The sequence below is a fragment of the Micromesistius poutassou genome, assembly GCF_964030765.1.
Source record: "Micromesistius poutassou genome assembly, chromosome: 5".
NCBI lineage: Eukaryota > Metazoa > Chordata > Actinopteri > Gadiformes > Gadidae > Micromesistius > Micromesistius poutassou.
In genome coordinates this window covers 15,518,172-15,587,376 of record NC_140275.1, presented here as the reverse complement: position 1 = coordinate 15,587,376, position 69,205 = coordinate 15,518,172, and the positions used below count along the sequence as shown (strand labels likewise).

General features: G+C 43.6%; 11 protein-coding genes across 12 annotated transcripts in view; 4 read left to right on the top strand and 7 right to left on the bottom strand.

Moving 5' to 3' along the window:
* Positions 1-1,577, top strand: part of znf367 (zinc finger protein 367) — a gene marked incomplete at its 3' end in the record, with an annotated part of 3,361 nt that extends 1,784 nt beyond the window's left edge. The window contains exons 2-5 of the mRNA XM_084467778.1: positions 1-101; positions 382-501; positions 806-944; positions 1,319-1,577. The exon at positions 1-101 is cut by the window's left edge and continues 50 nt beyond it. Coding sequence (XP_084323904.1) covers positions 1-101; positions 382-501; positions 806-944; positions 1,319-1,577 — 619 coding nt within the window. The remainder of the gene's footprint in view (positions 102-381; positions 502-805; positions 945-1,318) is intronic.
* On the bottom strand, positions 1,549-7,115 carry slc35d2 (solute carrier family 35 member D2; the record flags this gene model as incomplete). The annotated part of the gene is made up of 13 exons (XM_084467777.1): positions 6,907-7,115; positions 6,780-6,813; positions 6,588-6,674; positions 6,412-6,479; positions 6,242-6,313; positions 5,963-6,031; positions 5,162-5,264; positions 4,542-4,634; positions 4,275-4,342; positions 3,942-4,020; positions 3,771-3,853; positions 3,493-3,595; positions 1,549-1,770 (listed from the first exon to the last, which is right to left on the bottom strand). The coding sequence occupies exons 1-13, from the start codon at positions 7,020-7,022 to the stop codon at positions 1,549-1,551; spliced, it is 1,197 nt and encodes a 398-aa protein (XP_084323903.1). The 5' UTR covers positions 7,023-7,115.
* Positions 7,116-10,151: 3,036 nt separating this feature from the next.
* On the bottom strand, positions 10,152-11,191 carry ccl27a (chemokine (C-C motif) ligand 27a; the record flags this gene model as incomplete). Its single annotated transcript, XM_084468187.1, has 3 exons — positions 10,152-10,254; positions 10,544-10,661; positions 11,128-11,191. 3 exons carry the CDS (start codon positions 11,189-11,191, stop codon positions 10,152-10,154), a joined length of 285 nt encoding a protein of 94 aa, XP_084324313.1.
* Positions 11,192-13,582: 2,391 nt separating this feature from the next.
* avp (arginine vasopressin) lies at positions 13,583-14,715 on the bottom strand (the record flags this gene model as incomplete). Its single annotated transcript, XM_084468580.1, has 3 exons — positions 13,583-13,722; positions 14,093-14,297; positions 14,596-14,715. 3 exons carry the CDS (start codon positions 14,713-14,715, stop codon positions 13,583-13,585), a joined length of 465 nt encoding a protein of 154 aa, XP_084324706.1.
* A 2,287-nt stretch (positions 14,716-17,002) lies between these two features.
* Positions 17,003-21,810, bottom strand: ubox5 (U-box domain containing 5). Its single transcript, XM_084468355.1, has 7 exons — positions 21,687-21,810; positions 21,079-21,142; positions 20,416-20,517; positions 19,487-20,316; positions 18,528-19,192; positions 18,160-18,357; positions 17,003-17,471 (listed from the first exon to the last, which is right to left on the bottom strand). Exons 2-7 carry the CDS (start codon positions 21,130-21,132, stop codon positions 17,248-17,250), a joined length of 2,073 nt encoding a protein of 690 aa, XP_084324481.1. The 5' UTR covers positions 21,133-21,142; positions 21,687-21,810; the 3' UTR covers positions 17,003-17,247.
* Positions 21,811-24,543: 2,733 nt separating this feature from the next.
* Positions 24,544-31,614, bottom strand: lzts3b (leucine zipper, putative tumor suppressor family member 3b; the record flags this gene model as incomplete). Its single annotated transcript, XM_084468855.1, has 7 exons — positions 24,544-25,626; positions 25,781-26,011; positions 26,487-26,678; positions 27,396-27,524; positions 28,417-28,584; positions 29,872-30,333; positions 30,757-31,614. The coding sequence occupies 7 exons, from the start codon at positions 31,612-31,614 to the stop codon at positions 24,544-24,546; spliced, it is 3,123 nt and encodes a 1,040-aa protein (XP_084324981.1).
* Positions 31,615-36,043: 4,429 nt separating this feature from the next.
* On the top strand, positions 36,044-42,194 carry smyd1b (SET and MYND domain containing 1b). Of its 2 annotated transcripts, XM_084468465.1 has the most exons (10): positions 36,044-36,332; positions 36,845-37,021; positions 37,338-37,551; positions 38,527-38,657; positions 38,875-38,913; positions 40,038-40,239; positions 41,087-41,179; positions 41,318-41,481; positions 41,665-41,833; positions 41,936-42,194. In XM_084468465.1, the coding sequence occupies exons 1-10, from the start codon at positions 36,211-36,213 to the stop codon at positions 42,098-42,100; spliced, it is 1,476 nt and encodes a 491-aa protein (XP_084324591.1). In that variant the 5' UTR covers positions 36,044-36,210; the 3' UTR covers positions 42,101-42,194. The 2 variants fall into 2 exon arrangements, with proteins under 2 accessions (XP_084324591.1, XP_084324592.1); XM_084468466.1 differs by lacking the exon at positions 38,875-38,913 and having other exon boundaries at positions 36,045-36,332.
* On the bottom strand, positions 42,191-43,192 carry LOC311343579 (fatty acid-binding protein, liver-type-like). The gene is made up of 4 exons (XM_084468467.1): positions 43,045-43,192; positions 42,575-42,747; positions 42,367-42,459; positions 42,191-42,277 (listed from the first exon to the last, which is right to left on the bottom strand). The coding sequence occupies exons 1-4, from the start codon at positions 43,109-43,111 to the stop codon at positions 42,227-42,229; spliced, it is 384 nt and encodes a 127-aa protein (XP_084324593.1). The 5' UTR covers positions 43,112-43,192; the 3' UTR covers positions 42,191-42,226.
* A 2,430-nt stretch (positions 43,193-45,622) lies between these two features.
* On the bottom strand, positions 45,623-46,658 carry LOC311343888 (isotocin-neurophysin IT 1-like; the record flags this gene model as incomplete). The annotated part of the gene is made up of 3 exons (XM_084468860.1): positions 45,623-45,768; positions 45,932-46,136; positions 46,539-46,658. The coding sequence occupies 3 exons, from the start codon at positions 46,656-46,658 to the stop codon at positions 45,623-45,625; spliced, it is 471 nt and encodes a 156-aa protein (XP_084324986.1).
* A 2,814-nt stretch (positions 46,659-49,472) lies between these two features.
* On the top strand, positions 49,473-56,089 carry znf366 (zinc finger protein 366). Its single transcript, XM_084468736.1, has 7 exons — positions 49,473-49,656; positions 50,927-51,994; positions 52,184-52,351; positions 52,519-52,669; positions 52,956-53,147; positions 54,587-54,761; positions 54,873-56,089. Exons 2-7 carry the CDS (start codon positions 50,934-50,936, stop codon positions 55,607-55,609), a joined length of 2,484 nt encoding a protein of 827 aa, XP_084324862.1. The 5' UTR covers positions 49,473-49,656; positions 50,927-50,933; the 3' UTR covers positions 55,610-56,089.
* A 2,651-nt stretch (positions 56,090-58,740) lies between these two features.
* mrps27 (mitochondrial ribosomal protein S27) lies at positions 58,741-65,580 on the top strand (the record flags this gene model as incomplete). The annotated part of the gene is made up of 11 exons (XM_084467748.1): positions 58,741-58,813; positions 59,099-59,176; positions 59,669-59,739; positions 59,926-59,984; positions 60,496-60,610; positions 60,747-60,825; positions 60,923-61,038; positions 61,344-61,446; positions 61,887-62,032; positions 64,598-64,768; positions 65,277-65,580. 11 exons carry the CDS (start codon positions 58,741-58,743, stop codon positions 65,523-65,525), a joined length of 1,260 nt encoding a protein of 419 aa, XP_084323874.1. The 3' UTR covers positions 65,526-65,580.
* Between the last annotated feature and the right edge of the window lie 3,625 nt (positions 65,581-69,205).

Here is a 69,205-nt window from a genome sequence, read left to right as displayed (position 1 = left end):
CACCGAGGGGGAGACCTCCTCCAGCCATATCCGCTGTAACATCTGCAACCGGGTTTTCCCCAGGGAGAAGTCTCTGCAGGCCCACAAGAGAACACACACAGGTGAGCAGCATGGGAGCCCTTATGGGATTTTCATGATTATTTGCATTCAAGAAGGTGTATGTTCCAAGTTTGATTCTGCCCCCATTGAGCTGATGGCTGTGGATACGTAGGACTCAGCTCAACTACATTAACAATTGACAAGTTAACAAGAGAGAAGCATTTAACAAATTAACAGTGGAATGTAGATTGTTTTTTTTTGTTCATCAGCACTGCACGAAAGCCTGTTTAAGCCATTTCAAAGTTGAAAATGTATCCACAACAAACCTGTTTGTTTCCTCAGGTGAGAGGCCTTACCTGTGTGATTACCCCACCTGTGGGAAGGCATTTGTCCAGAGTGGTCAGTTGAAGACCCACCAGCGACTGCATACGGGGGAGAAGCCCTTTGCCTGTTCAGAGAAAGGTGAGCCTGCTGGATCCATGGCTGACATGAGAAGTTTGGGTTGAGCCCACATCGGAGAGTGCAAGCACACTTCAGAATTCATTATAGGAGTTAGATTTATGCACAACACATCCATTTATTTACTACTAGGTTTAGCTTTAATAAAAAAATATATATAGGGTTGCTATTTATTGTAACCATCTGTAAAGCATGGTTGTTGTCAGTCAAAACATATTTCACATAAGATTGAAACAACATTGAAAAATATGATTTGAATTTGAATTCAAAATGCTAGCATTAATATTAATAATGTTTCCTTTCCCAGGATGTGGAAATCGTTTTACACACGCCAACCGCCACTGCCCTAAGCACCCTTTCAGCCGGCTGAAGAGAGAGGAGGCAAAGGACTGCCTGGGCAAGGGTCAGTCCGTAGACAACAAGGCTGTGGCAGAGTGGCTGGCCAAGTGAGTCCAACTCCTATTGCTGTTCATACTGCTGGTCATTATAGTGCTGCATCTAATACACTGCAGGAAATTCTGCATTTCTGGTAATAGAAAAAGGGAAACAGCTCCCACAGTTGATTGAGTTCAAACTCCCGGGTTCCATGCATTGCATTACATTGATTTAAAAAGTCAGGGGGGTTCAAAGGGTATGTCTGGCGATGATTACCAAAACCACCGTTAGTGCATGTTTTATGGCAGTAGGTCACAGCTTTGCAATGCCACCACTAGATGGCGTCAGTGTTACTGTCCCTCCCTGTAGAGCAGTGGTGGGAACGGGAATGACATGAATCAACGTCCACTAACCCGGTCTGCTCTGCCCCGTCGATGTGCTGCAGGTACTGGCGAACCCGCGAGCAGCGAGCCCACACCGGGTCCCCCGGCGGCCCCAAGGGGAAGGGCCAGGCCGCCGAGGACCAGGAGCAGCAGGACCCCATGGAGTTCGGCAACTCCGACGAGGAGAACGGCGAGGAGGACGCGATGGAGGAGGAGAAGCCCGGAGGTCACGGTGGAGCCGGCAAGCGTTGCCTCCAGGAACAACGCGAGCGCCTCCATGGCGCCCTGGCTCTCATCGAGCTGGCCAACCTCTCAGCCTGAGCGCTCGCTCCAGGCGTCCCTCTCGCTCGCCCCAGGCGTCCCTCTCGCTCGCCCCAGGCGTCCCTCTCGCTCGCCCCGGAACCCCCCCCCCCCGTCTCCCGTCCCTCCTCCTCTCTGTCCTATCCCGTAGTCCCGTTCTGCCTTCCTGTATAGTATGAGCAGTAGGAACCGCCAACGTGCCAGTACAGGTCTTCTATGTTGGGTCAAAGCAGACGTGGGGGGGAGAAGGGGAAGAAGAAGAAGAAGAAGTGAACAGGCCTCTTTTATAGTCTGTCTGAATAGACGATCACGTTTCTCCTCATTCTCGGCACAACACCAGGAGGAAACAAGCTAAAGCACCTTATTCAGCTTTGATTTTCTATTTTTTTTAAAGATAATTTTAGGCTGCTATGATTGTAGGTTTGATGATATGAAGAATGTTTTTGTCTTCTGACCTCTCTAAAAGGGAAAGAGGGAGTACAATTATGTTTTTGTTTTGTTTGCACTTTGGTAACGAGTTATTTTTTATAAGTATATTGTGTTTGTTAGGCGGGTGTGTGTGTGTGTGTGTGTCTGCGTGTGTGTATGGATTAAGGTCAGATGGACAGAACGGTAAAAGGGTGTGGTCAGACATAGGATTTTGCAGTTATATCCTTAATCTTTTATCCAAAACTTTGTCAAATGGCTTCTGGATCTGCCTCGTTCATCTCCAGCATTGAGGATACAGTGCTGCTGCTACTGATGACGTTGAGTGTGTGTGTGTGTGTATATATTTATATATAACAAGGAAGAGTTTTGTAACTTGGTTTGCAGCATCATTGTTTTCTCATCAAGAAATAACCGGTGTGGGGCGGATGAATGATTGCTGATCATGAGCAAATTATGACTTTAGCAGCCATTGTTTGTGAATGAGAGGATAATATTTCAAGCCTAATCAAAAGGTCTTACCAGGTAGATTTTCAGATGTAAAAGAAAATTACATTTTTTGAAAGGTTATTTCACCTCGACAACTGCAACTTAAGAAATCCTAATATATATAGACAAACTTAGCACTGAGACCACGTGGTCTGTAAAGAAAAAAAAATAATTCTATAAACCATTTGGAGAGTTGCAAGTCATGCAATCTATGGATCAAGCTTGAAATGGAACACATTTGGCTAATCATCAGGCAAGTCATGACAAAGAACATGTCACAAACCGATTTGTGGAGCACTCTGGTGTTTTGAGACTTGTCAACGACACTACATTTGCTGGCACTGTAATGATGCCTTTTAATTGGCCAAGTATTCTAGTAGTGTTTTTCTTAATTATGAAAGTCGCTTTAATGTTCAAACATTTGATTATTAACATGAGTCTGGAATAATTTGATTAAGTTAAATTGAATAGTTGATCATCAAAACACCAAATAATTACTATTACTCAAAATGTTTTATACGATGGAATTATTCTAACCTATAGTTTATTATGTTGTGTGAGGAACCTGGCATATGATATATATATATATATATATATATATATATATATATATATACACCATGTTAGAAAATAGAGTGTGCACAATCTATAAAGAGCTCTAAAGTTGACACTTAGAACATTATTAACATCTGGTTTTTCCTTTCCGAATAGATCATTAACATTTGTACATGTTTGTGGCATATAAAGAGAGTGAAACTGCTTGCTTGGTAGAAATGTTATAACAGGAAGCAAAACTTCTAACAAGCTGTCCACACTGTTTGTGCAAGGTCTTCAATAAAAAAAATAATTCATATGACTTTGGCTCAGAACAAAAGTGATTTTCAATGATTGATAGTGGAAAATATGGGGAATGACATGAAAAAAGATTTATGTAAATTGTTTATTTTATAAAATAAATTACAATCAGGAAAGTTATATTTTTCTTCCATTGAGCACAATAGTGGAAGTTTAATTATCCTACTTTGGCAGACAATGTCAAAGTATCTTCAAGTAGATTTTCTGGATCTTCGGTCTTCGCTGTCTTGTAGAAGGTAAAGTGGGAATACATCAGTCCGCCCAACATACTGTAGGCAAAAGAGAAACTCATATACAGGACTTCAAATGTGAACAAAACTTTTACATTTTGTACTAGTCTAGTACAAAACTGAGCAATTCAACCACTTTGTTGTAAATTAGAAAACAACTTGATCTTAGTTTGGTAAAGTATTAACTGTCTGGAACTGAAAAAAAAAGTCATACCATATACTTAGACCCAGGAAATTTGGCCAGGAGAACAGATAGTCACCACCGACAAACATTCCAATGTACGCTACTGCAACATTCTGAGGAGACATTCAACATGTATGTTCATTCAACCTTTAGAAAAGGCCTTCATGTGACTTGTAGATAGGCCACTATGTTTTGTCGTACCTTTATTGCTCCCACTACTGTTGTAGTAAGCGCTGAGTTATAGTGGCTGCAGAGGACTATGGAATACATCAGAACAAAGCTGGGAGAACACAGCAGGTATTAAAACACATATTATTTAACATAGAGTAGAGTACATGCATTACTGTTGATGATAATTGTAGCAAGCAGTTAGTTGTTTAATCATCAGATTTTTTCAAAACAAGTGTAATCAAATATAGGAGATATCTGCATGCACATTTTACAGAAAAAGTACAAAATCACCACTGTAATCAGGTATATTTATGTATATAACCACATAGACATTGTACAGAATAAATTAAATAATGAGCGTACCCCATTATGCAGGTCAGAAGGAAACAAATCGTGAAAATGGGGTTCACCCAATTTTTAAAGGCCATTGCCTGTGGAACCAAATAATAATAATGAAATGTTATTAATAAAGCACTTTTCAAGTGAATGAACAAATTATAAAATCAATACAGTTAAGTAGATAGAACTAGGAAACAGGAAAAATCATGGTTGTCACTCGTACTGAACAGTTTATTGATGGGTCTTTTGGGCATACACAGTGATGGAGCTTGCTGTGATGTAGATTTTTACCTTGTTCAAGTCCCCTGTTAGAACACTTGCCAAGATTGTAGGGATGACGATGATAACCGCATTGTAATACAACACACCATATTTCCCAAGACCCTTTGAAGTGGGAAATAGACACATAGAAAATTAAAAAAAGTCACAGCGAATAGCTAGCGTGGCTGATTCAAGGCCCATTACTCATTTTCGAAAATTCCCTCCTCTTGTCCCCACATGATAACACTGCTGATCGTTTTTTTTACTAACTACAGTTGTTAGTCTGCTCTGCTCTCTTTCTCTTTCACTTTCTCTTTTCTCACTTAAACACAGCATTTTGTTTTGAGACACTCTACTCATACTTTCTCTCTTGCTGTTCATACTATTTTGCAAACTATGCTGCTTGGTGTATGTTAAGGCAAGTGTGTATGTTAAGCCTTAGTCAAAATCGAGTCCAAATCTATCTCTCGCTTGTGCTCTCTAACTGCCATCCACTACCATTATGCACCGTTTCCCTCAATCAAATTCCACCCCTCGACCCTCCGATCTACCTACTGCCCCTGTGGCCTAGCAGCCCATCTACGAGCACAGATTCATCATCCCCGTAACCCCCCCCCGGACCTGAATAGAAGGGCTGAACAGAAGCTTACATCGATGCCCAGCTTCTTCTTGATGTACACATTGTTGGCAGCTGTGAAGAAGTCATTGAGGAGGATGAAGGTGTAGGCCTCTATATCGTAGGCCAGGTCAGAGCTACATGGAAAACATAGAAGATTTACGTTTGATGGAGTTGAAATAACAACAATTTTGAGTTATTCATATCGGGCAGCAGGGAAAATGGAGTGGCAATAGGGTGAAAAACTCCAAGCCAAATGGTTACAGGTTCCATTCGCAATGTCCGTAGCCTAACTAGGCATCTTTGAGTAAGATGGCCTCACCGACTCATTAATGAAATGTATCTGAATCCAGTAAGTCACTTTGGATGAAAGTTAGCTAAAGGACCCAATAGTAATTAATAGTAATAGTAACATCCAGCACGGCTCATTGTACCTGGGTGTCACTATCTACCAAATAAATACTACATTAGGCCTATCTGACCCAGGCTTAGCTACAATCAATTATATTCATATTGCATACACAGAGCAGTACGATGCAAATCTACATATACCGATGAGAAAGAGTGCTATCATATAAAATAACCATAAACACACTCTCTAGTTAAGTAGTTATAAATGTATGGGCCGTATGTGGTGGCTTGTTTCAACTGTCACTGTCAGGCAGTTGCTCTGCCACATTCCAACTCAGTCACACATGACACAGGTAGAAGTTGTAAACCAAAGTGTGTTGGGAGACTGTAGGTGACGACTTCTGACATGTCTGAGCCAATTCTGTTAGTTTATAGAGTTAATTGATCCATTCCAGTTGAGCATCCATACTATCATAACACACACCTGGCAGCAATCAATGTACCGACAACTATAGTCACCACACTGTAGACCTGGTTCTGTGAAAAGGTTTTTCTGAAAGACAAAAATCACCAGACTTTTACTGGAAATGAAAGCTGATGCAGACCATTACCCCTTCAAAGTCGTACTACTTCCCAGAACATTTCTCTTCATTGTTCAAGTAGCCGTTTCAATCCAAAATGCAATCCAAAATCCATTGTTTCTTTCTTTGTCTTTGATTAAAACAGGATGAAATCAATTAAACATTTATTGAGGAATACACACCTTAATACAAATACTTCCATTATCATTGTTATTAAGATAGTGAATTTTCGTAACACTGTAAACATGGGTAAGCTGTAAAAGAAACAAGAGATTTTTAAACATGGGATAAAAATGGCATTGCAAACACAACACAAAGCAAGCAAAATGTACAGAAGACAAGGTTGTCAAACCTTAATTTTTTTGTGCTTGCGAGTCCTGTTATGTGGTTTCCAACATACAGTAAAGGAAGAGGGAAAATCTGTCACCAAAATTAATCAAATGTTAGTATTGCAGCAAAAGACAACTTTAATAGGCCTTTAGTTTGAAATATGGCCTATTATACTTCTAATAAATAAAGATATCTTACTTTAATAAAAACACTTCGGTCAAAGTCTTGAAAATTAACCGTTTGGTTAATTTTTGCAGCATAGAGGATTACAATAGTGGTGATCATCTAGGAGGATTACATGACAGTTATTACAATGAGCATCATTCAACCAGTGGATAGGAATATAAAAGCCTACCAAAAAGACCCAATATAGACCCATAGACTACATACCTGACCAATTGCAAGACAGATGTATGAAGGAAATCTAGAAAGTGCGTGCAATTAAATAAACATTTTATGTCATAAAAGGTTATAGCTCAACAAATACCACAATAAATTGCATTAACGCGCCACCTACCTGAAGTTCGTGAGAACAATTTTGTTTACTACTGTGATCAAAAACGAACTACCAGCGTAAAACGCGGCAGATGACATTTTAAGGAATGCAGAATGCTCGGTTTCGAAAGCGGCCATATTCGACGTTATGCCACATACAAAGACCTGACCGCTTTGTTCATTTATGTTGTCGAAGTATCCCCCTTGACTTCCTGATAGTGGAATGCTGGACTTTCCAGTACTTCCAGTTCCTTTGTTGGGGGCGGTGCTTAGATGGATAATATGTTTGTAGTGTAGCCTACGTGGGAATGTAGTGTGTGTGTGTGTGTGTGTGTGTGTGTGTGTGTGTGTGTGTGTGTGTGTGTGTGTGTGTGTGTGTGCGTGTGTGCGCGCGCGTGCGTGCGTGCGTGCGTGTGTGTGTGAGGAGCGGATATTTGAGCATGAACCGCTGATACATAGGGGAGAGTGAGATAAGTTGTGCCAGTGGGGAAGTAGTGCCACCCCTTGTTTCTAGAAAACTATAGAAAAAATTGGTCATGTGACCACATTTTTTTGAAGAGCCATCCATTTGACTCATCCTGCAAAGAAGGGAGACACATGGAATGAGAGGTAGGCTATCCACTAGAGAGTGCTATTGCATTTAATTTAATGTAATAATTAAATTAGATCTATTTATCAATGAATCAACCAATCAATAAAGTAAGTTATCGCTCTATCTCTATCTATCTGTCTATTCAAATTAAAATTCAACTTAAAAAAAAGACGAAAAAAATGAACAAAGAAAAATGAGGACAGAAGGAAAATATTAATAAGGTAACAATATTATTGATATATATGTATACATAGATCTTCCCATTTTTGTTTGTTTAGTGTGTTCTAATTTTCCCAGAAGTGGTTTGAGGCTACTGTTGATTGCTTAATGTGTTTCTGTATTGTTTGAAGTTTTCATAATAATTAACAGGTTTACTTTTGGCTGGCTGGTTGTCTTTTCCACTGACTGATACTGATACTGGAGAACTGGACTTTCCAGTACTTCCAGTATTTCCAATACTTCCATCTATCTATCTATCTATCTATCTATCTATCTATCTATCTATCTATCTATCTATCTATCTATCTATCTATCTATCTATCTATGTGTCTGTCTACATAGTGGAAGTAAAGGTTGGAGATGAGAAAAAAAAATCTTCCCCTTTAAACCCTGCATACACTTCTTTACTCCAAAATGAAGATGGAAAGCAGAGAACACACAAAGTGTAGCACTACACAAACGAATAGTCATGATGGAAACCAACAAAGAATAAGGTTTCAGATAACACCTGTTTTTGCCAAAATGCCAGCACTGTTTATTCTTTTTTTTTAAGATCAAATCAATATCAGTATAACAGCAAGACAAGTAGTTAGGGTAAACCCCCACAAACAGCCATATACTACTATAAATATTGCCAAGAGGAATAATTTACTTTGTATATGTGAGGTTGCAATTGGCATTGCCCTTGAGATTGAACATTTCAAACAAACCTATATATATATATAAAATAGAAAAAGAGTGAAAGAGAGAGAGAGAGAGAGAGAGAGAGAGAGAGAGAGAGAGAGAGAGAAAAAAAAGATAGATTGTTCTCCACATCACACGCTTCTGACACAGAGTCCTACTTATTGACGTCTTCTCACAGGTCTTCACCTAGCGCCACTTCACAGCTAGCTGCTGCTTCTGTAACGGCATGTTCAACGCTTTGAACATTGTTGTTCCTGTCTGTATCCCCAACAATAGCCGTAAAAAAAGGGTGTCATCTTTGGCAGCGTTGCCAAATACTTATGTGTTTTTTCGCTTTTTTCTCTTATTTGAGCCTCTTGTGTAACTTTATATCCTAACCCTTTTCCTAATGCTTTATTTTATTTTTTCATGTAGACTCGTCTTGCTTCGTCTCTGTTTGTGTACTTAAAAAAAAAAAGGTTGGTTGGGGGCCCCCCACTATGGGGGCCCCATGCGGCCGCCTACCTATGCCTCTTTTTTTGCTGGATGACCAACAACAGAATGAGTTCTTGGCTGAATTCTACAGCTGCAGGCAACAGCTGTAAAAATGGTGTGTGTGTGTTTGTGTTTGTGTGTGTGTGTCTGTGTGTTTGTGTGTGTGTGTTCCTTAATATGTTTTCTTAGCCCTTAGGAAGATATGCAGATATCTGCAGAGACATTCAGTATTTCAGAAACAAAGCAAGTCAACCAAGTAGAAGCTTTTGGCTGTCATTCATGCAAGCTAAGTGATGTGATCAGCTCACTTGGCTATGAAGTCAACATTGCACCTGGCTGACCTGTGGAACAGGCTTCTAACTGTGTATTACACTGGGCTTATTGCATGCAGATTTCCAAGGTAAATGTTAACTGGTCTAAGTCAATACTGTGCAATACTGTAGCACACAGGAAAAGGATATACACATTTGCATATCCTACATATAACAACATAAGTAAACATGAACACCATGAGTAAATGTTAACAAGACCGCAAAGTAACTGTTCAACACAACGCTACCACGAGGCCCAGCTGGTGAGCCTTACCCAGCCCGTCCAGACAGCCCTATGCAACGGCCAAGTCTATAGCAACTCCTCTGGCAGCACAGGCAGCAGCCCCAGGCCTCTGGTCTCCATGGAAGGTGAGGGGGGAGTTGGCTGGTCACACTGGGGAGGCGTGGGGATGATGGGGTTTGGGGGGATTGATTTATTTTTGTTTTGGATATGGCAAAGTTTTATTCATTCATTTATTTGTCTCTGTTTCGCTAGTAGGCTTCAGCCGGGTGTTCAGTTCTCCTGAAAGGTGTGTGGTTGATTTAAGCAATAAGCCCAGAGTAAAAATACTAAAGGCACACAAGACATGTGACACATAGTGACACATAGTGTTACCTGCATTTACTAGGGCAAATGCAGGTCTTAACAGCAGCCAGGGGAGGGCGGAGCCAGCGTCACCGCGGCAGCCAGCCCAAACGTTTTGTGCCATGAATAGGCCCAAGCCAGTCAAAATAAATCAATCCAGCCCTGGGTACATGATATTTTATTAGAAACAGATATGTAGGCAGAGACCTAGAGCGAGAGATTACAAAAACAAATGCAATCACAAACGTAGGCTACACAAAAGGAACACACAAGCGATACAACGATTAAAGGCCCATGTAAGACAAAAACAAGGAGGCGCAGACGTATATAAGACATGAAACAGCACATTCAGTTGAACAACCTTACATGGAAATGTAAATGGTGAAATCGACCAGCAAGATTCAGACCACAGTGTGGTTTGATCCAACTCTCAGCTTCCTCTTGAGCAATCTCTTGATCCCCAGATCTGCACATACAGGCTTCTTGCGACCTCTAATATACAACCTGTGAATTTACAGGGCAAATTAAATGTAGCTATTATAAGACCAGAATACAGTTCTTGAATAGGTCTACATAGAATACATCATCAGTGAATACAATTGTATTCTATGTAGGTCTTTTTTCTCCTAGTCATTAACCAGGCTACGTGTACTATGAATAACACACAGGAGAATGACAACTCTGTCGAACAGATGCTTTGCTGTATTGTCTGTCTGTGGGGTAATGCAAAATGAACTACAGACTACACACAAATGATCTCTCTCTTTGTCAAACTTATTGGAAGACGACTTACACAAGGGCTTGTATGTAACATACACCGTTGTTTTGCTGAACTTCCCATTTCTCCACCTTCGACAGCATGTGAGCAGGGATTTTCTTTGCTGTCTGGAGACAGCACTTTGGGATGCCCGCTGCATAAGGAAGTCATTTAAGTTCATTTCAAGACACTGTAGTAATCATGATAACACATGTATCTGAGGCTCCTATTGAATTTTCGGATGACCAAAATTGCAAGACAAAAAGTACTATGTAGACATTAAAGAACTTAAAGTTGTGTTTTTGTTCTGAATTAAATCCTTAATTAAATCCGAAAGTATGACTAGGGCCTCAGGCTAAGTTGTAACCATGGTGTTTATGTTTACATCAATATTTATACACTTTATCTGAAGCAGAAGCATCCATAAACTTGCTTTTACCCAAAGCATCTGACTTCAATATACAAATAAATATACATATTAACATTATAGAGTTAGGTTCAGTAAATACACATTTCATAAAATCTTGGCAGTCTGATGGAAATTGCACTGCGTCATTCAAGTTCAACCTCATAATAACATTTTCTTGGAGGAATTCCACCTTATTTTAACACATGCTTACCCTCGGTGGAGGTGAGACACAGAGCAGCCAGGCAGATGAAGAAAACCACAGCTTTTAGATCCATGTTGATGGAGAAAGTACAAGGAGAGCTTCCTCATGACTTATATAGCTGCACACACACACTCAAGGCTCACCACAGGCATGTTCTCACTTTCTCTCTCTCACACATACACAAACACACACACACACACACACACACACACACACACACACACACACACACACACATACTATTCTTTTGCAAAAACATGCTCTAACAAGTAGGCCTAGAACTGCTAAAACCAACTCACGCTATCCTTGATTCTACCTTCCTGCTTTATGTAAACAGGACATCTAAAGAGCTGCTGTTATTTTGTAACAATGGTAGGCAAGTCTTTGAATAGACAAGACTTAACGGTCACATTTTGAATTTGAACTGCACTCAATGCAACACCAAATGAGTTAATAGATAAGGCTAATTCCTGTGGCGCAGATCATCTTATTTTCCTACATGCAAATTAAACCACAAAGGGATCCAAAACGGTAAATGTGCTCTATGGTTTGACTCCAGGAGCTACATTGTGTTACTTATTGCAAGCTAAGCATTGTGTGCTAATTTCAAACTTTATGTATGAATATATTCCTTGTAACAACAACAACTGGACAGAGTGCAGACTATCTATAGGCCTATCCTGATCCTCAACAAAATGTGTTCTAAATTCAGCATCACAGCTTCAACACCAAAGTGCACTAGTCAGGTCATTAACTGTTTTGCCGAAGAGACAGGGTTCCAGATGTTTCTTCAAGATAGGAAGTGGTTACGGAGTCTCCCCCATCGAGGTACAAAACATGGGAAGGGGTCCGGACTGTGAATTATCTCTACAGAGTGGAGGCGATGCCATTCATTGTTGGACCTGAGAGGGTATAGTTTGGGACGTATGCTATGACGGATGGGATGTGAGTGGGCCCAGACCAACGGACCACCCTGAACACCAACATCAAGTATGTGAGGTCGATGCGGGCACTTAAGGAAGCCAAGCAAGAGATGTGTGACATCACATGCGCATTGTACTGAGGTTAGTTGAACATCTGACCTGTGGCTGCTTTCTGAATAATTGGATTTTGCCCAAAACATCAATGTGTTTTTTTTTGGAATGGTGCTGTGTCTATATGTTTGAAAGAATGTGTGAAGGAGATGCACTCACATAGTAGAACCAGCTGGAGCATGTAGCTAGATATAAAGATTTTTATCTGTTAATATGTTTAAAATAATATATGTTTTGTTAAAGCATGCCTTTTTGTAGACTTAATAGATAAATCATATATGACCTCATATCTTTGATGGGAACTTAAAGGGTGGGTGGAGATCTCAACGCCAGAGATGCAGAATATTACATTTCGTAAAAATACCTGGTTAATTTTCATATAATTGGAATGATAATAATAAAAAACATGTAATGGTATACCAACATAGATTTGGTTTTGTTAATCAGCTCTTTTAAAATGTTGACAAAGACATTCATGTCAAGTTATAATGCCTATAAAGTTCCCCCAGGTGACCTCTAGTGAGACCCTTGTTTACATGCTTTCTGTGACACTCCATCCACATGTTTTTTTCTAAATCTAGATAAAACGAAACCAACATTTATAATAAATGATGTGATCAACCTGTTCTGCCTTCAGGGATGGCTGTGACAAATTGTGGGTGTCCTGTTACGTAGACCTACCTGTCTGCATCACAATACTTCCTTCATACCTCTTCTAACTGATCTGGCACCCACCAGATTGGTTACCCGCAAGACGGGAAACAACAAGTTATCCAGAGAGGGTTATGGTTGGTCTTAGATAATAAAGTCGGAGCAAGTCAACACAAGCCAGACAGAGTCCCACTTGATCCAAGTATTAAAGGCTGGCTTGTTAATAAAATTCACACAGATATTGCATGACACAAGCACTGAGTGTTATATATAAAATGTGGGAAAAGCAACACTCACACATGCATGCATACACACACACACACACACACACACACACACACACACACACACACACACACACACACACACACACACACACACAGAAGATCGATTGACAGCATTTGAGCTCAGATCAATGTTAATACAATAGTTTTATTAGTATGTTCAGAAACAAAAGAAAAAATAGTTTACAGTATGTGCATACATATGTACAGTTATAATTCAGGAACAAATTAAATAATATTTCAGTGTGATTCCTGATTCCCTGGAGTTTTATACTAGGCATGTATATTTTACATCTAACCAAGATTGGCATTCAAACAACTATATAGATACCACAGTGCTAGAGGCAAGGGCTCTGAATGGATATAGAAACAGTAATGCAGTATTCACAAAAACACTTAAGTTCGTATGTGGTATGTTGTGGGTGTAACAGGTGGGCTACGGCTATGTCACAACTGTGAAACCAAGGCTAGAGTAAAAGGAGAGGTGCCGCATCATCAGTACTCGGTCTGCCCTCTGGTGGCTACGTGCAGCAAGCGAAGCAGCAGTTCCGCAGGCGAGTTTCCATTCCCCGCTGAGCCATGAGGCTCCGCTGGCTGCAGCTCCTCAAGACACTCGGAGGACACTGCACAGCTCTCTGCCAAAGAACATGGATAAAATGCTACTTAATAATAATAATAATAATAATAACAATAATAATAATAATAATAATAATAACAACAATAATAATAGGCCTAACCATTCTCATCATTCTCATCCTCATCATCACCACCTCCACCACCAAATAATGGATTAATTAACAGTAGCCTATATTAAATATAGGCTTATTATAGAAGACCTAGGCTACATTAATTTCTACATGCATTCATTTCACTACAGCTAGCCACTTTTATTCAAACTTTGAAATGACTGTCTATAGAACATACAGCCAGGTCTATCTGCTTTGAACCAAAAGTTACATTCAGTTTTCAATGCGTTAACCTTGTACATAAAAAACCCATCTCTACCTGCGTTACAACAGAGACCCGAAGCAGCGCATCGTCCTCCCTTGGAGCCGCAGGGGTTCCCTCCCGCCTGGCAGGGGGTCAGCAGGTAGTTCTCCTCCACACACTGAGCGATGCCCGGGGAGCCCAGCAGGCAGCCGAACTCCGGTCCGCAGCAGATGTTGGGGCCGAAGCAGCGACCCCTGTCCCCGGGTCCGCATGGCATGCACTGGGGAGGGAAGGCGGAACGCGTCAAACACAGCTCTAATCGAGTTCAGAGACCAATATGTGTCAGATTCTCTTACGGTATCCATATTAAGCCATCAACATTATTTGTAATTTTATTTTAAATAATAGGCCTATATAAATATATTTTTAATTAAATTAACCCCATTAGTATTCAAAGCCTACACGTGCCACGCATTTAAAAGAAGTCAACAAATCAAGTCAACAAAAAACAGGCAACCATTCAACTCGACTAAACAATAAATAAAGCTCCGGAGAAGCGATGTGGAAATTCCGCTCACCTGTCGGAGCTCTCCGTCCACCAGAGCGCGTTTCCCGCCGCGGGGACAGTTCTGGATGTAGCATGCCGAGGACAGCGCCAGCAGTCCCAGGACGCACAGTGCAAAGGCGGAGGAAGGCATCGCTGTGTAGGTTGTTGTTATTGATAAGGCCACGCACGTGTATCTCTTCTGTCTGTGTGACTGATGTGTGACTTCAGCCCCGAGTCCCCTTACTTATATATCAGATGGTCGACACTTGCATTTGACGTCACTGTCATTTTGTTCCCTTGGCCATACGCGCTGGTGAACGAGGCCATACACACACACACACACACACACACACACACACACACACACACACACACACACACACACACACATACACACACACACACACACACACACACACACACACACACACACACACAATGTTGTTATTTGTATGTGTTTGTGTGGGTGTGTGAATGAGGAATAAGAGAGAGACATAGGGACAGAGAGAGTGAGTGAGAGACACCCTGCTTGTTTTGAGAATCACCATACTCACAACATGGGTAGCCTATCCATATAAAAAAGTGAGTACGTTTCATGAAGAGAAATCACATTTTTTTGGATTTATATCCAAACTGATATTAGACTTTTTGGACAAATGTATTTTATATATATATAAGAGAGAGAGAGAGAGAGAGAGAGAGAGAGAGAGAGAGAGAGAGAGAGAGAGAGAGAGAGAGAGAGAGAGAGCTCTACATTTAGAATTAAATACATAGGATCCAATGCATTATTCGAGCTAATAGGGCTAACAAGAGTACACTACAAGAACCCCTTATTGGACTCATAGCTGTCACATTACTTCAAATGAGTGTTTTAATTAAAGGAACTTAATGTTGGAATATATACTCAGAACAAAGTAGGCCTAAGGGTCTGTGGTGATTATAATAGATATTAAGCGGATAGTAATTTCAGGCTGGCATGCGTGACAGCTTCTGCAATAAACAAAATCATGACAACAATCACTGAACCAAATTTATAAGCTTAATTTCCAACTAATTAGAAAACTGGCAAAATATGACAATCAGCAATTTATCCGTCCAGGCCCATTACTGCGTTTAGACGCAGAACCTTATTGCATGCTTATGCGTGTCCTTTCCTGATTAACTTTTAATCTGACAATTAACATGGAGATGGTTGACGAGAACAATAAACACTTTCAATAAGTGAGATGCAAACCTCTAATTGGAGCCTCAACATTCACGCTTGATGCTTTGAATAAATACAAATCAAATCATCGTCTTTGTGTTCGTCAACGTTAAATAATCGGAAGTGGGATTGAAAGCAAAGCTGTTTTTCCTGCTCCAATAAGAAATAGGGGGCATCTATGCATGTGCGCAATGTGTTTTGTTTACCGTTTTCACACTTATCAAACGGATATAGGATCATGACCTTGGTTAATGTCGTCATGGAAACCAACACAATAACTTGTGTACCTTGTTTGTGAGTGTGAAGGCTAAGAAATGCTTGTCCATTTCTTTTGTTCCCATCAAACTATTCTTATGTGGCAATGACCTGACCCCGAAATAAGGTTATTTGAGGTCGACGATGGAGAGAATGAAATCAGTGAGGAAAGAACACAATAGGGGCCTTGAAAGGTTGATTCAGACTAAAGTGATTTCGACTTAATATAAGCAGTTGCAGAAAGAAAAAACATAATCTACAATTATATCTTAGACATCTTTTTTTGTAATGATATTGCAGTCTGCTCCGAACCGTTGATCCATTTTAAGTCCACACTGCCTCTGAGAAAAGACACATCTTCGGAGAAAAAAAAGAGAACCCTGTCCGAATATAACCAACTTACAAAGCAGAAGGTCATCTAAACAGATGTCGCTGTGGTCAGACTTCAGTGAAGCCCCCTTACAACAACCTTGTAACCACACACACTCCCTCTGGTTTTCATTCAATTCTCCTGTCGCTCGTCACTGACTTTTGTTCCATCTTCACACATTTTCGGCTCTTTGTCAGCACTGGCCAACACAAGGCTGCAAACCCGGCTCACATTCACCGCACTCTCCGTGTGGCAAGGGGAGGATGTGGAGGTGACTATGATTTTTCTTTCATGTGACAGAATTATATTTTTAGCTCCTTGCTTTTGTTCTGGTTGGAGTTGTCACACATGCAAGATGTTCTTTCATAAGAGGGGACATTGACAGAAAGAGAAAAAAGGAGGGATGCATTGCATTGATTTATACCAATATAGCTAGTATCAAAAATACATTGGAAACTACATTGTGTGTCCATAGTGGACGGTGGTCTCACGCTGTCTCACACAACGCTTTTAATAAATCAAACACGGGGTGCATTGCCGTAACACGTGTCTTTAATTCAACCCAACCCGTTAAACAACACCATCAATTCAACAGACCAGCGTTGGGGACAGAAAGACATCAACGTAGACCAGCGTTGCTCAAAGTTCTCGCGTGCGAGTTAAAGTCAGTATCAAAACTTCAGTTTCGACCCGCTTTGAAAATCACAAAAAAAGTTATTCCTTCCAACACGACCTCAAGCGCAGAGCGGTTTATCTGTCCTTTTGTATCCCCGACCTCAGCAGATTCTGCGCAGCCTCGCCAACCAACGCAGGCGCCGGTGTCTGTCCTTCGGCGCAACGCGTGATCCGATGTGTCAGTGGTGCACACGTGTTATCTTGCCGCTGGCGGTGGGGCGCCGGCATGTGGGGCACGATACCAGACCGGGATTGGCTGACGCGGTGGCAGTGTCCGGTGGTCTACACCTCCCTTGCAGACAGGTGCGGCACAACAGGTGACCGCAGGAGAGGCGGTAAACGGCCAGCGCGGAAGAGGAGTATAGGGAGAGAGATCCGGAACAAGCCGAACACTGCTTCTCATCTGGGAACAGAGATGGAAGTTGACCAGTAATGCAGATGTTGTCGGGGAGGAGATTTAATTCAGAAAGTATACAATCGCAGCTGCATAGCATGGACTGGAGAGAGCTATACATACAATGTGTAAGAAACTGAAATTCCTCCTCATTACTGGCCCTGTTGGCCTTTTTGTACATCATACAGTTTAGCTATTCTTTTTCCTAGATTATTTGACAAGATGCAAGTCCCTTGACAAGACTCAATGTCCCTTGGCCACTTGACAAGACTAAAGGTTTTGACTTAAAACAAGCATGCAAACTGGTTTGTGGTGAAAAAGGTGAGAATGATGCGTGAGCCAAGGAAAACACAGACCCACTAGGGGGTTCCAGGGTTATACTCTGGGGAGTTCAAATTTCTATATATTAAAAAAAAAATATATATATAAAAAATAAAAAAATAAAAAATATTATTAGGTGCACGTTTTTTTTTTACCTGCACGCGCAGGTTGTTTTTTTAAACCTTTTTTTTGGACATCAAAAAAACAAACATGCGCACACAGGTCAAATTTTTTTAATCATTATTATTTTTTATATTTTTTTTATTAAGGATTTTTTTTTTTCGAGGTCTGTTTGTTTGTATTTGCCACAATCACATCATTTTATCCTTCCCTCCTTGTAAAAGTATGCAGCCCGCCCGATCTCATGGGTGCTTACCGGTTGCCGCAGGTCCTGAAGTAGCTGTTACGTGGGTGTGCTTGGAGGAGTTGGATGGCACTTCGTCGGTAGGGTGGGGTCCCTGCAAAGTGTGTGCGGTGGGCTTGGAGGCGAAGGAAGGTCGGCCCCGCAGCACAGTTAGGAGGGCCTCATCCAGACTGGAGGACAAGCGCTCCTCATGGGAGCAGCTACTGGGAGCTGTGGGATGGCAGGACAAAAATAAACACAGTACACAGTCAGACTAAGAAAGAAAAAGAAAGAAAGAAAGATAGACATTTTACAGCTGAGTAATGTCACTCAGTCATTCGGGATACTAGATGAACGAACACTAGATTGATAAATATATATATATATTTACTCCAACTCACTGGAATTGACGTCAGTTCTCTTTCTTTTTGGTTCCGGCTCCATTTCAGATCTTACTGACATACCCAGCGGTGAAGACGACAAAGGTGCTGGAATTTTCTCACTGAAAGCCAGGTTGTTATCTTTATAAAGAGCCAAGGACACGCAAGCACCGCCTGATGACTGTTTAGCCTGATCGTTCAAAGCATCTTTCCCATGCTCTGCCTTTCCTTTGTCAGATTCATTGCCCGTGATCTGCAACAGTCTTTTCCCGTTTCCATGCTTTCCAGCATCAATGGTGTTGCTGTCTGCACCGAGGTTGAGTGTCTCTTCGTGACCAGGGCCGTCATGAGACTTTCCTTCTACCTGAGCAGGTAAGAGCCTTGAGGGCTGAGGCTCCGCCCCCTCCGCCTGCCTGCCCAGGGCGCCTTCCCTTGAGGCCGCCCCCGTCTGGAGGAGGAAGCGATCGATGCGGCCTTTCAAGTGAGGATTGGGGAGAGGCTTGGATGTTGCCGTGAAGGGCACTCCGGTGAAGGGGTCGTTGGGGGCTCTCCCCCACGTGGCCTCCCTCTTCTGGAACTCCTCTAAAGTGGCGTGGTCCACCGACACCCCGCTGGGGAGCAGCAGCGGCAGGGTCATAAACTCCTGGGTCAGGGGGTCGAGGAACTCCTCGGGCAGGGAGGGGGAGCTAGAGGGTCACAGTGGAGCCAAGTTAAATACAACATGTGTATTCGTGGGTTTCAAGGATTCTTCTGATCAATGAAAAAAAAAAGACCGGAGGTGTACAACATGATGTTGATTAACATCGTATTGCTATAAATATCCACGTCAATGGATTGTTTGACTGTTCTAGCGAAGATCAATAAACTATGATGCTTTACGCAATTTCGGACGCTTTTGGTCGACAATGCAGTCAAAGAAAAGGCAGGCAGAACAGCACAAAACGACGACAGAGCTCCCAGCCAGAACGTTACACACTAACCTGCACGTCGCCGCCACCTGCAGCGGCCGCGTTGCCTCGTCGTTGGAGGCGGCGAAAAATGCCGGGCAGGGCCGCGGCCTCTCGCCAGCCTCCTGGGCCCTCTGGACCCGCTCCACCTCCTCCGCCGGGCAGCAGCGCGCCGGCTGGCCCCACACCGCCAGGCCTTTGAGCCCCAGCGCCGAGGCCGAGCCCCCGAACGGCAGCGTCACGCGGAGCTGCCTGACGGCGCCCAGCGACATCACCCCCCTGCTCCACAGCTCCTCCCGCCGGCAGGGCCCGGGACGCGGCGGGGAGACTGGGGACGGGAAGGGGGGCCGGGCCCTGAACCCCGGACTGGAGAAGCAGACCCGGGTCTCCTCCCTGAGCTCACAACGACCCACCAGTTTGAACTCCTGCTCTGGGGGATGATGAGGATGATGATTATTATGAGGATGTTGATGATGATGATGATCTGGTTGTTTATGGGTTGCGGTGGACGAAGCGGGACCCCGGTACTGGCGGCTTCTTTCCTGGCATTCATCCAGGGCTTGCTCGCTCCACTCTTTAGCCAGAAGGCCACACGAGTATCGGTGAGACGGGTGGGACGAAGTGCGCCGATCGCGCTGCTGTTGGGTGGCTGGTCTCTGGTCTGCACCAGAGTGCCACAGACCTGCTTTCTGATGGCTCTCCTTTTGGCTCTGCCCCTGGCTGGGAGCCGAGAGAGGAGGTACCGGGTCAGGGCAGGTGCTGACCTCCACCCTCTTGCAGGCCTGTCCTAGGTCCATGCCCCAAGGCCACAGCTCGACATCCACCCGGCATAGCTCCACCTGGAAGCCAAACTTGACCGTCACCTGGGAGGGAAAACAGGCATGTCATGCATATTAGACACTTTATTTTGTGTAGATGATTTGTCATATATTTAGAGGGGTGGAGAGAGATAAAACTTGCACCTGTACTGGTGGACGAAGGAAGTACTCTAGCTTAAAGCCTCTTCTGCGGACAGCCGGGTCAGCAGAGACAAGGTTGGTGACATCATAGCCATCTGCACACAGCTGTACGGAGGGAAGGAAGATATTTTGATCACCCAAAATAGATTAAAAGATTGTTATTTATCGCACACCCAGAAAATATTCATATATCATTATATTTAATGCTCTATACTTTATTGCATACTGCATACTGCTGTTAGATGGGCCATTTGTCTTGTGTGTCTCGTGACTTTCACCATTGGTTGGTAGCTTAGTGGCCAGCGTGCTTGCAAGGTTAGTTTGGGCAGGAGCTCCTGAATGTGTTTTCCTTGGATTTTGGCACAAGGGATTATAACATCTAATCCTGTGTATTAATGAAATACTTAAATTTCAGTCTTAATTCCAATCACATAAAAGCGAAAAATCTCCTGAATTCTATCAATTTGCTATAATAAAATACCGTGCAATAATCAACATAAAATGTTAATTTATGTAAAATATGTAGTTTTTGTGACCGAAAGAACAACCATGAAAGGGTAATAAGAAGAAAATCACATGGTCAGTTCTCGATGATTGGCATGGCTTACATAGTAACAGATAACTCACAAATATTTTGTTGGATAAGAAGTGTTGAATGTGTCATACCTTATTGCAATGGACTGTGGTCATGAAATGTGGCAGGCAAAGATTTATCACCATTTTCTTCGAACTGTGAATGAAATATGTTTTTATACCCCTATGCATCATGTTTATATGACATGGAAAAACATGTACAATTAAAGTAATTCTTCAACTCCAATAAACCAGATACCCTGGGTGCCCCATCACACTATTTCTTTGGGTCCTTTTGTCAATTCCTACGACCTTTGATCTCTGCCCACCTTGAACATCTACATCCTTTAGGTTTGTGTGCAGTTTTACAAGAAAAAGGTGAGTCATCATACGAGTCCTTCATGCCTGGGCTTAAATTGCCATAACCTTGACAACAGAGGAACAGAAGGGTGTTCTCCTCGCTACATCCTACACATCTTGTTTTTGACACACTGTGCAACCCCATCACTTGCATGTTGTCATTTCTACTCGTCCTTCTACTGTGTATACACGCGATATATGTATATCCTCCACTCGTCACAACGCCCACAAAACGAATTGATGTTAATTCAACGTTAGACACTTCACTTGTACTGCAGTAGTTGACAATCTCCAATACGGTAAAGTTACAAACATCAACTCATTTTCAGCTAACGGCATACTTTGGTTTGCTGGTAGCCACAAGCTACATTGCCGGCCAGTCATTCGGTTGCGAAGAGACCATCGTAATCTGCTTGACCCTCTTGCAAAGTTAATTATTAGTCGAAGAGCCAATTTCAAATCTTCTTCTTCCAACGCTGGAAACGAAATATTGAATCATGCGCACTGGCGATACGACGGAAACTGTGAAGGACAATCCAGTTTATAAGGAGGAAATAGCGAGGTCCGCCGGCAGGGGCGCAGATGGGATTTTTGAACTGGGGGGGACCAAGCTGTCAGCAAATAATTTCAACTCAATAAGTTATTTTTGCTAGCTTTAACTAGCGCTCAAGTAGTTACTTTCGTAATAACATATGGGCCAATAAATGGAGAAGAATAAGGCGAAGGAAAAGGGTCCTTACAGGAACAAACTCACTACCAGCGCCAAGCAGAGTATGAGGAGAAGCTGTCAGACTTAAACAACGTCGACCCATACGAGCTACCTGCAGCAGAATGGGACAGAGACCTGGACCTTTAACCACCAAAGTTGGTCACATAGTGAACTACTTGGTTTTTGGCATCAGTCAATATACGATGCAAGAACTGTATCCGTATGTACAAAGACATTTGGTAATCAACAAGTGACAGGTCATTTTAATATCTTTATTGGTTTTGTAGAATTTAGCAAATGGATGTCAAGCCAGAATAGTACCAGAAACATAAATGCAAAAAAAGTTAGGAACATGTATAAAAGTGGTAGCATTTTTTCCTCTAAACAATACAATAACCACATTTATTACCTACATCAAGAAGAATATAATTTTTGGACAGGATTGTAATAATTGCACCATTATGTCAGGCCAACAGGCTACACAGTTTCAAAAAAACAGAACTGAAAATCAAATAGCACACATTTACTCTATCAATTTACCATAGAACATAATAGAAGATATAAATATGATAATACTATGTAATACATTAGTGGTACTCGTTTAGTTTTCTGAAGCAACATGTTCATATGCTGGCATAAACAACACATAGAAAAGCCATGATATTCACATCTGAGTCCACTGTACATCCGAGATCTCTTGTGTAGTACGGTGGATAGTGCAGAACGCGTGAATGCAGCCTCGGAGACAGGCAGCCTCACAACGTGTTACCGGTTACCTGACTCCCCCCTCTCTCCTGCCCAATCCCAATGAACTACACAGAAGAGAGTAAAGCGGTTTGGTGGTTTTCTATGATCGTTTCTCTTCATAAAAAGGATATACATTTTACATTTTCGTTAGGCTTTTGTCTTTTCTCATTTTGATATCTGAAGATATGGTTTGTCTCAGGACTCCTGGTACAATGTATTGTACTTAAAGCCGCAAACATGTATTTTAAATTGATTTTTTAATATTGCCACTAGTCCCTCTATGATCAATTATATAAACTTAATCTTTATCAATGGATACACATAAATACACACACACACACACACACACACACACACACACACACACACACACACACACACACACAAACACACAGACACGCGCACGTGCACACACGCACACACGCACACACACACACACACACACACACACACACACACACACACACACACACACACACACACACACAGAACCACACTCACAAATACTTATAATCTATAACAACGTTAAGGATCTTGCTCTAGTATGACTTACATTCTATATAACTTCTCAGCTTTGGGGTTACTAACCAAACGATCCTATTTTCTTGGCTGTGAAAGCACAATGTGAATGACACTATTAAAATATAACTTGATTCAGATCGTGTGCTTTCATTATATGTACACCGTGTTGCCCATTTGTTGAAGATGGTAGGAACCATTTTGAGTCGCAAGAGAAGGGAGTAGAAAGCTCTCTGGCGACCCCTAGTGTTCATCTTTAGAGAAGGCATGTCTCCCCCATCCCTGAATGTAGTAAACCGATCAGAGATGGGGAGGATTATCTACCAAACATATTCAGTTAATTCCCTTTTTATATAAAATATAAACTTTGTAGTTCTTAATAATGCATTGAGATGTGTAGTTCACGTTGAACTCCATGCATAATATCAATTCAAATTAATTAATAAATCAGTCTTTTACCTGCTTGTTTTGCTTTTTACAGAAATTGAAATTGTTGAGCGTCAATATGCTGGGTTTTAAATGTACTTATCTAGTCATTGGCAACCTAATAGTGTAACTGATAAAAGAGCCAGATTTGTTGAATTCAATAAGATAGTCTAACTACTAAAATTATGACATCGCCCAAATTTATGTCGTCGTCGATAGGCCATTGGGTTCGAGAAAATGCCTCAAAGCATAGAATAAGGCGCTCTGTGGCCGACGACGCAAGTATCCATCACACATTCTAATAACTAATTATTAATTTTATATGTAACCACTTGCGCACACACTTCATGAATAAATACCACATTATATCAATCATCTCTGAATATCCCTGATTTCTTGTGTGTGGTTCTTTTCTTTTGACCCCGGAGTTTAGCGCTGTAATCAAATAATTTAGTTGCGTGCCTTCCCACCACTTTGGACTAAAAGATGGCTGGTAACGCAGAATCAGTTAGCAACCAACCGACAAAAAGGCTCTTCACGATGAAACCTTGGGATGATGAAAGGTAACGATCATTCCTACCTTCTGGTCACTGACAACGGAGCATTCTAACGAAGGCCTTTGTTGCTGTTTGGCGTGTGTATCTTTGAAATGTGTTGTTGTATATTTACATGAACACTGTTGTTTTTACTGTAGACTGAGATGAGAGAAGTTGTTCTGTTGTTTGCCGTGATGTTGTTTCGATGGTAGGCCTTATATCTGGGTGTATTCATTACTGTTTGTTGTTGGTATGCGGTCTTCATATCTCAGTGGACTCTATCCTCTCCAGGCGTGTGGGTCCCACCCAGGGCGGGGCCAGCTGGTGGAGCGAAGGCGGGCCCTTCTGGTCCTCACACGGTGGCGAGAGGGTCAATGCGATGGGGGACTGGAGGGAAGCTGTGGCCTGGGAGGATAGAGGGGAAAGTGCTGCTGGTGGTGGTGGTGCTGGTGGTGGTGGCGGCGGGAGTGGAGGAGGAGAGCCAGAGGTGGAGGTGGAGGGCGTGGCCGAGGTGGTGGTGATGGTGGTGGTGGTGGTGGCCACTTTGGTTCCCATCTGCCCCATGCGTTTCTCCAAGGCCTGGTTCTTCTGCAGCGTCTCCACGTAGCTGAGCTGCAGCTGCGCCTGGTACTTCAGAACCCGCTCCTTCTCGTCCTGCCAGGTGTGTCTCTCCTGATCAAAGTTCAGGGCCTGACGCTCGCGTTGCTGGCGCTCCAGCCTGAGCGTGGCCTGCAGCTGCTCCAGCTGCCTGCGCAGGTCCCCGGCCTCGTCCCCCGCCTGGCGGAGCTGCAGCTCTTGGCACAATTGGCTGTCCTGTCGTAGTTGCAGCTCTTGACGCAGTTGTCCTTCCTGTCTGTGCTGGGCCTCCTGACGCAGCTGGGCCTCCTGGCGGAGCTGGACTTCTTGGCGCATTTGAGCGTCCTGACGCATTTGGGCCTCCTGACGGAGCTGGACTTCATGACGGACTTGGGCCTCCTGGCGGAGTTGGGCCTCTTGGCGCATGTGCAGGTCCTGGCTGATGTGGGCGTCTTGGCGATGCTGAGCCTCTCGCCACTGGGCCTCTTCGCGCTGCTGCCTCTCCTGCCTCTGAGCCTCCTGCCGCTGGGCTTTGGCCTCATCGCTCTGCAGGCTGAGCAGGTTGTCTGACGTGGAGCTGAGAGCGCCGGAGGAGGAATCAGAGGAGCTCCTCGGGCAGTGCATCATCCCCCATGGGGGCAGGAGCCCCGCCGCGGCCAAGTTGGGAGCCATGGAGATCTCATGTCCCCTGCCCACCTCACTCAGAGCACGCTTCAAACTGAGCACCTCTGCCTCGAAGACACCCAGTTTTTCCCGGAGCATAGACACCTACAGGAAAGGATCAAATGTCCCCCTTGTCAAATGGCCATTTTGTAGCAGTCTCTGGGTGGTTGTGTACATGTCTGACCGTGCTTATTAATGCCCATTGCGTGCATTTACATTCAGTCGGCAAACCCTACGTTAGCAATACACATCATCTTACCTCGGAGAGAGTCCTTCGAAGCTCTCCCTCGCACTTCTCCAGATCGCGACTCTTGGAGCTGTATGAGTCCTTCAGACTGAGCATGGCATCCTCCCGTTCCCTCAGCTGGGCGTTGAGCTCCTTCAGCTGGCCCCTGAGGGCCACCATCTCCCCGGCTCTCTGGGTCACCTCCGCCTGGCTCTCCCTCAGCTGCTGCTTGAGCAGCGAGATCTCACCGGCCTTCTGACACACCTGCCACCACACGGAGGAAGGAGCAGACGGAGCAGAAGGGATGGTTATAAGTCTATTCACTATTACAGATACGTATTCTGACTCAAAATGTGCATTGGTGAACTTCAGATGTAGATAGCACCGTTATGTTGTACATGAAGATAACACAGGTAGGTACAGGATACCTTTGATCTACATGGGCTGGATAGTCTAGTCTAGTGGTTTAGTGGTTTGACTCCCATTCAGAAGGTTCTGGGTTCCAACCCCATTGTCCGCCGTCTACCTGTAGGGGGTGCTTAACCCCTTCCGGCTTCTCAGTGAATTGCATCAAACATATTAACAGTTTCTCACGATATGTCTGCTAAATGGGTTCACGGAAAGAAAAATGGGATCACAATTTCACTATTTCCTTCCTGTTGAATTTCTATGATTTTGCCTACCTGAGCAGCAGGTGCTCAAAAGCAGCTTCTCCAAAAAAAAGATGCAAACATCTCACCTCCCATTTGGTCTCCTCCAGACGGGGCAGTATGTCCGCCTGCTCCTTCCTGTAGTCCAGACACTTCCTCTCCAGCTCCTCCCTCTGGGCCAGAAGGGCAGCCATCTCCTCCTGGAGCCGCCTCTTGTCCTGGGACAGCCGAGTGATCTGAGCCTGCAGGGCGGTCTGGGAGCGTTGGGCCCGGCGGGTCACCTGCAGAATAAATAAAGACGGGAGTATTGTATGCAGTATAGTATGCAGTATTTTCTTTAGATCTGTCTGGGGAGATCTGTCATATGCCACGTGTTCCGTACTATCAGGAGCCATAGGTAGCAGTAGTGGTGGACTTGGAGATTAACTCCAACAATGAGGTAAATGCCAAAACAATGGCCAAGGGAGGAGTATTCCCCTGTGTGGCATTCCACAGGAAACCTGTGTATGTGTATGCAAATCATGTTAACTCTACAACTCAACTCACTAGCTCAGTATAAAACCCTCTTTCAGGAAGTCATCCAAACTATATTATGCAATATAATTTCTTCTTGCTGTGGACAAATATTAAGAGTATTTCCCAAAATATGTGTTTTATAAATATATAATGTATTATATAAATCGTTCTGGAGTGGATTGTCGCTAAACTACGTTTTTGTTATGTTTTAGTATGCAATGACAATAAAATATTATCTAATCGAATCATACGTGATTTGTATGTGGGTGCTCCGCATGCATGCCTATACGTGACCAATGTCAGTGTATGTGTGAGTTTGCATGTGTCTGTGGGTGTGCATGTCTGTGTGCATGAATATGTGTGTGTGTGTGTGTGTGTGTGTGTGTGTGTGTGTGTGTGTGTGTGTGTGTGTGTGTGTGTGTGTGTGTGTGTGTGTGTGTGTGTGTGTGTGTGTGTGTGTGTGTGTGCATGTGTGCCCTCACCTGCTGCAGGCGTGAGGCATAGTTCTGCCTCAGCTCGTCCATTTGGCGCTCCCAGACACGCTGCTTCTCCTCAAACACCTGGATGATGGCCGCCTCACTCTGGTCCAGGTTACGGCGGATGTGCTGCACCTGTGAGCAGACACCACGATGCGTTTGGGGATGAAGGACAGCGTAGAGGCCAGGGTCCTCGACTTGACCCCCTGACGGCTTTAAATGATATCTAAATTCACTGTAAGTCGCTTTGGATATAACATTCTCCTGAAAAGGCTCACATTATTATCACCAATTATTCATTTCGTTTATTTTGTTTAGTTTAGTTTATTTTTATTTTTTTTACCCTTCTTTTCTTATGTGGTCATAGCAGAAGGTATATATATAGGTATATATAGGTATATTAAATATTATTGATACGTATTCTGACTTAAAATGTGCACTACTGAATACTGTAAGCAGGCACCAGGGCACCTATGGGGAAGAAGGGCAGCGTAGTGGCCAGGGTGCTAGGCTCTGTTTGAGTTCCTATATCCACAAGCTACCTGTAAGCATCCTTATGGAAGCCCTACAGGCTCTAAATAACCCTGTATCTGAATTCACTCTAATTTGCTTTGAATAAAAGATTCTCCTATATAATCCTAAATAGTAATAAGAACGTTTTGAAGATGGACACTTAACAGTAAGCCTGCAATGCCCCAGCTTAGCAAGAGTGGCCTATGCTTCGCAAGATTTGTCTATATAGGACAGTATATAGGACATATCTATCTTTTTTACATTAACTATGCATTCGTAGCATTATCATTATAAATTTGCGTAGTCTGGAATCATTTTCTAATTATTTTCATACTGTTATACATCCTTATAATATTATATATTATGAGCCTCATTTGCAAAGTTAATGTGCTCCTTATATTTATTTATCATAAGGGGACCACAGTGGCACACTTTCTACTTGGTCACATATACACCTGTGACTACCTGGTGTGGTTTGCATCTGAGACCAGGGTGTTCCAGCCGGTCATCTCACCTCTTGCTCTTTCTCCCACAGCCTGTCTTCCAGGTCTTGGATGATGTCATCGGAGGAAGGGGAGGGGCGTAGCGGCGCCGGGGCGTCACTCAGGTGGCTCAGCCTCTGATAGGACGAGGAGCTCTTTCCCGAGGAGGAGCGACCGCTGTCCGAGGCGCTGAGGCCGTTCTGAGAAGAGAACGGAGAACAGGTGTCAGGAGCGTTGCCTTCACCCACGGTTTGATCCACACACAGACATGCACGATAGGGCCTGTACATCAGAATGCATCATGGGAGTTTTTGTTGGCGATATGCCACCAATATTGAGAGGACTCACCAGTACTGTAAAATCCTTAATTAACGTAAATATACTGTCACCTAGGCTATTGAAACTTTTTTTGCTACATCTCACATGAGAAACGCCGTGGCAGATTCAGACACAAGGATGTCTCCCCGTAATGACAAATCATTTCACGATTAATTACTACACAACGAAAACAATACAAAACAAAAACATTACTAGCAACATAATAACTTACATTTTGATGGTGGCAATGGCGGTGTGACGTCACACGGTTCTAGCCCTAAAGACCTTATTTCCCTAGCGGCTATATTTGTTCCATCTCGTTACTATACGCTTGCCGGAGGGGTGAACTGAATGCGGCATTCAATTTCCAACACCCAGCTAGCATTTAGAACCAATATGGCGGCTAGGTGAATAAGGCCCATGTTGTTTCAATATACAGAACTTGCAAACGAACCACATCCGTACAAATCGCTCATACCAACAATGCCCCCTATTTATTTTGAAACAAGGCTGTCTCAATGAATTGAACTAAACATGATAATATCAATTTAATAATAATAATATCAAGACTTAACATTTCCATTAAAATATTTTACAGTCAATTCAAATTTATTTTAGTTGTGTATATGATGACTTGATTCGTCCTGGGTTATATGCGTAGTACTAAGTGTGTAATACTACTTGCTGTATTGTGTATTGTGCAGTAATAATGATAATGAAAATGATAATGATATACTTTATTAATCCAGATGGGGAAATATATTGCATATAACCCATTCTCTATAAGCAGTGGCAGCCTGCCTCACAGGGTGGCCCCTGGGTATCAGCTCCAGGTGTAGGGCCCTTGCCTTGGTTATGGACAGGGCAGGAGGGTTAACTCAAAGGTATTGTAATGTGGGGGTGGGGGGGAACCTGAACCCTTTGGAGGGAACCCACATGAACACGGGGAGAACATACAAACCCTAGCAGCAGTGCTAACCACCTACTACATTGTGTAGGTGTGTAGTTCTACCTTGTAAATGTGTGTAGTACTACCTATTTCCAGTGTATAGTCCTACATTGTATTTAATATAGGTCTACCTTGTGACTATGTGGTGTGTGTACAACTTGCTGCAGGTATGCAGTACTACATCAAGTCCATGTGTGTGTACAAGGGTGTGTGGTCCTACCTGGTAGCCGGGCTTCTCCAGCTTCTCCAGCCCAGCGGCCGCCCCTGCCGTGCCCAGCCTGTTGATGTGGCTGGTGGACGCACTGAGGGGCCCCAGCACAGCCGGGGGTCCGTACCCCGACCCAGAGCCCGTGTAGGTGGGCAGGCTGGTCAGGGAGTTCCGCCCCGAGTCGGACATCCCTCCCTGGGCCATCTCGTTGCTCATGGGCCCTCCCTCGCTCCTCCCGACCCGGATGGGGCTGTCCTGGTCCAAGAGCAGCGCTTCAGGGACCTCCCCCCCTGCCTCCCCGCCACCGTCCCTGCCTCGCCTGCCGCTCCTGCCCTCGCCCATCCCCTCGCTCCTCCCGTCTGCCTTGCCCTCGCCGCCCGCGCCCCCCGACTGGACCACCAGGTTCTGCATGGAGTGGAAGCTCTTGGGGACCACCGGCTTGAAGGCTGAAGGACGGACCAGCCCCGAGTTGTTCTGGAGGGGGGGGGAGGGAGGGAGGGAGGGGAGACAAAGCAAGAGGGGGACGGGGGACGGAGAGAGAGGGATGGAAAAAGAGAGGGTGAGAGAGGGGGACAGAGAGAGAGTGAAAGAGAGTGAGCAAGGGAGAGAGGAGAAGAAAGCGGTTAAGGTAGAGAGAGAGAAACAAGAGGCACAAAAAAGAGAGCGAGTGAGAGGTAGTGGGGGAAAATTCGGGACAGAAATGTAGATGATTATTGGTCAACTCAAACTATATTACTCAGTAGTTACATTGAGCACTGTGATGGATCGAGATAACAATGTTATCTTATGCAAACAGAGCCCTGACCAAAAGTTTTGGAGTCAACAAGCTGTACTTATTTTTAAATCAAAAAAGCAACAGATTTGACAGTTCATCCAGCTCAGTAAGCCAGTAATTACCTGCTCCAGTTTCCCGGAAACAGGAAGTATCTTGGGAGGGTTATGGTTCGGAGGGTTCTGACTGGCCGGATTGGTGTCGCCGTCCACTCTGGCGGCCGCCATTTCTCTATGTTGGTGTTGATTCATACCTCCGCTCTTCTTCTCGTTCGCTCCTAAGCTCACAAAGTTCCCGCACGAGTCTATGCCTCCACCACTGTGCATTTCTCTCTCTCTCTCCCTTTCCCTCTCTCTTTCCATCCTCTCGTTCTCCAGTCTCTCCCTCTCTCTCTCCCTCTCTCTCTCCCTCTCCCTCTCCCGTTCCCTCTCGATCTTCTCCCGTTCGATCCTCTCCCGCTCCCGCTCCCTGGCTCTCTCCCTCTCCCTCTCCCGCTCTCTCTCCAGCCTCTCCCTCTCCACCCGTTCCCTCTCCCGTTCGCGGTTCCTCTCCCTCTCCCGCTCCCTCTCCAGACGCTCCCGGTCCCAGTCTCGGTCGCGGTCGCGGTCGCGGCCCCTCTCCCGCTGCCTCTCCCTCTCCCACTCCCTCTCCCGCCGGCCCGCTATGTTCCCACAGTCCATCTGGGCGTTGCTGTTGGACGGCACGGCCACGGTGCACTCGGTGGCGTTGGTGGAGGAGGCGGTCTCCGTGGGCCGGTCGGTCCCGGTACAAGTCCCAGTGCCAATGCTAACGCTGCCCCGCTCGTCGCTCGAGGCGGTCCCATCGGAGACAGTGGCCGGGGGGCGCGGCAGCCGCTCGGCACTGCAGCTCCGGTCGGGACAGCGGCGAGAGAGCGGGGGGGCCCGGGGCAGCGTGGTCCGTGTGCCCACTGACTTCATGGCAAACTCCTGCTCTCCGGCCACCCCACTCCCAACACTGCCCATAGCAGGGGGGGGGTCAAAGGTCAGGGATGAAAGGTTAGGAGTCAGGGTTTGAAGGGTAGGGTCACACACACATCACACTTGGAAGTAGTGTGGGTCATCACAACCTAATGCAGGTAGTGGGGGCACACACACTAGAGAGACACAGAAAAAACAGTGGGTTATACGACAGTGGAAGTAGTTACACAGCAGGTCCGGCGCGTCCTCCCAGAATAGGATGGGCCAATGAGTCTGAAGTGATTAACAACATAAAAGCGCTTTGAACACAAAATGAGGCATTTTTTTTTTAATTAAATTTGCGCTGGCCCAGGTGATTAAAACCATATATGGATATAGCTCTTTCTCACTATCAAAATGTGTCTAACCCATTTTGAAAATTTGTCTATGCATGTGTTTCTGTATTTGTATGTGCATGTGTTTGAGTGTGTGTTGGTGGATCTATTTTGTATTGCATTTGAACCCACACAGCAGGAGTTGAATGTGATGTGTGGTGATTCTATAAGAGATAGCATGTACCCTATAGCCTACTATTACCTCTTCACTAAATAATGTAATTAATGAAACAACGGGACCCACATCATCATCATCATCTTCATCATCATCATCATCATCATCATCATCATCATCACATGTGTGCGTTTATATATAACCTCCGTGTGTTTGTGTGTGTGTACGTGTATGTGTTTGCTCTCTAATGGCATAATAGCATAAATGACGTTCCGGCGGCAGAGAGAAAGAGAGAGAGGGGGTGAGAGAAGCGCAGCCAGGCCACTGGGTTTAGCCTCCTCTACCCATCTACTAGAGGTTTATTTCCACTTGGGTGAATAGTAGTAGTAGTAAAAATACACTGCCTATCTTTCTGCCGCTCTGCTTCAGCCCCCTCCCCTCACGACTCTCTCTCTCTCTCTCTCTCTCTCTCTCTCTCTCTCTCTCTCTCTCTCTCTCTCCATCTCCATCTCTCTCTCCCCATCTCTCTTTCTCTCTGCATCCCTGGGCGGCAAGGGCGGCTTTAGCACAATCCGCATCATGCACCCAACCAACGACTGCGACTTAAAACAGTCATTTAAGATATAGACTTGAACGATCATGTGTTTCGTGCATAAACCGCTCAAATCCACTGTGTCATTGACGGCTGTATCATGCAGTCGCTTTGATTTACCGACTGTATCATCATCAGTCTATCATCAAAGGCTACTCACTATTTGCAGCTCCGCGGTTTTCGAGATGGCAGCCCCAGCGAACGGTATTGTCAAGAGCGGCGCGGAAAGCCTTTGTCGCGTTGCTTGAGAATGATCTCAAATTGTCATAATATGTCGACAATATTTTAGATTCTGTCCCCACTGTCTGTCAGCGTCGGATGCTGATGATGGAGTCGGTCGGTTGATGCGCGCATCAGCTGAGACACACACCCACCTCTGGCACCGCCCCTCTGGCTGCAGGATACGCCCACTTTTGGCGCTCATCCAGTTAAGCCTACGGAGGCCGAGGTGTTCTTAAAATCAGTATAGGAGAGAATGATGGATGGATGGATGGATGATTGTTTGGATGGGCCGATAATATTGAAACCATGATCCGCCTACACTGCAGGACTAGGCCTACTACTATTCACCGTAATAATCTGTATATAGGCTTATACTTACAATTATTTTATTTTGTTCCACAAGAGGGCAGCCCCTTACAACGTTAGGCCTACAGATGTTGTCACCTCACCACTAAGAAAGATGATCGTGAACCAAGGATTATGTCTGTAACACAGTAATTTGCTCAAATCTTTAATCTTAGCTGTTAACCTTTTGATTGCTCATTCATTTCTATATTCATCCTAATAAATCAAATGAGAAGCAGGCAGCAACACATTCAGAATATATTTAGCATAATATACCATACCATATATACGTTTAGCGCCCTCTGTTGCTTCATTTAGGAAATGTTTGAAGGAAGGACATTAACTGTCTGCTGCCTAACATGTGGCACTACGTTCGATTGATGATCTGGAAGTTGTTGCATACAGTTGGTGTTCTTTCGCAGACCACTTCAAAATGTGCAGTGAATGGTTGATCATCTAAAAAAAATCACAACATTTGTGAATTTCAGATAGGCCTTTTAATGTTAGAGAATATGAGACCTATTAAGAGTAAATAAGAGAACAAATGCATTTGCTCTGAGATCTGGCCCAACCAAACAGTTTTCACAACAGTTTCAATGTGTCATTCAGCCTAATATGAAAAATATTTTTTTCCAAATGTGTTATCAGTAGTGGATCACAAATTTCAGCATGTGTTAGGCTGGGCTTTCTGCGTCATCACAAGAGGCCTCAAAGGGCCAGGGATGAAAACTTGCGCACCTGTCGATACATGATATTGATGTTGCTGTAGAAGATGGCACTCAGGAAGAATGAAAGACAGAGAGAAATAGAAAGAAATAAAGAAAGCAAGAGAAAGAAGGAAAAAATAAGTCAGATTTGACTGATTAGTTGATATACTCTATATGGTTGATTAGTTGTTTATGTGGTGAGTTGTAGTGAGTAAGAAAGAAAGGAGAAAGGAAACAAAGACTGCATGACTGGGTGACTGAATGAACGATTGAAAGAAAGATTGAAACAATGATTGAATGACACAATGAAAGAATGAAAGAATAACCCAATAAAATAATGAAAAACTAAGGAACGACAGAACGAATGAATGACACGATGAAATAATGAAAGATTGACACAATGAAAGAATAACACAATGAAAGAACAAAATAAAGAATGACTACGACTGAAAGAATCTCCCCTCTGTGAGACCACCCGTTCCTCCGGTGGGTGCAGGTTGCAGGCTGGGTACGGGTCCTCAGACTGGACTGGTGCTCCAGCAGCCCATGGAGGAGATGGTCAGGCCGGCCCAGGGGGCTTCTGGTGCACTGCATAGCTGCAGACCTGGGAGCGTGGCCCAGCCGGAGGGTGGTCAGGACATGGACCACGTGCTGTGTCCTTAATAACACTGGTGAGAGGAACACTCATTTATGACCAGGGTGCGATTTGTTGGGGGGGATGGGAGGGATGTTTCATGCCTTTTTTAGTTTGCATTAAAGATGAATGTTCAACTGTTCGAAATGTAGGCTAATAGGGCCTACCATTAACTTAAAAAGAAAAAAAAAGGCCTGTTGATTGCCTATTTTTTCATGATTAAAAAAAAACATCCCCCCCATCTAGTTTTTTGACAAATCGCACCCTGTTTATAACGCTGTTCAATGCTCTGTCTCCGTCCGGCTGCATTGGGTGAAGTCTCCCAATGGCTCTAGGGTTACTCAAACCTGGACGTGGTGAATCCCTGCCTCTCCCTGATGGTGAGCTATCCACTGGGTCTTTCCCGGGAGCTTCGGCCTGAGGCGAATAGTGGTCAACATCTCGTCCATATGTGCCAGCGCTGCCGGCCGTCAGGGTGCTGTGCTGCATGGGCCAGGCAGCTAGGGACATGGCCTCCACTGTGAGAGAGAGAGAGAGAGAGAGAGAGAGAGAGAGAGAGAGAGAGAGAGAGAGAGAGAGAGAGAGAGAGAGAGAGAGAGAGAGAGAGAGAGAGAGAGACCTTGCTTGTTTTGAGAATCATGCCATACTCACAACATGGGTAGCCTACCCATATTAAAGAAAAGTAGGGAGTATGTTTCATTAAGAGAAATCACATTTTTGGATTTATATCCTAACTGATATTAGATTTTTTTGGACAGATGTGTGTTTTATTTCAGGATATTGAAAATTTAAATTGTGCTAAATGCATTGTTATAATATGTAAACAAAAACAATAAGTGTGACTCAACTCAAGTCTGTCTCATTGTAAATGTACATCATTTCATGTTACACTGGTTGTTGGCATTATTATGTACCACACACTTTAGCCTACATTTTAAACTGAATTTACAATTGAAATGTAGTGTTAGTAAATGTGTCATGTGTTAGTAAATAACAGGCCTCTACAGAGAGAGAGAGAGAGAGAGAGAGAGAGAGAGAGAGAGAGAGAGAGATCCTGACTCTAAGTGAGAGAGGGAGAGAGGAAAGGAGAGAGAGCGCTACTACGATAAGGAAAGTGCTAGAATAGGGGAGATTAGGAGGAGCTGCCTCTGCCAAACGTCAAGCAGCTGTCCAGCGTCACCATTGCTGACTGCTGACGGACAGGCCCAACTGAGGGACAGAAATAGATCCCCAATATCTGGCACCGACCAACTCTAATGGGGAAGACAAAGTGACACATTTTCTACTTTCATTTGAAAAAAGTGATAACATTGCACATATGGTCTTATCCTAGACACACGTTAGGTGGTTTACAATGCACTTATTCGGCTGTCGTCTATTCATGAAAGCCGCGGCGTGGAATTAGAATCAGCCAAATGCTGCTCCCCCCTTACCTATCCCCTCATGGTATAGTTCAAGAAGTGGACCCCTATTTTAGTAACTCAGGGCTGGAATGTCCAGCTGTTGTTCTTTGCGCACACACACCGGTGAGAACTGCCGAATTTAGCCCCCCAGAGCCTCTGGCTCTCTTTTCCCCTGTTGGCCGGACGGACCGCAGACCGCCGCACACCTCTCTGTCTTTGTGAGGACCACCACCAACCACCACAGACATCATGGAGGCCTTCGCCATATTCGACTCACCAGGAAAGGGCAGGGGACTCAAGGCCACCAAGGAGATGTGGGCCGGCGACGTGGTGTTCTCTGAGGCCAGCCTCGCTGCCGTTGTATTCGACAGGTAGGCCCCCTATGGCGGGGCAAATGCATGGGGGCCCAGGGTGTGTGTGTGTGTGTGTGTGTGTGTGTGTGTGTGTGTGTGAGTGTGTGTCGGGGCTGTGTGTGTTCATTTGCAGCTATAGTAGTGACTGATTAGGAAAGCGGAAGCATCTGGAATGTCCCTTGAATCTGTGTTTAACCAGGACTAGTACCCAGCACCACTATGAAAGCAAGTCTTTAAGAAATGTTGGGGAGTTGAACCTTTTCAACTTTTCTTAGGTTTTCTTAGGTTTAAAATCCCAAGACATTCAATGTTGTTGATCTTTCCAGGCACAATCTGGGGAAGTTATTAAGACACATCTGTTCATCGGCAATGGCCATTATTAGCGGTGTTAATGTGCGAGCAATCATTTAGCCAATTAGCGTGCCTTCCACAAAACAAATTGTGTAAACATCACGATGCCCAGACTGTAGTAGCACTGTCATAACAACAAGGCTGAGCAGCATTGTGTTTGTTTCTATCTCACTCAACAGTATGGCGGAACGCATATGTCACAGCTGTTTCCGCAGCCAGCCCAAGCTTCAGCGGTGTGGTCAGTGCAGATTTGCCCACTACTGCGACCGCACATGCCAGCGTGCCGGCTGGGCAGAACACAAGGACGAATGCGGTGCCATCAAGACCTACGGCAAAGCCCCCAATGAAAGCATTCGGTGAGTAGGAGGATCAATGGAACGCACCCATACCTTCCCTTGACGACGTCATCGTCCTGTCAGCTGCATTGCAACCCCCAATTGATGTTGGTATTTGGACTTTATCCAGACAAAATAAAAATAAAGTATATTTCAATTAGAGCCTAGTTTGACACTGGTAGTCTAATTCGAAGAAACCAACTTTAACTGATCAGCCATAATCAGACTCATTGTGAAGAGGAAACGCTCAGTATCAAGAATGAAAGCAAGAAAGCAGGATGGGGCTGAGGATGAGATGAATTGGTCATACGTGTTTGGTTGTGCATGGGGATCACAGGTTGACCGCGCGTATCGTGTGGCGCCTGGACAAGGAGGGCAGCCTGGTGACCGACACGCAGATGACCACCGTGGAGGAGCTGGAGGACCACATCTTCGGCATGCCAGACGACGATCTGCAGGAGATCAAAGTAGACATCCACAACTTCCTGGACTACTGGCCGCGCAAAAGCAAGCAGCACACAGTGGATGACCTCTGCCATATCTTCGGGGTGGTGCGTTCTCCATGGATACCTGCTCTCACAGTCTGCACTGCACTGTACCCATCAATGTTATTATCCTTTTTTTTCATATTACACCACCAGGTGTGAGTGTGATTAGCCGCTGCAAGTCACAAAATCTTCCTCTTCTGACATCACAAGTGGGGTGTCCACCTAGATGTATGACGGATAGATGAGTAACGTTTGCTACAGTCCACTGGGTAGGCTGGTAGACTGATCTATCCAGCACACATCTAGGCGGACATGCCCACTAGTGATGTCACTAGAGGCAGATTTTCAAAACGGCTTGTAATGGCTAATCAAACTCACACCTGGTGGTATAATATGTCACCTTTAAAACTCTTGGTATTAGATCATAGAGGCAGAATTGCAAGCAATAATTGCTATTTTGGTATTCCATTTAACAAACGTTACTGTATGTTTAGACCAAAAGCGAAAGATGCAAAAACGCAGAATAGCTCAAAACTCAAAAATATTTCTATCGCTCTTATCGCTCATCAAATGAACCATTTGAACGTTCTATCTTGCTCTTCAATACATTCTGATTGGTTGTTGGGTCATTTACAGCTAAATCGCTGATAGCTTTTTGCATAAAGTTGAGCTATTTTCAACTCTCATTTACAGCTTTACAGCTATCGTTCAAGCCTTTCATATCGCTTTATCGGCCATGTCTAATAGAAAGTAAATGGGCATTTATCGTTCGTATCGCTTTACAGCTTTTGGTCTGAACGTACAGTCAGACCATCATTGACATTTATTCAGTTGCTGACAAATGATTCATATTATTATTAATAATACAACAATAGGAAACAATGCAAACTTATTGATACAATGAGTACATCTTCTTTCAATCCATTTATTCCTCATCAATAGAAAAAAATAACACGTTACACCTTTTCCCACACAAACATCCCATGGAATGGTGCTATTATATAATATAATAACATAGCGTTGTCCTTTTCCCCCCAGGTCAACTGCAACGGCTTCACAGTGAGCGATCAGAAGGGGCTGCAGGCGGTCGGGGTGGGCCTGTTCCCCAACCTATGTCTGGTGAACCACGACTGCTGGCCCAACTGCACGGTGATTCTCAACCACGGCAAGTACGTACCACATCCCAGTGGGGGACTCCGTCAAAGTGTGTCATGTGTCATGGGGAATCTATGATGCTGTGAATGATTATCCTATTCCGAATCTTTAATCTATCATACAAACGTATGTTTTTGGTGTGATAGCTTTATATGTGTGAGAGTGCGTGAGAGAGAGAGTATAGAGTTTGATTGGGTAACATGGGTAAAATGCTTCCTGTTTGTCTTTCAGTCAATCGGCTGTGAATACTATGTTTCACTCTCAACCGAGGTGCGTCACCTCAACCCTTTTTAAGTATAATCTATTCAAACACTCAAAAAAAACATATTATATATATTTATATATATATATATGTCACAGCTGTTTCCGCATATATATATATATATATATAATATATATAATATTGATATATATATTTGTTGAAAATTGAAAATAAAAACCTCACTCTCATGGTTCATTCACAACTATTGACGTATAACCGCATCTATACTCATTTCAATCCATCCATCATCCATCAGACTTATTTTAGTCCCAGTTGAAAGCCCCTTTGGCATGCTGCTGAATGTCTATAACCGTCATCTAGCTAATGTAGCTCATTCTAAAGCTACTTTAGATAACATAGATGTACCTGCCTGGAACAAAATGTGTTTGATGTTAACACACATTTTCACTTTTCAAAAAGGTTTTTGTCTCACAGTTCAACCAGACTGATAAAAACTTTGTGAGCAGTATATGTAATGCTAACTCTAACCTATCTGTGCTGTAGAATAGTAATATTTTGTAATTGCAAACATTTACTTGCAATAATATAGATATGTCTTAAAGTCGCAATGTGTAAGATTGAGACCCTCCCACTAAGTAAGCGGGATTTTCAGAATTAAAAAAAACTAAAAAACTGTTCTGTCCTCTCTAATTGCCTCTGCAACTGTGTGACGTGAAATAGCGTAGCTTGGATAGCTGGATGGTGTGAGTGGAATGGGTTTTGGGATTGTAGATAGTATTATTGTAAAAAAAAAAAAAAGATGCCACCATTTATTTGTAAAATACATGAGTTATAGCTGTGATTCTATTGATAACATTATTGAAATCAGTATCCATTAACTAGTATGGACTAGATATGTCCAGTTTATTCTAAGCTACAAGCTAGTCTAAATGTTACACACTGCGACATTAATGTAGTTGGTTTGAGATTAAGGATATTTTCATTTTACTATCAAAGGACCATACATATCTAAATATGTAGTAGTAAAGTAAAAGTACAATTATTTTCTGAACAGTAGGTTTCAATACTTTGTTATAGCTGTAAACAGGCTAACTATCAAGCTTGTCAGTAGGCCCATGCAATTCAGATTCTCATCCTTCTAAATATTTCTTCTTTGTGCTGTTCCTCAAAGGATCGAGCTGCGTGTCTTGGGTAAGATCTCCGAGGGAGAGGAGCTGACGGTGTCTTACGTGGACTACTTGAACGTGTCAGAGGACAGACAGAAACTCCTGAAAGCGCAGTACTTCTTCGACTGCACATGTGACCACTGCAAGAACCATACCAAAGATGACATGAAGATGGCTGGCAAGGAGGTGGACGTGGACGGCGTCAAGGTGCCAACAACTTCTACTTACACTAAATAATTGTAATCTCCCTAAGGGAAATTCAAATGATTTAGTACGCTTGTGCACTCACACGCACATTGCTAATGCATACATATTCACGCACACATGCACATTGCATGCAACCACACCCCCCTTGATAGGCCTATATTCTGGTTGTTAAGAAAGAGCATGAGCTGCCATTTAAGAACTTTAGACTGCAGTAATGGTACAAGATCACAACACAAAAAACATTGACTTAACAGGCCTTACATTGAGCTACATGTCCCTTTACATATTTTCTATCAGTTGACCGTTATGATTGAGGTAAACATTAGTTTTCTTCACTCATGGTTTAACTAAACATACATGCATATTTTAGCAGTGATGGCATCAGAGAAAACCTCCCTTTGCCATCAATAAGAGACTAACAAACTACGCTCTACATCCATGACAGCGATATGATCATTTGGCTACAGCTAGTGCCACATGATCGGAAGTGTTTTGTGTGTCACAATCAAACAGAGCCGTTAGCCAAAAAGAGATAAGGGGATTTGGAGTCCATAAAGATTAGGAGAACTGGTTGGAAATACAGCCTTGCATGCAATACCCTGTGGCCGCTAGTAGGAGGGATGACCTATAGTTTGTCGACTTTGCTACAGTCATAACTTTAGCACTCGACAGAAGGTAAAGATTATCAAGGCTATGTTATCATGTTCCCTAGACTTTGGCTCAACAAACTATCGGTGCCTTTGAATGTGTGCTTTCAGAACATGCAACAACTTGTGTTGGAATTCTACAGTACATGTGTTGCAACTATGGTCAAGGTTTGACAAATCCACACCCTCTTTTTTGTTAGATACCTGAAGAGCAGGTGAAGGAAGTATCAGATTATTGCCGTGAGACTCTGGAGAAGATTAACAAGTCTCGTTTGAGTGGCGACTATCATGAGGTAATGGCCACAGTTGTCAAAGATTCAAATTCATTGCACAATTGTTCTCTCTATAAAAGTGTTTTCCAGACATTCTGCCTCCATTAATATGATCTGCATACTTAATATCTGCCTTCCTGAACGGATCCTTTAACCCAGGTGGTCGTCATGTGCAGAGATTGCATTAAAAGAGCAGATCCAGTGCTGGTCGACACACACATCTACCTTCTGAAGCTATGGAGCACACTGAGCGAGGTGCAGGCCTATCTGCAGTTTGTTCATGATGCAGCAGATTTCTCCCGCAAAGTGGTTGAGGGCTACAAGTAAGTATTAGGGACTTAGGGACTGTACTCAAGACCATTTCCCTGATCATTTGTGCCATTTGTTCTAGTTCCATTCTACCCCAACCAGAGCTACATTTAAATTGTTTTCCCACTATCCCAAGACGTGCAGCTAAATTGTGGTTCTCCGCTAAATTACAAATTCTCTAAATCCAAACTTTACAGCAAACTTTACCACCCAAACAACGCTGCCCTGGGCTTGGCTACCATGAGATCTGGAGTCTCTCACTGGCAGGCGGGGTTAATAGACGTTGGGCACGGGATGATCTGCAAGGCCTATGCAATTCTCATGGTCACCCACGGACCAACTCACCCCATCAGTCAGGACCTAGAGGTAAGCCCGGAGGAGAGGCGCTCCCTCTTTACAACTCTCAAAGCTTACTACAATACCCTTCAACGACCTTGACTGAGAGTCCATCGATGTCCGCTTCCACAGGCAATGCGCATGCAGACCGAGATGGAGTTCAGGATGTTCAAGCAGAACGAGTACGTCTACCACAGCATGAGAGAAGCAGCGCTGAAGAACCGACCCATGACCATGATGAACGAGCCTGTTTCTGTACAGGACGGAATCAAGAACCTCTTCCACAGGAGGAAGTGAACATTGCAGTCAATACAACCCCTTTTGTTTAACAAACGCTTGCTTTTGTAGCCCACACTATACCCAAATAGATAATAAACTTACACCAAGTTCCGCTTGCTTATTTTTTTTTTATTAGGGAAGACATTACATGCGTTTGCTGATCCTCTTGTAAACAATGCCACCAAGAGTCATGGTCTGAAATAGAGAAGAAAATAAATGTTAATACTGTCGCAGTGCACCATTAATAGGCCTACGAGAAAATCAGGACCATTAGTCCTACTTACATTAACAATAGTGTTGGCATCAAGCAATTCTGTGACAGACTCGATTCCCTTGAGGGAGACCTTCAGCTTGTTTGCTTCACGCTTGACCACAGCCTGAAAGAAAGAAAGAAAAAAGTTGTACAATACAAGTGAGGTATTGTAGCAATACACGATGACCAAGTCAAAGCTAGACAGCAGATGCTGTGGTAGGAAGCAGACAATTGCCTACCTTAATCTTCTCTCCGGTGACCGTCTCAAGGTCAGCTTCCTGTCCGATGATGAAGGTGTTGACGAGGACCTTAGAGCCGGTGGTGACTGTCACTTTGAAATTGTCACCATTTTCTTCAATTTCAGAAATACTCTTGATGTCCTTGCCTTTCTGGATGAGCTCATCAGGGAGACCTAGTCACAAAAGAACACAACCAAATCAGGATAAATGCCACAAGAAAGAGTTCCTGTGACCTAGTGTAGCAACAAATAACAAGCAAGCTATATAGTATCAAGGACAGTTCCTAGAACAGCAAGACTATTCTCTATGTGCATCAGACTAGTGTAACACATCCTTACTTGGATGCTCATTTGAGCCAGTAAACATGAAAAATACCGTCACATTCATGCAAGCTAAGCAATGGGGACGAAGAGAGGGGTCACTCTGTATAGCCTAATGACCATGAACAATCAACATGGCTCTCAACTTACCAATTGCCTTCATGAAAGACTCAAAGTTCTCCTGGGACTCAAGTTGGTATTTTCCAGTGAAAGACATGTTGATGGAAGACAACTAAGGCAAAAGATAAAGCGGGTCACCCTCCCGTTTTATACTCTGGTCAGCCCATTGAAACAATGATTAACCACAGCTGTTTCAAATGAAGGTAATCCCAGCCCCCTTCCCCTGGTGGGCTCAAAGTAGAGCACGATAACAAGGATGAGTTAATGATGGCGTGGACAGTGGCTGTATCATATTTACATTCAGAGTGTGACTATACGAGAGATGAGGGCAACCTATATTTAGGAAGCAAAACTTCAGTGAAACAATAGTGGCTGTATCTTAACGATGGCCATGCCACTATGAACCAATACCAATGGTCAGCAAATCCAGCGCTAGTGTGCTTCCTTATGCGGTAGGAATGACACCAATATGAATATAAAAACACATGGACGCATTTACTTGAATAGCATTTGTAGTTACAGTTACGTTTCACTGGGTCACGGATCATGTTGGCATACTTTAAGCTGCTGATAAGACACAGAAACACTTCTTGGCTTCACTTCTTGTGCCCTCCCTCTCTTCTCCCTTTCCTCTTCTTATCCTTCTGTCCTCCCCTCCTCCTCTGTTCTGCTTTGCCCTTTGCCCTTTTGTTTCTTGTTTTTTATAACACCCTCTGTCCTCCTTTCCTTCTGTCTTTCCTGTTACAGAAACTTTTGTCCCTTGCCTTTCCTGCCCCTGTTATTATTTGTTCTAATGTCGAAACTGTTGGTTTGCATCTATAAACTACTAGCTTTGTCTGTGACTTTCACAACATTGTCACACTATTTATAAGCATATGGATAGGATCGTAATTTGTTGACGATTCCTAGCCAAATTCACCTATTCCTACTTGGTATCAACGGTCTCTAAAATTGTATATTACGATTATTGAGTATATGTGAACAATCTTACTTAAAGGTCTTTGGGAGATTCAATTCCAGCAGGTTTGGCAAAAGGCAGAAGAAACCTTTTTCTAGTAACCCTTAAAACAAACAGGAGAGCCCATGCAGTAACATTTATGTCAACATTTCCAAATATTTCCAAATGCTTGTAAAGGTCAACATGATTTCACCCGGCCACTTCTCCAACATTGCCTCATCGTCAGGGCCGGATTATCCATAAGGGCACTTGGGCCCGTTCCCAGGGGCAGCAACCACTGACAACCAGTGGGGGGGGGCACCACATTAAAATGTTGTTATCTCTGTCACTGAAGGAATCAAGCATGAGCTGCTGTACATCTCAGCAGCAGGAGATGTTTTCTGTTCATGTTCATAGAAACATTTCTGCCAGAAAGGGCTGTCTACCAGAAATCTACCAGAAAAGAGTGCTTCCTGCCTAACCAAGTAGTTTTTTTGCCTAACCCTTACCAAGTTAGCCTTTGAACCAGACAAATCTGTGAGCTCATGTTTAACTGCTTCTTATTACTTATTACTTACTTATAATACAAGTAAACACATTTGCAAATTGGGCTTGAGATGTCAAGCTAAAACCAAATACCAAAGTTTTGTTCCGTTTCCTAAATCTCACCAATTATCTCTTTGTTTTAACTCAGATTAAATACAAATGACAAAACACCAACAAGTAATTAATACTTTATGCATTTCATTTAAATAATGCCTGTCTCAAGTAGAATGGCAGTCTGTTGATGACTCTATCGAAGTATAATCATTAGTAAGAGGGTCAAATAAAAGCCTGAAAACAATAAACTTTAAAGCATCTGCCAGCAATGGGCGTGAGTATGCAGTGATTGTGGCTGGATTTGATTCAAAAAGATTGTATCATAATGGAGCTAAGATCTGATCTGAGGCTTATTGCAGATGACTCCAACCAGTGATATTGGAGGCCGGTCAAAGGTGATAGCTGTCAATGATTGTAACGATTGTTGCATCAGGGATATTTCAAGTGGAGTCAAAGAGGGTCTTTCAAGGAGATGCCAATTCCTTTCAGCCTTCAAATAGCCAAAGAAACAGCAACTGGATATAGGCAAGACAATACACTATAGAGCTTTAAAACTAATTTAATAAATAAATGTATAATGACTATGAATAGAAATCATTCTAAATTGTTGTTTTAAATTAATTTTTAGGACCATATGTTGTATTTTTGGCCTATGTATGTAACATCACGTAACATGATGTAACAGTTTGCAGGGTTTACATCTTGTTTGCAAATATGTATTCCCACTGCAGAGGATTTAAATCCCATGCCAATAAAGCAAAACAAAAACACTGCCATTCATACTCTTTCTAAGTTTATTCCAGCAGACATATTACCAGGACAATGCACATCATTTTCAAGATTTTCTTAAATCACTACTTCTATACATAGAAATATATAAACAAAGGCACTCTGGACATACATAGACAGGGTTCCACTGAGTGGCATAGCCAGATAACAGGGCTAAGAGGTGACAGGGTTAAATGGGATCCACAGGCGCAACCCAACATTCCAATACAACTATTCAAACCAGCACTACACTTTCCTACATCTGTGGTGGGGGCCCTGATACCATGCAGCATCAGAGGGAGCTCATTGGTGGATTCGATGGGGCAAGGCGTGGCCGGCCAAATGCATGAGCCGGAGGAAGATTTGATTGGAGTCGCTGCTCTCCAATAGGCCAGTTGGATCGTAGCTATCCTCTTCGGTGACACAGGATTGGTCAGTTGTGCAGCTCTCTGAAATGATTGGTTAAAATAGAAAGAGCGAGTGAGTTCATATTGCATTGACGTTAGCATAAAAGCAGCATACCCTTATATATACTGAAATAGCATAGCAACCATAACTTGGGTTATTGTGCGTGAATGAGAATCAATGAAGGGGATTTTCTTCATTATGCACCTGCATCACAACAGAGGCCGGAGGCGGCGCAGCGTCCGCCCTCGGAGCCGCAGGGTTTCCCTCCCGCCTGGCAGGGGGTGAGCAGGTAGTTTTCTTCCGCACAGTGGGCCGTCTCCGGGGAGCCCAGGAGGCAGCCCAGGCCCTCGCCGCAGCAGATGCTGGGGCCGAAGCAGCGGCCCCTGTCCCCGGGGCCACAGGGCATGCACTGGGGACAGAGACAGAGAGATGAGAGACTCCAATACATCGCTATCCTCCTGAGACACAACGTTCAGCACTGCTGAACGGTTGGCCCCTCTGCTCTCTCTGGTTTTCTGTTGGCGAGTAATAACTTGACCAGTATCATTTAAACCTGTACTATGTAACTTCAACGATCTTCAACTATTCTTCAACTATTCAACGATCAATTCATTGCATTGAAAGAATATCTGAACTAAAAAGCTCCAACAGTGAAATCATCCAGGGTAGTTTTCTGTATCAATTGTTTTATTATGGTCCAGCTAATAGAGACTGCTAATGGGGAGTACATCCAGGTTTAAATTAAACATAAACATATCTATCTATATAACACATCTTCTATCTTGACTACAGTAAATCCAAGCCCACTCACCTTGCGCTGCGGGGCGTCCATAAGGGATCTCTTCCCTCCGATGGGGCAGTTGGAGATGTAGCAGGCAGAGCACGCCGACAGCAGGAAAAGCAGGGACACTGAAACAGCTGCTCCGGTCATCTCTGTTAACGGACGTATAGAAGAGCACGGTACCAGAATGAGACCACACTATGTGATCCTCTACCTGGTCATACAAATAATAGGCAATACAATACAAGACAATACAAATGAATAGAATTGTACTCACTTCTCAACGGACTAAGGACGCACAGTAGATATTTCAAAATAGTTACTTCGGTGAAGACCCTCTTGGTGAAGATGCTTGTCCTGTTCTGGTGGCTGCCGTCCCTTTATATACCGTGCAGGTCTACGTCGGCGAGTGATGCCTTAACCTCAAAGCCACTTAGGGGATCCTTAATGAACCTTTATTAAGTCACGTCCAGAGAAGGAGCCGCTGCATAGGGGGCCAGAGCAGGGCAGGTGAGGGGGCCGGTGTTCAAGTGACCTGCCTCAGTGGCCTTTCCCATTAGAGATGATTAGGAAAGGGCTGGCCGTCCGTGACCACGCAAGCTTTTAGACCGCAGGAGGTCAGAGGGATCAGGAAGGAAATGGAGATATGAAAAGGCTGTGACCAAAGAATGACAGCTGATGACATGACACGATGGCAGGTGCATAATGCGTTTTGTTGCATTTTAAGGAATGTAATTTTCATCATCTTTTAGGCGTTGTCATTGTTTTTGTTGTCAGAGGAGGACACAAGTGTTCTTGAAGATGAATGTCGATAAAATCTTCATTTCATGGATCTTCATTTGAATGTATACTGGAGGAATGTTGGGTACCAACAAAAAGTAAATAAAAATATATAATACAAGTAAACATATTCTTGTGATCTTATGAATGAAAATCTTTTGCATTTAACATACAGTACATGCACACACTCACACACCTTGTAGACACTCCCACATGTATGCACACTCCAACACGCACGCACACACACACACACACACACACACACACACACAGATTCTTCTACCCATTTTTTCTCTTGATTAGGAAGTTTCTAATTCTCCATTAGAATTGATTCACACATCGCCCAAGGTCATGGGTTAATTGATCTAATATGCCAATTAATGCAGATTAATGATTAGCTTCAGTGAGGCTGAAGAGAGCGTTCACTGTTTCAATGGTATGAGCTCAATTAGCAAGCGCCTTACTTTTACTCACTTTCATATCATCCTATTAGTGAATGACGGTAGCTAATTAAAACCTTCTTACTTTGATAATGATTCTGTTCCAAGGGGCAGGCGAAAAAAGTTCAGTTGAATGAAGTCATCGCATTCAACAGACAGATATACATAATTACTTTTATTTTAAGAATTTTTGTAGGAAATGTTGCACACTGGTCAAACTTTTTTTTTTTTTTTTTTTTGAGTGTTTGTGCGAAGTTTGCCTTCAGGGCTTGTGGCTAGAAAGGGATTTCTGCCTGTCCTTAACCCTAAACCTTATAGTTATGTATCCTAAAGCTAACAAAGTATTTGTGTTGCCTAAACATAACAATTTAGTGTTGTTGCCTAAGCCTAACCAAGTACTTGTGTTGCCTTAACCTAACCAATCTTTTTTGTTGCCTAAACCTTACCAAGTAGTTATGTTGCATATTTAGTTTTTTTTCCTAACCTAACCAAGTACCTGTGTTGCCTAAACCTTAGACATTAGTAATTTTGCCTAAACCTAACAAAGTCGTTGTGTAGCATAAACCTAAAAAGGTAGTTGTGTTGCCGAAACCTAACCAGTTGTGTTGCCTAAACCTTACCAAGTAGTTGTGTTGCCTAGACCTAACCAAGTAGTTGTGTTGCCTAAACCTTACCAAGTATTTGTGTTGCCTAGACCTAACCATGGTGGCCTTAACCTAAACAAGTAGTTGTGTTACCTAAGCCTAATCACATTGCAACTTAAAACTAAAAATACTAAGTAATCTAAGTCTAAAAATAATTTGTGACATGAACCCGGTTGTCCTGGGTGAAAGTCCTTTAACTGAACTATTCAACCACCACAACCTCCACCTCACATGCACTTTGTCGCTTTTTATCTGATGTCATGATCACCTGTCTTCTTTAAGACCTATCTGGCAGAAAGGGCTATCTGGCAAAAAGCCCTGAAGACAAACGTCGGCCTGCATGCGGCCGGCATGGCCCTTGTCACTCTAGAAACGAGGGATGCCTGCCCCTTAGTGGCTTGAGTTAAACACTTCATCCGTCCAACTTTCTGTTCAAACAATGCACTTCCTAGACATTATGCACTCATTAAACATCAGTGCTTTGCCATGCAATCCCCGAAATGTTATTTCAGCTATTCCAGAGAGACAGCAAGTAGGTTACAAGCAGCCTTTGATGGGACATGGTTCTTCATAAATAAACATCATTCCCCACTAAACAGGAGATGACTCCTTTGCATCCTCTACATTTCGTCCTACTCTCAACAAATAGGTGGGTATCAATTCATCTTGGGTTCAGTAAAGGATTGTAGATTGTTGGACTTCTATGCAGAGGCATTTGAACTGAACTACGGCAATTGTCTGTGCTTATAATCTGTAATAATCCTCCATTATCACCTGAGACAATATATTTCAGCAATGCCAAATGAAAAATGACATTTAGAATTTGGGCAATTGTGATTGTTGGTGTTTTGAAAAAAAAAATTCTAGCATGCCTGTCTGTCCCCAAAGCTATGGTAAATCCTTACTATAGAGAAATGGAGATGTCTATCTGGCGTTTCCTTATTTTTCTGCAGGAAGGCACTAGGCTTGTTGACTTCCTCTCCCCTCCCTTCCTTCCTTCTCTCCGAAGGTACTCATCTGAAAAATGAGAACAAAGTGATTGTTCCTGTTCTCTTTCTTAAGTCAGTGCAAACGCTGTCTGTGGACGGGCGTCTCAGTCCGAGCCGTACAAGGTGCAGAGCAACAGTACAGAGAGAGGGATAGAGGGAGATAGAGGAGATAGAGAGGGAGATAGAGAGAGACAGAGGGAGAACACACAGAGAGATACGACAGCTGCTGCTTCTGCTGCTGCACCTCTGCCAATACAGAGTCCCCAGTACCATAGGAGTCTGCTGTGCTGTGCTGGTAAGTTCCACACAACACACACACACACACACACACACACACACACACACACACACCCAGGCAGGGTTTCATGGTGAGACGGTGGTGCATGGACAGCGCTTGACTTGGCATCAGGGCATAGGAGGGGCTACTGAAGTGGATTGTTAGGAATGCAGGGGATAAGGCAGAGGAAGGGCTTGGGGGTCCCCGCATATGATAGATAGATGATGATAAGTAATTATAATGGAAGAATAAACAGATGAAGCATTTATATTAAGATTTTACATTTATATTCAATTCATTCGAATTGAAGCATTTTGAGGAGTTGCAGTGAAGTTATTATTGTAAGGCTGCTTAATTAAACTCAATTAAGTTGTCGTGTTCATCATGGAAATTGTAATTTGATCCTGACACTCCTCAAAATTGCCGTCAGAGTGGCAAAAAGAAAATACTAATTTTCCGTTTAATTAATTTTGCTCATTAGAATTACTTTCCTTTTCATCATCTTCTCGAAAATCATCAGCATTATCGACAAGGATTGCATTCAGACAGTCAGTCATATCTATAGCACTCATCTTATTCACAATTGATAAAGGACAATGTCTACAATAATGTGCAGATTACTACAAACGGCAGACTGTGTCATTCAAAATGATGCTATTATATATTGTAGGTCATACATCATTCATATCACTGTGTTTTCAGTTTAACTTCTGATTATGGAAAACCATTTCCGAGGATAAACAAATAATTCTGTCATCATCAGTGAAAAAGGTGACCAGAGCAGAGAGAGAGAGAGAGAGAGAGAGAGAGAGAGAGAGAGAGAGAGAGAGAGAGAGAGAGAGAGAGAGAGAGAGAGAGCAAGAGTGAGATAGAGAGAGATCGAGAGAAAGAAAGAGAGTGAGGGAAAGTGTGAGAGAGAGAAGATAAGTGAGAGTTGAAGGTGACCATCTCCACACTTTAACTTCTTTATTTTGGAAGAAGAGATGGGTGAGAAGAGAAGCCAGTGAGAAAGTGGGAAGTGAAAGTAACTAGAGAGGGGCACGGACAAAGTGGTGGAAAGCATTTTAGACAAGTGGCTATTGCAAAGCTGTGTGTCCCACCAAAGACAAATCGTGGATCATGTATCATTGTATATCGAAAGCAGAACAGAAAGTGGTAAAGTACCCACGAAAGATTGCTCAGGTAGATAGCTATGCCTCCTCTCAGTTCCCCTCACACTATGAGACCTTATCCGATGCATTTCTCTTGCACTATTGCACTGATGTCCCCGTTGATCTCTTAAATCTAGGAAGAGGATGGACAGCTCCTCCCCAGCAAGAAGTCTTCCTTTCAGAGACGACCTGCAGCCAGCGACTCAGCACGGTTTCTACTTAAGCCACCCTCCACTCAACATTAAACCCACAAACCTCTCTTCTCCCAGATACCCTGACACATCCCCCACCAGATACACCTTTAGCCGTGCTTTCAGCCCCCACAGGTTTGCATCTATGTTTGGATCCCAAGACAGACATCACGTTCAGAAGGAGGGATCTCAAAAACGCAAAAAAACGCCTCTCAAAAAGGATGCAAGAGAAGGTGAATCCATTGAGGGAGAGGAAGAAGCAGAAGAGGCAGAGAGAGAGGGGGCTGAGGCTGGAAGCAGGAAGAGGACAGCCTTGCTACCCCATCTACCCCTTTCCCGTAATCCTCCATCCGTCGGCCAGGAAGCCATCCCGGGCATGATCGATCTCAACCGACTGCAGCTCCAGAGTACTCTCTCCAGGTGCGAGCCGCGTGGCCCTGCCCTACCTGTTCAGGTGAAAGAGGAGCCGCTGGCTTCTCCCCCTCCAATATGGCACCCGCCTCCGCTCTTCCTCCATCCCCCTTCCCCATACTTCCCCCCTTTCCACCCCAGCCTGCTGCCCTTTCCTTTCTTCATGGCCGGGCCCGTCATGCACCTCCCCCCGCGATCCATGTACCCCAAGCAGGCCCTCAAACCCGGTCGTCGGGGCCCAGACGGAGGCCCGCGCGGAGGGGGAGCGACCGGCGCAGAGAAGCTGGGCTTCAACGTCCAAGTGGACGACAGCTACTACGTGGACGTGGGCGGCGACCAGAAGCGGTGGAAGTGCCGCATGTGTGAGAAGTCGTACACCTCCAAGTACAACCTGATCACGCACATACTGGGCCACAGCGGCATCAAGCCGCACGGCTGCAACCTGTGCGGGAAGCTGTTCAAGCAGCTGAGCCATCTGCACACCCACCTGCTCACGCACCAGGGCATGAGGCCCCACAAGTGCCAGGTGTGCCACAAGGCCTTCACGCAGACCAGCCACCTGAAGAGGCACATGATGCAGCACAGCGACGTGAAGCCGTACAGGTGAGAGGACACTCAACCTTCTGCTGAAGAAACTCTCTTCCGTCTTTTCCGTTGCCTCCTTTTACTCTCTCCTCCTCCATCTTTTGCCCATTCATCCTGTAACTCGTCCGGGGTGATCTCCTCTCCCCCCAACCCTCCCCCTTAACGCCCTTTCTCCTCCCCCCCCCCTTTCCTCCTTCTCTCCTCCAGCTGTGGTGTGTGTGGCCGGGGCTTCGCCTACCCCAGTGAGCTCCGCTCGCATGAGCTGAAGCACAAGAAGGGTCAGGAGAACGTGTGCGTGGAGTGCGGCCTGGACTTCCCCACTTTGGCCCAGTTGAAGAGACACCTGACCACCCATCGCGGGCCCACCCTATACAGGTGAACCACAGCCATCCGTGTAGAGCCACAGGAACACCATGAGATGGACCACAGACACAGAGAAAATGTGTTGTTAGAGTGTAGGGGGAGAAGAAGAGCAGTGTTTGAGTTGGCAGTGTGACTTTTCTTCGGTAAATCAAACGAGATTGACACTGATGTATCCGCAGGTGTGGGGAATGCCAGAAAACCTTCCAGTACCCAAGCCAGCTTCAGAACCACATGATGAAACACAAAGACATCCGGCCGTACATCTGCAGCGAGTGTGGCATGGAGTTCATCCAATCCCACCACCTTAAACAACACACACTCACTCATAAGGTAGCTCTCCTCTCTGTGACACACACTGGGGACAGAATAACTATATTGTTCATCGTAAATTCATCGTCTCTGAAAATGCTAGATTCTGTGTAGCATTATGATTTGACTCTGACTCTGGTTTCCGAACGCACCATTGCAAGTTGTATGAGAAAGTTGGTATGTCTTCCTTATATAGGAAGTCTTCCTTTGTCTTCCTGGTAAAATAAAGGTTAATGTTATTGAAAAGCATGCCCTTTCTCACACATCTCCCCCCCCCCCCCCCCTCCTTCTGTTCTTATTCTAACAGGGGGTGAAGGAGCACAAGTGTCGGATCTGCGGTCGAGAGTTCACCTTGTTGGCCAACATGAAGCGCCATGTTCTTATCCACACCAACATCAGGGCGTACCAGTGCCACATGTGCTTCAAGAGCTTTGTCCAGAAGCAGACGCTCAAGGCCCACATGATCGTCCACTCCGACAACAAACCCTACAAGTGCAAGGTGAGCCATCGGACAGGGAATCGACATCTACAAGCAAACCTTGCATTTGTGTGTGTGTGTTTGTGTGTGTGTGTGTGTGTGTGTGTGTGTGTGTGTGTGTGTGTCACACATGTAAACATGTAAACACACCGTTTTGGACCACAATGAAAGCGCTTTCAATGTTCCATGAAACACTTTCACCAAAGGCATCCACCCACAAACGGGGCATTCATTGTCTTCTCGCTGCTCCACACTGTACACACCAAACAATCCACGTGGGGCTGCCGAGCCTTGCTGCATACATACCAAGGGCTCTATTGAAAAACCTTGCATTCTTTTGGAGGGTGAGTGTGAAAGGGCACACTCCCTGCTGGAGTGTGGAGCACGCCTGGTGTTGTGGACGGGGGGACGGGGGCGGAGGGGACAGGGGGGATGGGGGGGGGGGGGGGGACGGTGACCAGATAGCAGACAGTCTTTTGGCCTCACCGTCCATAGGAAGGATATCGCTGCACAAAGTGCCTCTCTAACAATGGCCCTCCCCCCCACCGCCCCCCTGCTCCCTCACCAACGCCCCCCTGGAGCAAAGGGCCCACAAATAGATTTCATCTTGCTTTCTCCGCTGCTGGAGGGGAACTTCCTGTTTTCTCACGGTCCTCTCGGACAGTTTACAGTCCCTCTCTCCTCCTGGAGGAAAGGACCACCCTAATAAAGAAGAATGCAGAGGAAGGACGGGACAGAAGCTGCCAGACCCTGCCATGTTCTCCTCTCAAGCCCCTGTCTCTCACTCCCCTCTGGCTTCCTCTTTCCCTCCCACTACCTCTCTCTCTCTTCTCTCTATCTCTTCCGCTCTCTCCCCCTCTCTCCCCCTCCTCTGTCTCTTACCCACTTGCTCTCTCTCTTGCCCTCTCTCTCTCCAAACACCCATCCTCTCGCTACTTCCCCTTCTCTCTCTCTCTCTCTCTCTTGCGCTCTCGCTCTCTCTCTCTCTCTCTCTCTCTCTCTCTTCTCTCTCTCTCTCTCTCTCTCTATCTCTCTCACTCTCTTTTGTTTGTCTGTATAGAGGTAGATAATACAATTAGATGAAATTAGAGGAAGAGAAGGAAAAGGGATATAGAGAGAGAAAAAGGATGTGATTGCAGGGCTGAATTGTGCCTGGCTGGACATTCATTGATGACTACATGTTTGCTTTGAGGCTGGGCATGCAAGAGGACTAGGACAATAAACGAAATGACTGTTGGCACAGGCCAAATCAGAGATATTAATGCTTCCCTGTTGTTTATTTACCTTTAAACAGAATAATGAATTTATTGCTGCATTTCAAAGAAACAGTTTATTCATTCGAGTTCCATTAGGAAGGTGCGGAACTAGACAACACAATGCAGATTGTTTTTATGTTTATTATGTTCATGCTAGTTTAGCATTAGAACTCTCTAACTGTGTGATCCAATGTGTCTCCCCAGCTCTGCGGGAAGGAGTTCAACAGAATGCATAACCTAATGGGCCATATGCATCTCCACTCAGACAGCAAGCCCTTCAAATGCCTCTACTGCCCCAGCAAGTTCACCCTGAAGGGAAACCTGACTCGACACATGAAGGTCAAACACGGCATCATGGACCGAGGGCTGGACCAGAGATGTAGGGATGCTGCGTGATTGCAATCGTCTTCATCATCTGTATTTGTATTATGTTTGGGCTCTGCAAAATAGGTATCATGATGATAAGTGTTTTTTAATCGTCTTTCTTTAGTGTTTCGGCGCAGGGGGCGATTCTGTCTGCCCCCTCCCCTGGGTCTGCTGACCCGCTTCAACCAGGAGGAGCCCTGCGACCTGTCTCAGAAGACCCCCGACCCACCGGGCCTCCACCTGGCCCACTCCGACGGAGAGAGCCTCCCCGGCAGCTCCTGCCAGGAGGAGGAGGAGGAGGAGGAGGAGGAGGAGGAGGAGGAAGAGGAGGAGGGGGAGGAGCGCTTGTACAGCCACCAGGTGTACCAGCACCGCACGGAGCTCCGCTATGCTCCTGAGTCAGAACCACGTGGTCGGCCCTACCAGCCCGGCCGCGGACCACGGGACGTCCCATACCCGCACGGCACCTTCCACCCCCAGCAGGAGGCCCGGACGGCACCTCCCCCGGGCAGCCTCTACCTGGACGGACGAGGACGACTGTGCAGGTCACCCGCGGGGACGCCCCCGCCTTCGCTTGGCGACGGGTCCCACGCCGAGGCAGGAGACGCGGGGCGCCTCAGCGAGACGATGGACGAGGGGCGGTGTTACGATAACGATTCAGAAACAAAGTACGAGGTTCACGGCGAAGAGGGAAGTGAGACGCCGCGATGGGAGCAAGGGGTGGGTGTGAATGGTGATCTCCCAGCGGTGGGGAGACAGAGCAGGTTAGAGGAAGGGGAGAGGCGTCTCTGCATGATTGTTGAGCCCTCAGACAGGGGAAGAGAAGAAGGAGAGGAAGAATGTGAACAGGAAGATGCGTAGAACTGGGAGCACTAGACAATGAGCTCACGAGGAAAGCGGAAGTTAGACAGTGTTTTTGTTCTATATGGGAGCTGAGAGAGTGTGATTTAACTGCTGTGAAGCGTATTGTATATAAGCCATAATTACACACAGATTTTATTGAAAAATTGAAATATATATATATTGAAATATTGGAAAATACTGCCGTTAGAGGAACAACGCTGTTAATGTGATATTTGTTTAATTTGATTCAAAATAGCTTATCATTTGTTTTGCAATAATGATTTCTTAATCATGTCTGAATGAGAGATTTTTAGGTTGCGTTGACCTTGTCTGCTTTGTTGTTTAAATTTTTGATCAACTTTTTTTTCAACTTTTAATATTGTCTTTTTATGAAGCTGTGAAACGTTTTGCCATAAAGCTTATTAGTTGGTAGCAGAATAAATGTTTAAATGCTTAATCTGTATACCCTATTTATGAAACAATAAATTTGACATTGATGAGTATGTGTGTTTTATATCTTATATCATATCTTAGAAAATATAAAGGATTCAGTCTGTAATGCTGCTATGAATACATGGGCTGCTACACAAAGTCTTTAAATTTTTTTACATTTACAGTTTACATTTTTCACATCATTTATGAAAACAAACCACACATTGCCTCGAGTTATTATCAAGCAGTATGTCTTTAGCCCACGCACACACACACACACACACACACACACACACACACACACACACACACACACACACACACACACTACCATTGGCAGAGTGAGTATGTTAATGTTATTGTTTCAAAGTGTGACCATGATATAAAATAAGTATAAAATAATTCCCAAATTTCCCATCTGGGATCAATCAAGTGTATTGAATCTTACAGACAATATAAAGGATTCAGTCAAAGGACATTTAAAATGCTGCTATGAATACATAGGCTGCTATACACAAAGTATTTTGTTAACATTTTTCAAATAATTTAAGAAAGAATAACACACTTTGCCTTGAGTTATTATTAAGCAGTGTGTCTTAAGCACACACACACACACACACACACACACACACACACACACACACACACACACACAGACACACACACACACACACACACACACACACACACACACACACACACACACACACACAGTGAGGGTCTACACACGTGTGTGTGTGTGTGTGTGTGTGTGTGTGTGTGTGTGTGTGTGTGTGTGTGTGTGTGTGTGTGTGTGTGTGTGTGTGCGTGGTTGTGTTTGCATGATCTTGTGTGCGTGCATGTGTGTGTGTGTGTGTGTGTGTGTGTGTGTGTGTGTGTGCGTGTGTGTGTGTGTGTGTGTGTGTGTGTGTGCATGTGTGAGTGTGTGCGTGTGTGGTTTCATGTTCGTGTTTCAAAAGGCAGAGTTTCTTCTCCGGCGCCTCGTACAAAGCAGAGGAAGAGGAAGAGAAAACACCTATCCTAGACCTCCTCTTCTCTTTTAGCTGGTGATCAAACGGCAGCGAAGGACACAGCGGGTGTCCCACACAAAAGCTACATGACTCACAAAGGAAGTGGTGTGTTTTCTTTCTGGTTATTGTAAAGTTTGTCAAAAATTGTAGATTTTTTCATTTTTTGCATTTACCTTTTTTTGTGGTTCACACACAAGAACGTAGGATGAACTAATTTATATGCCTGACTTTTTATATGCCTGACATCACACACATGGGTACATACATGGGTCATTTAATCACTCTGCAAATATGTATGACATACAACAGTTTGAAGTAGCCTTGAAACATCATTGTCAAACATTAATACAAATTATAAAATTGTAAAATGAAATGTCTTTTAGGAAACAACATACAAATCAAATTCTTAATTACAATTTAAAAAGCCTAGAAAAGTTCATTGTTTTAGGTCGTCACATATCCATGTGACCTAGTGCTCATCTCTCTTGCAGGTAAATGTTTGTTTTTTTTCCACTCAGGTAAAATGCAGAACATGAGCTTCTCTATTTGTATCCGCAGAGACCACCATCTCACTGAGAGAATGAGAGAACTGGAATAGAGGAAGTCCTCATATCCTCCTCTACTTTCCTCTCCTCACCTACACGTTTCAGTCCCAACCACAACATCACTTTTCTGGAGAATACTCAATAAAAAACAGGCATGTGGATTGTGAACTGAAACAATCCCATACATGTGTGTCTACAGACTAGAGATAGAGAGACAGAGAGAAGAGACACAGACAGACACACACCCACACACGCACAATAATGGCTTGTTAAGAATAAAAGAGGGAAAGAGTTAAGAGTTAAATAATATTAGTTACATTTCTTTAACTCACAGATAACATCCAAGATATATAATTTAAATGGCACCAAACCTGACCACATGCGAAAAGCTGTCTGGATGTTTAATAAATGATAACCAATGCATCTATTTTCTCACATATAAAAAGGTGAAGTGAAAAATCACAGAAGTAGGCCTACATGTTTTTCAGTACCTCACTTTACATCTTCCTCTTTGTTGTACGGCTTATATATTTATGCATATGTAATAGATTAAAAAAGTCCCATGAATCACGTGATAGAAATAAAGTTCAGACTTCGTTCGACAGAATTAATAAAAAACCTTTTGTGAAATGGCTTGTCTTAGCTAAGAGCCATATCTAGAGTGGGGCCACATCTACAGTGCAAATGAATAGGTCTACTGTTTATTTGGAGGTTTGATGACATCACACTCTGATTCACAATATGCATATAAATACATTTCTAATCATTGTTAAATACATTGGTTATCAAGGACCATCATCTTTTTTAATTAAACAGTGGTTCCTCTGATAGTGTATAATATTTGTACACAGTCTAGGCAAGGTATACACGGGCAATATCCATAGGCTAAAACTACGGCTGAAACTAGTAAAGACCCTGTCCAGCACATACAAACACTCCCTCTAGTGTTACAACATAACACTTTCAGAACTGAAAAGCCACTTACTAGTTGAAATGTTATTTCGTATATTGAAACTACTTACACAAATCAATCACCATTTATGTACATATTGTAATTAAAATGTGTAATTATATATTCCGATTTTGGGAACTAAAGATACAAATATTATGGTGCCGAAATCCTATCCCCCCACATTTTTTTTAGGAATGGTACTGTCCAAAAATGGCGGCCTCCATCGTCCAACGCTGTTTAACTGCAGCTGTCAAAGTTAAATGTCGAACTTCAAGTTTTACAGGTGAATTAAGCCTTTATCTCACTAAAATATATAGTAATGTCTTGAGCGTTATTCATATTCGTCCGAACACCATATTGTGGTGTTCGGACGAATGATTTGAAGCAAAGTGACCCTCCTCAGTTATTGTTGTTGGATAACCTGTATCTGCCATCAATGTCAATTCAACTAGACTAATATATTTTATTAATTGAAGTCATTTAAGGCCTATGATGTTTCCTATGTATGTATATATATCCTAGCATCGCAATTTCAATGTAAAATGTGTAGTATGTTCTGCCCTTTCAGCCAGAAGATGCCTGCTTTCAGCTGCATACACAGATCCAAAACTATGGGAAGGAATGGAGAAGGATCCTCAGAACCTGGGTTAGGATTTACCACGTTATCACTTTAGTAGATCACTCTTTATAAATCGCAGGCACCGTCTCCTTGCGGCCATTTAGCCCAAGAAGCTCTCCAGCAGATAGTAGACGTTGTGTATATTTACGTTGCGTGTATATGTAGGCCTATACTTATTCTTTATTGCATTCCGTTCATAGAAGTAGACCTATTGTATATTTCCCTTTGTTGATCCAAAATATATTAAGAATACATCTAGGTGCTAGAAACCCATGAAGCACGTGTGTAATAGTATTTAGCAACACAGGGTGGCAGTGTGCCGTTATCTGCAGAGATTTGTCCTGAGTTTACAATCCTCATCAAAATGTCAAGTCTAATTAATGACTCAATCCTAGAAAGGGTTTTGCCCTTGCCATCAGTACAATCTAGTCATATCCCAAAATGTACAAATTGTCCATGCTGTGCAATTGAAATGCATTCATTGAAAACATTTATGTTGGTTTTGTTCTTATCTTAAAGCTTTATTGGCCAACTTTATGGACAGGACGTTTGACAAGAAGCTGCCAGTGAGCTCTCTGACTATATCACGGGTAAGATGTGCAATGGATCTAGATCACAATAATGTGCCTGTGTGTGTATGTATATATGTGAGTATTAAAAATATATCTTGTCTTGATGAACAGACATTTCATCAATGGCAACCAAAAATCGTAATTTAGTGGCCAAAGTGGCCTTCTCCCTCAAGTCTATTTTAACTCTGTTCTTTTGTCCAACAGTTTGTAGACAATATATCGTCAAAAGAAGAAGTTGAACAAGCAGAGTATTATCTTTACAAGTAAGAGGTTCCACACTTGTTTTTATGTTCTGTTTATTTCTAATGTCCTTGCTGTGTATTACCTTGTCTTTGTTCTTCTGACGATGTTCATGGTGGTTTGTTTGCTGTGCGGTAGTACCGCAAGTATTTTCCTGTTTACTCTGAATCCCGGAGTCTGCACCCTGTATCATTACATGATCACAGGCCTGTTATCCTCCCCATCACGTCCTTGTTCATCTCTTTATCGTATCAGTCTGCAATTAAACATGAGAGTGTCTCATTATATAAGAGGGATTATCTAAGGATTTCTAATTCTGTTTTATGTTGTTGACTCAAGTTGGACTTGATAAACCTTAAATTGCACTTTTATGTTGATAACCATTTAGCAGTATGCAGAAGGTTTTATAAGCGTTCACAAAGTTAACAACCTGTGGTGTGTACAGTTCAGAATCACAAACATAATGCTGCCACTCTCTCCTATGCAGCTAGTCTTTACAGCTCTGCACGTTTTAAATTCTTCCCTTCCGTCAAGGTTTCGTCACAGCCCAAACTGCTGGTACCTCAGAGACTGGACGGTTCACAGTTGGGTCAGACAATGTATCAAATATGGTGTTCGCGACAAAGCCCTGCACACACTCCAAAACAAGGTATACCCTTCAAAAAAAAAAAAAAAAAATCAACAATCATCCCAATATTCTCTACAGAAGCTTACACATTTCACCCATTGCTCACTGTGTTCTTGTTTTTTGTGGAATTTTGTTTTGTTTGTGGTTGTGTGTTTAGGTGCAGTATGGCATTTTCCCAGACGATTTCACCTTCAACTTGCTCATAGATTCTTACATTAAGGATAAAGACTTCAAGAGTAAGATATGTTTTTATATGTTGAACCCTTTTGATAAAATACAGATGACAGATATAGGTTCTTACTGAAGTGTTGTTGTTTTGTGTGTTATCCACAGGTGCATGTGCAGTCGTTGAAGAGGTGATGCTCCAAGAGGCCTTTGACCTTTCTTCCACACAGACCCTGTCCTTTCACGCCATTGCTGGTTACCTAGCCACCAAGCCAACACTCAGCGTAAGTAGGCCACTGACGTAGGGGTCATCATGGTGGAACCACCCCCAAAGCTCAACCCCACTGTTTTTAATCTGTAGAAAATGTTTGCAATTTAAATCTCTGTGTAAAATCTTTTGCAAGCAGATGAGAAGTTTGCCATTGTGGCGCAGTGTGACTCGGCAACAGAATAAAGTCAGAATTGACTCCTTTGCCACATTGGTTTATTATTCCTGGCAGGTGTTACAGCAGATGTAGGGATTAAAACGTCAAGCTTATATAGTTGCAATAACTCAATAACTGTGTGTGTGTGTGTGTGCGTGCGTCAGATGGCAGAGGAGCGGGCGCTGGGAGCAGCTCTGCTTATCAATGGTCTCAAGCAGAGCAACACCCTGGGCATGAGCGCTCAACTGCTTGGCCATACCCTCATAGGTGCGTAATGACCTGGTGTCCTCTTCATCTCTCCACGTCGCTCTCACTCAACCATCCTGGCATCTATTATGTTGCAGTTGTCTTAACACAACAAAACAACATGGTTTAAATGAAATTTACTATGAATACGTCATATTAAGTTGAGGTGCTTTTATCCAAAGCGACTTGCACTGAATTCATTTAAATGTGTCATTATGGGTCAGGTTAGGGGATGGGCATTTTGCTCAGGGATTCCTACTACATGTTAAAGGCCAAATTATACTTCTGTGTCAAACAGTCGCCGTCGGGACACTGTTGGTCCCTTCGTCCCCTGTAGCTCACAGAGGCCCCACTGGATAAGGCCATAGACACCGGGGAGTCAAACCCAGTGTCATTTGGCACTGGAGACCACCTCCCAGCGACTTGCCCGCCTCCTCATTGCTGTCTGTGTGTTGCTGCAGGCAAGGTGGAGATGCAGAGGGGCATCCACGCAGTGTTCCGGGGCATGCCTCTGAGCTGGGTCCGTGGCTACCTGGGCCGAGCGCTGGCAGTGATGGAGGGAGTGGCTGCCGAGGACTCTGGCAACGCCAAGCTCTCCAAAGACACGGTAAGTGCTTTGAAGCAGCGTGAGAAGCGGCTTGGAAGGAGCGTCGTTGCCTGTGTTTGCATTAGGGGTGGGATTTGACGTTTTTATCAATATCGATGCCATTGTCGATTCTGCCTATCGATCAATTCTCTTACCGATTCCTGAGTAGTTCATTGAGTGGCAAAAAAGGAGTTCTACACTGTCTTCTGCACCAAAAGCAACCATTTCATTTTTATTTTTTACATACTGAACAACACCATGACAGGATAAAGAGTAGAAAAGAAAATATAGGGGTAACTTGAGCCGATGTCGAGGGGCCAGCTGCCTGAGAGCTATCGGTGTCATCCGCTAAAATGCATGAAACCGGAAAATATTTGTATGCAGCTCGCTCTGCCTTATTAATAAAAACGACTACACTACTACTATATAGGGCTGTCACTTTTGAGAAAAATCAAGTTTGAACGGATATCGAATATCAAGCAACGTATTCGAATATATTTGAATATCTATGAGGCCCTGCCCCCACCCCCCGCCCCCCCCCCCACAAAAAAAAACAACACTAACAGAGATTCAATCACAAATGTATAACGTGACAAGAGGAGACATAAACAGGACTTAGGCCATATCCTCTTTGTTTGAAACAGGTTATAAACTTAATCAATATCAAGTGCCACTATGTATATCACAAAATTAGGCTATGCAATGAAAAACATAAACGGAATCGGAACTGCACAGTGCAAACAATGACGTGACAACTTAAACAGGAGACAGCAGCAGGAGTACTAAGGCTTATAGCCTATCTGCAAGAAATCCATTTCTTAATGTTTTTTGCTAGAAACACCAGTCTATCAACTTGATCTGGATCAAGTGCGGCTCTCTTTTTATTCACAATGTTACGTGCGGTGGAGAACACACGTTGGGAGCGCACAGACGTGCCTGGCACACACCGGTATATGCGTGTCTATGTTGATATCCTCAAGAAATCAGCCACCGGTCAAAATAGATCAAAGGTGTGTGTGTGTGTGTGTGTGTGTGTGTGTGTGTGTGCAGGAGGAAAGATGTTGGTAATGTCATGAAGACATGTAGGTAATGGTTATAAATTAAGTTAGTATAAGCATCTGTTCAACTTATTCTTCCAAAGGTTGTGTTTGTGTGTTGGTACTTTCTTGATCCACTTATGTTGAGACCTTTATCCTACGTATGTACATGTGTGAGACACGTGGCTCAGGCCAGGATCTCATTTGTTGAATATGAGTATTGAATGCAATGATCTTTGGTGTTGAGAGCATGGCTTATTGAGGCTCAAGAGCAGACTTTCATATTAATAACATTACAGACATCCAACACTACACAATGACGGCCCAGGAAGTCACACACACACACACACACACACACACACACACACACACACACACACACACACACACACACACACACACACACACACACACACACACACACACACACACACACACACACACACACACACACACACACTACTTTTGTGCACGTAAGCACCCCTGCAGGCAGTCTTTTTTTAATTGCGTTCATCCTGTCCAGTTGGTCTAATGAGATCTTGGAGGAGCCACAGGGTGCGAATGAGCGTCCATCAGGATTAACACAAACAGGGAACATCTTGCATGTGGCGGAGCAGCGGCACACAGTAATGTAGAGGCAACGGATAACGCACCCAGACAGGAAATATTACCACTCAAATGGAAGCCATGATGACTGATGATGACAGTGTGTTCTGTTTCTGTGAAACCTGCCCTTTTTAGTTATTGTTATTATTGTTTAGGAAGTGGTGTCAAAATATATAACACCAAAAAATTGTCGTAAAGTCTTAGATAACAAAATATTTCATTGTTAATTCTTGAAGTACTCACATTGATGTACTGTATATATATATATATATATATATATATATTTTTTTTTTTAATACTACTCTTGCAGACATTTTTACAGGAATGTCTATTGGTACCCATCGATGTATTCCATCGTAATGTAGTGTAATCGGCTGTTTTACACTGGCTGGGGCACGTTCTGCCTTCCCTAGTGTACCGAATATGCTAACATTTATACCCTTGTAAGAAATAATATATACTGATCTAGCAAACACACAAGACGCAATACATGATGTTTTGATGGCAAGAGGTGGTGGTAATGAGTCAGAGAAAGGTGCACGACATTTATATGAATTCTGGAAATGGAGAACATTAAGTAAACGACGCATGTGGGATAAACCTCCCCCAAAGGCAATGTTCAGGGCAGGTGAGGGACCAAAAGATAACGAAAAGGGAACGTTGAAGAAATGACAATAAGCGTAACATGTGTGAGGGGGATGTGTGTCGCAGGCCCTCTTCTTCCCCTTCATGATTCATAATCCATGTGTGGTTCTAAGGACCTTTGTGGTAATGACAGTGGGTAAAATCAACCACATGCAGGATCGCCTCTTCACAAATCAATCTCCATTGAGGCCAGCGTCATCGACTGTGGATTGATGACATTAATGGGAGTTGAGGTGATTGAGCGACGCCTCTCTGCTTGTTCTCATTCCCTCTCCGTCTCTCTCCATGTGCCCCACAGCTGGACCGCTTGAGCGAGGTGCTCCAGGACCTGTCCTTCGCCTCCGACTCGTCTGGAGAGGAGTCCGGAGGAGAGGTGGTGGAGGAGGAGGAGGGCAAGCAGGAGATCACGGTCGACGAGGAAGACGAAGAGGAGCGCGCTAAACTCCCCTACTACGTCAGCAGGTTCAAGGTGGGAGGTTTTTTTTTTGTTGGTTTTGTGTATTGTTAATGCCAGCCCGTTATTCTTGCTGCTCCTTCTTTGTTAACTCCAGTCATATTTTTTGGATATGTTCATTCTAACGTACAGTGACAGTTAACTATTAAACAGTTTGCCGTTCTGTGTTATCATACTTGAAGTATTTCCTGCACCACCCTGATTTACTGCAGCTGAGCACGGTGTATTTATTCAAGGGCAGTCATAAAGCCTTTGCACACATGCTATTTGTAATAATTAACATATTAAGTAATGACCTCAGACAATATTAAAGCGTATCCGCACACACGACTTGAGTGAGTCTGAAATGCAAAAGCGTTTACACAGTTAGAACGCAGTCAGCCTCAACCTCAATAAAGTACACGGACAACAACGACTTGAACAAAGTCATGTTGTCCGGTCCAGTTCGACGATCATCAGCGTGAACCCCTTCAACTTCCTGTCCTCAACTTCCTGTCCGTCTCTCCCCCCCTGACTCCTCCAGGAGCTCCGCAGTCAGCTGGAGACCCAGGGCAAGGTGGAGCCCTCCTCCTTCCAGGCCCTGGTGACAGTGGTGGCGGCCCGCAGCCTGGCAGCCGCGGAGCGGGTCGACCTGGAGGCCTACCGGGGCAGGGTCCAGGCCTGGGAGGACGAGAAGAAGCACCTGGTCATCAGGGAGAAGGAGATGAGGGAGAAGTCGGAGCTGGAGAAACAGGAGAGGCAGGCCGCCAGAGCCGCAGCCCAGAAGGCATAGTGCAGGGCGGGAGACAGGTTAGGGAGGGTCGGTGACAAGGGGGACCTAAGGGGTTGGAGCTGTATTTGGTTGATTGTCTCTGTGAAAATAATAAAGTGTTGTTCTTGATATTATCAACATGCTGTCTTACTGTTTAAGGCGATTTTATGTACCAGGCGAGATTTGAGACGTTATGATTTGTATTGTAAGTTGTATTTATATCGTTTATCTCAGTTGAGCCTGGTACTGTTGTGGATAAAACCAACATAATAATACTAATAATATTATTGTGCATTATTATACATAATAATACAAAATATGAGAGGTCGAGAAGGACTAGGGTTGAATGATCAAGGCTTTATTGTCACTATGCAGAGTAACAACAGTACCTGAGTTTGCCCTAACATGCCCTTGGCCAATCACAATGCTCTAAACTACAGGCCTTAGTCCCGTTTCCCATTAGCATCTATCTTTCTGCCTCCGCTGTCCACGATACATTCAGTAATACAGTAATTTAACAAGAAATACATAATCATAAAGCTGGTACTGTCTGACTTTTAGTAAAGGTATGGATTGAGTGAAGTCAGTCAGTTCACTCTGCCAGAATACACATCACAAGAACATATGGAGGAGGAACTGCAGGAGGACGTCTCTTCTCATTCGGACGTGAGCCAGTCTCTTTCAGGGACCACTAAAACGTAAATGAGGTGGGGCTTTCTTCTTTTGTTAGCACGTGAATGAGAGACATTAGTTGATCAAGGAGAGCCAGGTAATATCAAGTGTTTAACATTTGGCTTCACTGTAACAATACTTATCTTATATTATTGTATGTTTTATACTTAAAGTTAATCTTACTTATACTCTAGAGAACTGAGAAATAGGCTGATATCAGTACGTTTACATGCACAGCTTAATATGAGTATTTAAAGTGAGTCTCTGAAATGCGAAAAAAAAAAAGGAGTGCTTCAAAAGAACATGCATGCGTATAGTGTACGTGACAAAACGTTCAAAGAAACAAATGGGCACATTTGGACATAACATACGTTGTCGGAATTGCCCCTCCTCTGACAGCGAACAAAACAAAATGCCTGTGTTGTTCAGGGTACTGTGTGTGAGAGATAAGTCATCTGTTGAGAGGGGAAATGAAAATGCTTGTGGAGCACATAATGTGTTCATTCCACATTATGGCCCAGCTATTCAGTATTCATGGCCTGGTCTTGGGAAACGGCCCTGGTATGTAGCTCACCATGAATATACAACCACAGAATGGTTAAGTCACAAGACCCATTGTAATCCTAAGGCACCGTGCTGACTGTGATACCCAGATTGTGAACCGATGGGCTTTTGGTATTTGGTTCAGAGAGTTAACAGATTGAATTTGAGTGTTGAGAGTTTATACGGCCCTGACTGGTTAATGTATTAGTCTTTTCCACTGCTGTTGTTTAACCTGTTTTCTAAAGAAGCTGCCAAACTTCGTACTTTTAAACAGTTCCCGAAAGCAGCGAAGCACGTAAAGGCTTTCATCCAATTCCCCGTCACGTCTCCAAATCGTTCTGCTGCGGTTTCACCTCATCAGCACAGCATCTGTCAGCACTTTTCAAGCACTCACAAGCTAATTTTTCAAATTCAGTGAATCAAAAAGGTAACAGCCAATTATTTACACAGTCAACGATGTTCAGTGTGCGGGCCTTCTTAACTGTTTGACCAGGTGTCCAAACAGGTGAGCCAACACAACCTGTAAAGTCAGCTAGCAAAAAAAAATTCTACTGCTCAAAGTAAAGAGGATGTCCGGCATTACGTGCTCACCCCATCCTCTGACGTGTTTTAAAAGCACTGTGTGAGTTTAAGGAGAGGGACTTTAGAGAGGGGGGACGTCGCCCACAGCTGGAGGCAGTCATTCAGTCCTGGTTTATTTGAGGTGTCCCAAAAGTCAGCGGGGAAAAAAGGGGAGTTCATATATGCGTCATCCATCTGGATGCACAGCAGCTGTTGATGGTCCAAGACGTTTGTTCTGTGAAACACTTATCTGCAATTTATGAAAATATATGCTTAGTTTGAGATTCAGGCCTTTCCGTTTGCTGACGCCGGGATACATGGTCGGCACTGGTGCATGGGATATTAATTGGCTTTTTTGACACATATCTGAGCAGTGATTATGTTCTCCCCTCAATCTACTGGAATGTGTTGTTTAAGGCAACAGGAAGTGATAGTGGTGGTTGTGAGTATGTATGGGGGAACACTGAACACTGTTGAGTTATATTATAGGGCTGCAACGATAACTTGAGTAGTCACTCTACAGAAAATATATCTAAGCTAATTTTGATAATCGATGGATCATTCATAAAGTATAAATACCAAACATTTGCTGCTTAATGCTTCAGAAATTAATGTATTTGGTTCTGAATTCATTATTAAATGAATACTTATTGGCTGCTTGACAAGCTGATGTCACTTTGGACTCTAAACTGGCATGCTGTTATTGCTATTATTTATGACATTTTCTAAACAGAATGATTAACTGATATACAGAAATATGACAGTTACTTTAATCGACTTTAAAAGGAATCGTTATGTTATGTTATTAGGATGTTATGAGTTAGGCTCCTGGGCATGTTGTACACGGCCAACATGCAACACATTGCCATTGACTCTAGAGGAAACTGTTATCCTCCATTGATCATCAGTGACAGTGGTTACATGTTCAACATGTTTAAAGCCGTGGGGGAGGGATATGCCCTACATGAAAACTAATAAAACCTGATTTATCCATTCTCATAGCTTCCAGGACATGTTATCCGTTCGGACATGACCATATTAGGCTGTTCCTATATACTAAACAATGATCAACAAGGTAGGCTCACAGGCAATTACAAATGGGATCTATTTACTCTCTGATTCACTGGGTAGTTTGTGAATGCCTTTTCCTTTCCTTTCCAGTATTTTAAATGTTTGAGTTTACAAAAGCCTTAATGACATGGATAGGCTTCTTATTATTTTGTAAAGTTATTGCTTAAATAAATAGATACAGGTCCAGAAAGCCTCAAAATACATTTCATTACATAAAGGCAAATACAAATGTGTAAAGTACCCAATATTGTTCTATTAAGCCATATTTCTCATTTCTCATTTCTCAAAACCCAAAATATGTATCCTATAATGTATGTATATTAGAATTAGTGTGTATATATATATATTAGCATATTCATGGGTCACAAGTATGAACCCTTAGTTGAATAGAACTGATCATTGGCCAATGAGAAGAGATGTTGATGTATATGGATCCCTATGTGATGTTCCCGTGGGATTTATCAATGAGAAGCAGCCTGAATGCAGTGAGGGCCTTCCTGTCGCTGTGGTGAGGTATGCTGTAATGTTCTCAACATTACAGCAAGGAATGTTTACTCAAGGAACCAAAACAGGCAAAGCAGAGCCTTCCTGTTGCCACGGTGACATGATGCTGCACTTGACTAAATCACATCATAATGATGACTTCATGATTTCATACACCATTACAAACAAACTAACACACTGGGTGTGTATGTGTGCGCGTGTCTGCTGTGTGTCTACAAATATCAAATCTGAATTCAACAAAAGCCAGCAGAAAGACTTCTTCCTCAAATAGAATTGTCAGAATATTATTTAAATATGTCTCAACGGGAGATGATCTCATCCAGCATGTTTTGCTAATGACTTCCGGCCAG

What these genes read in the sequence shown, in the direction of transcription:
- ubox5 (XM_084468355.1), bottom strand. Translation starts at nt 21,132, where the DNA reads ATGGTGATAAATCTTTGCCTGCCACATTTCATGACCACAGTCCATTGC. An exon ending in TCCTTCGTCCACCAGTACAG is followed by an intron (nt 20,317 to 20,415) that starts GTGCAAGTTTTA and finishes TTTCCCTCCCAG; the next exon opens with GTGACGGTCAAGTTTGGCTT. An exon ending in TTCAGGACCTGCGGCAACCG is followed by an intron (nt 17,472 to 18,159) that starts GTAAGCACCCAT and finishes CTCTGTTCCCAG; the next exon opens with ATGAGAAGCAGTGTTCGGCT.
- smyd1b (XM_084468465.1), top strand. Translation starts at nt 36,211, where the DNA reads ATGGAGGCCTTCGCCATATTCGACTCACCAGGAAAGGGCAGGGGACTC. An exon ending in GCCCCCAATGAAAGCATTCG is followed by an intron (nt 37,022 to 37,337) that starts GTGAGTAGGAGG and finishes TGGGGATCACAG; the next exon opens with GTTGACCGCGCGTATCGTGT. An exon ending in ATGTTTCACTCTCAACCGAG is followed by an intron (nt 38,914 to 40,037) that starts GTGCGTCACCTC and finishes TGTTCCTCAAAG; the next exon opens with GATCGAGCTGCGTGTCTTGG.
- LOC311343579 (XM_084468467.1), bottom strand. Translation starts at nt 43,111, where the DNA reads ATGTCTTTCACTGGAAAATACCAACTTGAGTCCCAGGAGAACTTTGAG. An exon ending in GTCTTTCATGAAGGCAATTG is followed by an intron (nt 42,748 to 43,044) that starts GTAAGTTGAGAG and finishes TTTTGTGACTAG; the next exon opens with GTCTCCCTGATGAGCTCATC. An exon ending in TCACCGGAGAGAAGATTAAG is followed by an intron (nt 42,460 to 42,574) that starts GTAGGCAATTGT and finishes TCTTTCTTTCAG; the next exon opens with GCTGTGGTCAAGCGTGAAGC.
- znf366 (XM_084468736.1), top strand. Translation starts at nt 50,934, where the DNA reads ATGGACAGCTCCTCCCCAGCAAGAAGTCTTCCTTTCAGAGACGACCTG. An exon ending in AGCGACGTGAAGCCGTACAG is followed by an intron (nt 51,995 to 52,183) that starts GTGAGAGGACAC and finishes TCTCTCCTCCAG; the next exon opens with CTGTGGTGTGTGTGGCCGGG. An exon ending in CGCGGGCCCACCCTATACAG is followed by an intron (nt 52,352 to 52,518) that starts GTGAACCACAGC and finishes ATGTATCCGCAG; the next exon opens with GTGTGGGGAATGCCAGAAAA.